At 53.4% G+C, this 70220-nt stretch overlaps 4 long non-coding RNA genes across 18 annotated transcripts; 2 read left to right on the forward strand and 2 right to left on the reverse strand.

Annotated features, from left to right (window-relative positions):
• Positions 1-17564: 17564 nt before the first annotated feature.
• On the reverse strand, positions 17565-26384 carry Gm32287. 11 transcript variants are annotated; one of them, XR_003954117.1, is made up of 7 exons: positions 26123-26384; positions 23888-23955; positions 22897-22962; positions 22155-22516; positions 21876-22060; positions 20590-20767; positions 17565-20285 (listed from the first exon to the last, which is right to left on the reverse strand). It is a non-coding gene; the product is annotated as a predicted gene, 32287 (long non-coding RNA). The 11 variants fall into 11 exon arrangements; XR_003954115.1 differs by having other exon boundaries at positions 21876-22516; positions 26123-26169; XR_001783581.2 differs by having other exon boundaries at positions 21876-22516; positions 22897-23955; positions 26123-26169.
• On the forward strand, positions 25948-31956 carry Gm14321 (predicted gene 14321). The gene is made up of 2 exons (NR_166468.1): positions 25948-26123; positions 30949-31956. It is a non-coding gene; the product is annotated as a predicted gene 14321 (long non-coding RNA).
• Positions 31957-37824: 5868 nt separating this feature from the next.
• Gm32513 lies at positions 37825-44743 on the forward strand. The gene is made up of 3 exons (XR_375282.1): positions 37825-37839; positions 44328-44403; positions 44508-44743. It is a non-coding gene; the product is annotated as a predicted gene, 32513 (long non-coding RNA).
• A 19119-nt stretch (positions 44744-63862) lies between these two features.
• On the reverse strand, positions 63863-69044 carry Gm32600. Of its 5 annotated transcripts, XR_375283.2 has the most exons (5): positions 68756-69044; positions 68460-68666; positions 68172-68310; positions 65363-65541; positions 63863-64251 (listed from the first exon to the last, which is right to left on the reverse strand). It is a non-coding gene; the product is annotated as a predicted gene, 32600 (long non-coding RNA). The 5 variants fall into 5 exon arrangements; XR_001783584.2 differs by having other exon boundaries at positions 65363-65538; positions 68227-68310; positions 68460-69044; XR_001783585.2 differs by having other exon boundaries at positions 68227-68310; positions 68460-69044.
• Positions 69045-70220: the final 1176 nt, after the last annotated feature.

The following is a 70220-nucleotide window of genomic DNA, read 5'->3' on the forward strand; positions in this document are numbered from 1 at the left end:
TGAGGAAGGAGCTGAGCTGAGAACAGGAAGATCAACAGGCAGACTGGAAAGATGGAACAGGGGTCCTCAGCATGACCAAGGTCCTGTGGTGGAGACAGGAAGAACAGCTGGATGGTCATGTGACTGTAGCCTCCTGAGACCTCTGCCTTTCACCCCAGGTACCCCAGCCTCCTCCCTGGGGTGCAGGACACGAGGACAGGCAGCTTTTGCTTCCCTTTTGGGACAGTCCCAGGGCTGTGGTTAAACGGAAGCAGGGCCTCTATCCATCTCCACCCTGCTCCTTCCCAGCCCAGACTCTTCCCAGCTGACCACTGCCTCCTTCCTCTTTTCTCTGGGTGGGAGGAAATGGGTGGTGCCCTGGGAAGACCCCAGACTCAGTTTCTCCATCTGGTAAAGTTGGTGCAGCCAACATGTATGTATGTATGTATGTATGTATGTATGTATGTATGTATGTATGTATATGTACAATTGTGCCTGGCTCTGGTCAAATCTGAATTGGTCTGACACAATTCTCTCTGGATCTGACACCTTGTGAGATTCTGTCTCAAAATAAAATAAATAAAACAAAATAAATTGTGCCTGACCAGTATAGTGGCACAGGCCTATCTGTACAACACTGGAAAGGCTGAGGCAGGAGGATCATGAGTTTGAGGCCAGCCCAAGCTGAGAGCTACAGTAAATATGAAACCAAAGTTCTGCAAGAAGGCTCAGTGGATGAAAGATGCCTGCTGCCAATTCTCAGGACCTGAGCTCGATCCCTGGGACCCACATGGTGGAGGGAGAGAACCAATTCTTGCAAGCTGTCCTCCGGGCTCATACCTTAGCATGAACAAGGCCTCTGACAAATAAGTAAAAATGTAATTAAAAAAGATGAAACCAAAACAAACAAAAAGCTTTGTGTCCTGTCTATATCAACTTTCCCGGATTCTTCCTTCCTCCCCTGGAGGGCACCTGGCACCAGCACTGAGTTGGAGCAGCCCAAGGCTTGGGAGACAGAGTCACAATTCTAAGTACTGTTGGTCCACATGACAACCCGAACACCGAGTTATCTGCTCTCTGCAGTGGGCTCACAACACACAATGTTAATTTCAGACACGGATCCATCCAGACATGGGACCAGTGACCTACTGGCGGGTAGTAGAACAGGCAAAAATGAAGGAAATAGCATGTTACATGGAGAGAGACCAGTGGAGAGAGCTGGTGGACGTGTAAGGGACCCTCAGGAGACTTGGGGAGAGTCGGGGGAGGCAGTTATAGGAAGCTGTACCCATGTCCTCTTGGTAGACTGTAGGGGACAGAGAAAGCAGAGAGACAGACTAAGATGATCACGGTGTCCAGCTGGGCGATGATGGTGGCTCAAACTCAGGAGAAAGCCAGGAGGAGCACAGGGCACGTGGCCAGGCTGGCAAGAGCCCAGGCTCCGTCTTCCTTTCACACAACCAGTCACAGGCTGTGGGTCATTGGACTTTCCCTGGCTAAGAAGCCAGCAAGTTCTCCCCAGTCAGCCCTGGACCCCCTCCCTGGAGCAGGCCAAGAGCTGTCTCCCTACCTCAGTCCTACTGTGGTCTGTACCCGACTCCATAGCCTGTACCCCTGCCTGCCTGCCTTCCTCTGGGCTGCTTCCAAGTATCCTGGTCACAGGTAGACGTGATGGCAGGAAGGACCTCAGCCAACCTCTCACCGTCCAGTGTCTCCTCCATCCTTTTTGTCAGCATCTGAGCAAGCAGATGTGCAGTTACAGACATGCTGTGCTCTTCCTGTTGGTAGCGGTTGGAGGGTGGCTCTCAGCAAGTCTCTGAGGCTGCCTTGCAGCTCCTGGGAAAGCGAATCCTTATCGATTAGTCATGCCTGGCGTGGGTTTGGGAGTGAGGAGGGAATCTCAGCTGTCCCCCTTTCGTGTTGATTTATCTAGTAGGGCCTCTGTCTACCCTCTCCTGAGATACCTTAATATCTTCAAGCTTCACAGGCAACAATTATCTGGGACTTTGAAATGACAACTGTGGCCACAATGTCCCAGAAAAGAGAAGCTTGGGGCAGGTTGCATCTCCTCACAGCCACTGAACGTGTGTGTGTGTGTGTGTGTGTGTGTGTGTGTGTGTGTGTGTGTGCTAAGCTGCAGGATTCAGAATCACGCAGCTGGTAAGTGGCAGAGCTAAGGTTTTGTTTTTTGTTTTTTGTTTTTTGTTTTTTGTTTTTTTTCGAGACAGGGTTTCTCTGTGTAGCCCTGGCTGTCCTGGAAACTCACTTTGTAGACCAGGCTGGCCTCGAACTCAGAAATCCGCCTGCCTCTGCCTCCGGAGTGCTGGGATTAAAGGTGTGCGCCACCATGCCCGGCCAGAGCTAAGATTTGAACCTAAGACCCTGGAGTCAGAACAAGCTGGTGGCACAGTCGGCCAGGGAGGGGAAGGTGCTGCCAGAATCGCCCTGTGACTTCATGCTTTACTTCTGCTTTCTGTCCAGTGTGCTCAGTACACAGGAAGCCTGGCGGGGGGCCTCCCTTGACTGTCCTGTCTGCAGCCGGGTGGACATGGGGTCCAGGCCCGCTTCCTGTGTTGTGCAAGATGTGGCATTCCCTTCGTGGAAGAGGCAGTGGCCCCAGGGGATGGGTGCAGTCAATGCCCGGAGTTACCAGTCACAGGCCTGGCCTTGGCCCCCGCCCCTTCCTTTTACTCCTCTGTCAGCCTTGAGCAAGAGACTAGGGTCTTTCCTGTCACAGTCTATCACCGATGAAACAGGCTAAGGCTTGGTGGCCATAAGTGAGCCTTAACCACACAGCAGCTTTAGCAAACCTCACCACAAACCCTACTTTGCGAGGCATCATTCGACACAACCCCCTCTTCTCAGATGGGGAAACTGAGGTTCCAGGCATGGAGCAATCTGCCTAAGCTTATGGCTGTGCTGTGTGCCCTGACGACTACCGTGCCCCTTGGTGAACACTGTCTTAGGCATCAGGAATGGCAGAGGGAAGACTTGATGCTCTCTGGGGACATCCTGGGGGCACTCTTTCTCTTAGCCTCAGTTTCCCTATCTGTTCCATTTCTAGCTGTTTCTGTCAGTATGGAGGAGAGGGACAGAGGCCACTCCTAGAAGCCAAGGAGTCAGGGACGGAGGGGTGTCCACACTTTGGGGACAGCAGGGTGTCCAGTGGGCAGTGTTGGACACTTCGGCCTCATGGCTTGGGCTGTGAATAAGGGACCCCAATGACAGAAGTGGGTGAAGACCCTAGTTCCTCATCTTAGACCTTCTCAGAGGTGCCTGGGGACAGGGTGACAGAGGGGCCTCCTCTGTGTCACCACCTTACTGCTGACACTGTCATCGGCCCAGCTGGGGTCAGCTGAAGCCAGAGGGGAGAGGCTTCCCCACTTCAATGTCAACTGACCGAGTCGGGAGCCTGTGCGGCCACCGACCTTGCTCGTGACCCTCAGAGTTAACAGGTGACCCGAGAGGGAGGGGACATAGATAGTGTTGGCCTGCAGAGGGTGAAGAACAGTCAAGGCTTCTGGGGTGGGGTGGGGTGAGAAGCAGACAGAGCCGGGTGACAGGTGGCAGGGCAGGAGACAACATGGCAGAGGTCAAGAGGAGCTGATGTGAGGACACGGCACCGTGCCCATCCCCTCCTGGCCCTGGGAGCCATGAGACCGTGGACGAAGTACTGGTTGGTTTCAGAGCAGGACGGGGCAGTCAGAGGGACAGTGTGCAACTCACTTCACACCTTGTCCCACTTGTCACCGCAGCCAGGCCACCTGCCCGGGATCTTTATTGACTTGTTTGACTTGTGCTTGTGGCAAGGCAGTGGAGACCTCGAGACTCCCTTTCCCCAGGGAGGCCTCATGCCCCGAGAGAGTTCTCTGTGTGTCCCACACCGAGGGACTTCCCCCGCCTTGCAGAGCCAGTGCTGGCGCCACCTGGGACCTCACACCTGAGGTTGCTTTCCTTTACCCCACAGGTCTCACGGCCCGGCCCACGCTGGCTCGGCACCACAGCCTGCGGCAGGTCCTCCTGCCTCTCCTCTTGCTCTTCTAGGACACAGGGTTTCCACAGAGCCCTCCGGGGCTTCGACTCTCTGAGCAGACTACAAGAGGCTGCAAGGCTCTGTGCCCGAGCTCTGCCCTCAGGCTCTTGACCTCACCCTCTCCTCACAACCACACTCACCTCACCCTTGACCCACCATGCTGCCCCAGGACCTTTGCACATGCTGGTCCCCCAGCTCTATCCAGGTCGCAGTTCACAGTGGCTCTCCTTTGACCAGCTAGCCCTTCTTGCCTCCTACCTAGAACCTTCTAGAAACTATCCTCTTGTTTATCCAGTGTCTCCTCCATCTCCCCATCTGGAATGTTACTGTGGCACAGGTCGGGGAGCTGGCTGTTTTGCTCACGGTTGCATACCCACCTCCCAGCACAGCCCCTGCTACCCTGTAAACACATGGGAATCAGGGACTGTATGCTTCTCCCTGAGCCAGTTCTGCATGTTGTCTGCCCACACCTCTACTGCTCACTCAGGCAAATTTTCCCCTCCCTTGCTTGGTGTGTATGTGCTATGGGACAAGTCGGTCTCCTCTTGTGCAATGTGTGTGCAGGGTCTCTGTGGTACCTGCCACCCTGGGAGTGGTGCTGGCCAATCACACAGAGTAACTGCTTTGTAAGGAGAGTGTGGATGGGGGTTGGAGCACAGGAGGTCTGTGTGTCGGCCCCCACCCTGGCCTGCCCACCTCCAACTCCAGGGTGGCAAACACCATCTACCCTGGTCAATGGGCAGTGGTCTGGTGCCTGCTGCCCTGAGTTGCACAGGGTGCTGTCCACCCAGGCCTGGAGGCTTTCATTCCTTGTATTTTCCTGACACCCGTAGCAACTTTGCCAGCTCAGCTATTGTGGCTGGGGTGGGCGATCATAGATTTCAGGCTGGACTGATAACCAGGCTCCAGGAAGCTGAGGGTGGGAGGGGTCTCTGCCCCCCCCCCCCCAGGTACTGTGCCTCGCCATGATCCTGACTGTAGATCAGTGGTTCTCAGCCTTCCTAACGCTGTGATCCTTTAACACATGTTGTGATCCTCATGTTGTGGTGACCTCCAGCCATGAAATTATTTCCATTGCTACTCCGTAACTGTAATTTTGCTACTGTAATGAATTATAATGTCAATATCTGATATGCAGGAGATCTGATATGTGATCCCTCTGAAAAGGTCAGACTTGATTCCCAGAGGGGTCAAGACCCACAGGTTGAGAGCCACTGCTCTAGGCTCTTCTGTCTTCTTCCGCCATCCCTGCCCATCGCCCTCCACTCTCCATGTGGGCGTCCTTCAAAACTATAGGCTGCTGCCCGTACACTGTTACAAAATACATCAAGTGTCCCCACGGCTCCCATGCCTCACCCACAGCTCGGCTCTGTCTAACTCCTACACACACACACACACACACACACACATCTTCTGGACATACAAACCCTGTCGTGAAACTGTTCAAGCTCACGCTGCCCAGGGCCTTTGCTCTGGCTGCTGCAGCCGCCCAGAACGCGCTTCTCTCAGATGCATTCTACCTTCTTTGGTCTCTGCGAGTGAAACTTTCCCTGAACCCCTTTGTATTTGTCTCCTGCCTCGGCACTCTGTGTTCTGTTCCCTGGTAGGTCCACCCACCCCAGGTGCTCGGTACCCCTGGGTACCCTCCCGATAGGTTTGGCGTCTCTGCCAGAGGTTAGGGTCTGCTTTGTTTGCTAATGAGTCCTGGCTCACACACAGTAAGCACTGGGCAAAGCTTTGTTAAGTGATCGGGTGACAGACTGGATGTATCGATGGCAGATGATGACTCTGGACTCTCACAGAGGTTGGACATGAGGCCACACAGCTGTCTGAGGAGGAGGAGGAGCCAGTTTCATCAGGACTGGCACTGACATCTTGGGAACGACTTCAGGACAAAGGCACGGAGGAGAGCCAGATCTGACTCTGAGTCCCAGGGTCCCCCAGAACCCCCAACCACAGCCCCAGGCTGGCAGGGCTTGGCTTGGCCCTCCCCCGAGCCCAGGCACCCCCCAGGGTTGGTGCGTTCTATTTTGAGCCTCTGGTCTGAGTACTTTGTGTTCCATCAGGCGGCGTGGCCAGTGCTGAGCCTGGGTGTGGCTGTCACCCTATCTGGGGCCCAAGGGCCAGAACCTATGGCTGCTGAGTCTTTGGTCTCAGCTGGCTCACGACCCAGCTCTCTGTCCAGCTGACCCCATCCAAGCCCTGGCTGGTGCCTTCCAGGAGTGGTGTCAGGTCACCTACCTGGTGACCATTATTCCTCTTCCCCCACTTGATTCCTGACTGTGTGACCGTTGGCTGCCCACCTCACCTCTCTGAGTTGCTCTGTCTTTGTTTGGGGACAGTAGGAGCCCCATCTCCTGAGATTGTGCAGACAGTGTGATAAGTTTGAGCAGCCCCGGACCCAGTGACAAGTTCAGGAGAAACCTGGTAAAGAGAATACCCCAGACGCAGCAGGCTGAGGTTTATGCATTATCATGGCTTCCAAGGATGATGGTGTAAAGGATTTTCTATACCTCATGTCTCTTCTGCCACCCGTCCTGTCTGTGCCAGTGGCTGATGGCCACGCCTCCTGCTCCTTTGTGTCTCCCCTGCTTGTTGGCTGCCTGGTCTTTCATTGCCTCTGCTTCCAAGCGATGTCCTCTGAGCTTACTACAGTGCCTGGCACACAGTAGGCTCAAAAAGAATAAATGAATGGCTCCTAGGGGAAATGAGCCTTGTGACAGCCCAGGAGAGGGTGGCTCAGGTGCGCTTTTAGTTGGTGTCAAGCTTCTCGCAGCTACACAGGTTAACATCCCTGTTATATCCAGAAAGGGATATCACCTTTCTAATGTCACACAGCATCAGAGCAGGTCCAGCTAGCCAGGGATGTGGATGAGAGCAGAAGAGACACACTATGTTCATTTACAGAGAGGGGGGCTTAGTGGTAACTGTGGTCTGCTAGGGGCTGGGGGCTACGCTATCCAGTTCTTCCAGAAGAGTGGGGCTGGAGGACAGAGTTAGGCTCTGATCCCTCTGGGGCCCCTTGGTCTCCAGCTTGGTCCCCAGCACAGTCTCCGTTTCCCTTCCTGAGTGATTGTTCTGAGGCACAGGGACTAGGTACAGACCTGGGTGGGGGCTGAGGGTGGGCTTGTGGGGTCCCCCTTTGGGGTTTGACAAAGAATCTGATAGACCATGAAGCCCACGACCCTGCCTCAGCCTCCACGTCCCAGGAACAGCCTGAGCCCAGCACAGCTTAGTGATTAAGACCCAATTTCAAGACCTAGGTTTAAATTGTAGGTTTGCTACATTCCCACCCTCGGGACCGTGGGTATTTGACCTCTGAGTGAAGGAGTGGCTTCGGGAGTGTGTGTGTGTGTGCACGTTCACGCGTGTGTGCACGCACGTATGCAATTGAGCCAAAGAGAACCTCCCTAGCCTCCTCCTCACCCCCCCCCCCCCGCCTGGGGCCTCTGATTGGCTGTTGGCCTTTCCCAGTGGCTCCAGGACCCATCAGTGCTGCTGTCTTGGAAACAGCAGCTTTGACCCCAGAGGCCCTGTGCTGCTGTTCAAGACCCCTGAGCCTTCTCAATGTCTTCTGCTGCTGGGTGGCCCCTGGGATGGGGTGTGGCTACCCCCAGGCTCTGCAGAAGAGGGCTGCTGTGCTGTTTGCTTTACAGATGCCCAGTTCTTGCCTCCGCCAGGGTGGTCGGCAGGAGCTATGAGCTTAGGCTGATCTCTCAACCGCCATGTCTCCCTCTACGTCAATGGCCCCCATTCTCACTTGTCTCAGATCTGATGGCTTGTCAGTCTGGACCTTTCAGATTCTTCCACAATTTGTCTGTGTCCTTCCCCCGACTCCCAAGTTTCATCTGGTCTGGCTTGGCCTTCACTAACCCTGCTCCTTGGTGGTCACCAGTCACCACCAACCCTTCAGTGGTCTCCTTGCTGCTCTGCATGAACCTCAGGGCCTTTGCACCGTCTGTCCTTGCTAGAGGCCCACGTCCTCAGTGTGTTCACAGGGTGCTTCCCTCTTTCTAGGGTCTCAGTCAATGCCACTTCTTAACCCTTTCTATCCGGTGTTCCCTGCTACCGACTCTCACCGTCACGCCAAGTTTTCCTCTGAGGGTGCGGGAGTCCCAGAGGAACTGCAAAAAGTATGCAAAAGTCTGAAGTGTCACAGGAACAACATGTGGATGCAGTGGGCTGGGGAGAGCGGGCTTGGGGCTTCTGGGAGTGACCTCAGGAAGCTGTGTCTCTCTTGACCCAGGAATCTACAACAGCTGTAGGAGGCTGCCTAAGTGGACCCAAAGACTGAGAAGTCACTTCTATGCCAGGAACAAGGAGAAGTGTGTGTGTGTGTGTGTGTGTGTGTGTGTGTGTGTGTGTGTGTGTGTGTGTGTGTTCTAGCAGTCACTCACACTTCAGTTTGAATGAACTTTCCAGATTTTTGGTCACCTGGTGACTTGGTGACTTCTAGATCTTGTAGGTCCTGGGAGACAGAGAGAAGGCAGGGCAGAGCTTAGGGTGGGGCCAGGCTCTTTTAGCCCAGCCTTTGCCCTGGCCTGGTTTCCTACAGGGCTCAGGATTGCACAATCATGCCACCCACGGCTGTGACCCAGGCGGGTGACACACTCTCAGGGAGCCACCCCTAGACCATGCATCCTGGTTCTATGTGCAGGGCCCCAGTCAGCATGAACACACCCCTGTGTAGCCTGACATTTCCTGGCTGTGTGACTCTGGGCAAGTCACTTCCCCTCTCTGAGCCTGGAGTTCCTCTTCTGGTACTGAAGATAGTCTCCCTGCTGGATGTGGGAGATGTCTTTTCTTCTGCCACTTAGGCAGTATGGCCGTTCTTCAACAATGCGGACACACTCCACCTCAGGACCTTTGCACGAACTCTTTTGTCTGCCTGGAAGCCCTTTCCCCAAAGGATTAGCCCCTGCACCCTGGCCTGCACTCCTTTCTTGTTCTGTGTATCTCCATAGCGCTAACCTCTGCTGCAGGCTCCGTGGCTTTGCTTACATGCCCATGTCCCCAGGACCAGCTCCATTTTGGTTCCTCTTGCTCACTGTTGAGTCCCCTGCCCTCTTGAAAGACTCAGCACAAGAAAGTCACCAATAAGAGCTGGAGACTGAATGAGGGATGAATGGAAGGCACTTGGCTCCGCACTGGCCCAGGGAAGCTCTCATCCCAGTGCTGTGTGGTGGGGGAGCTTTCCACGGCCCCCTCCCAGCATCCCCTGAGTCCAGCCTCTTCCAAGCTAACCCTCCCCGGCCGCTGCCTCTCCCAGCTCCTGCTGCCCCCACAGTGTGGTCCTGGGTCAGGACGACCTCTGGGGCATCCAGGCTGAGGGCAGCTCTCAGCTCCAGGACCAAGGCTAAGGCTTCTGGGAACAGGGAGCCAAGCTTCAGGGCTGCCTGCCCAGGGCTACCAGTTCCTGGTGCTTTCTAACACATAATAGGAGCGGCCCCATTACTGCCAGATGGGGACAGCAGATCTTCACTGGGCAGCCGGGCCTTGTCTCAGGCCTGGCCTCTGGGGCTCCTTTGCTGTTTATGACACTGTCCTGCTCTTGATGCTGGCTTTCTGGAGCCTGTGCAGGCTTCGGTGACAGGTGCCATCGTGGCTGTCTGATGACTTGAGCTCATCACCCCACACTCCTTGTCTCAATTTTCTTTCTTGGAAGGACAAGGCCAGTCCTGCAGGTTTTGAGGTCCCCAGCCCGCTCTGGGCCTGGTTCCCTCACTGTGGTGGCTGGGTCCTCAGCTCCCCATGGCTCTCAGAGCCCCTCAGTGGTAGCTGCCCTGTAGCCCTCCCTCCGGGTCTCCTCCGCCTGCTGGCCTCACTCACTTCTCGAGAACCAGCTTGTTTTTTTGTTTTCTGTTTTTACTGCTTCATAAGTGAGTCACAGGCCTGATTTGATTTAATTTCGTCGTAATTGTTATCTTTTCGACCTTGTTTTTTTCCACTCGGTTACTCACGAGACCACAAAAACCTAAACAGGACGGGGCCTTCCCTGACCCGAGGCCCAGGCTCAGGGTCAGCAGCTCCTGGGGACAGGGTGGGCTTCTGGGGGGCGGCTCTGGCTGTTGCCTCGCTCTTGGGGAAGCTATCTGGATCTCCAGGCTGCTGCCAGCGTCCTCCTCAGTGAGGTTTACCAGGAGAGCCAACTGGAAAACACCTCAGGCCCAAGAGACGAGGTGACACCACGGTTGAGGCGGGGAGCTGGGGACAGACGCCTCTGGGGGCGGCACCCTGAGCCGGCATGCCGCCCAGATTTTTCCATGTATTAAGAGGAACCAGAAGTCTGAGGTCATGTGTGAAAACTCCTGATTTTTCAATGCTGGCCAGCAAATCAAATTAAAAACAAACAAACACAACTCCAGTGTGTGCCTCTATGTGGCCTCCTTGGCCATTTCTGGCTTAGAAGTTTCTAGAAGAGTTAGCCTTGTCACTCTCTTGCCCTCTCAGTCACCACTCCAGAGCATCAGGGTGTCTCCTGAACCCACAGCCACCCATGTGCCTGGTCACCAGGGTGAGGGGTTGCCTCCCGCAGCCTCTGACCTCTGGGGTGATACCAGCCTTGACCAATGCCCCTAGCACCAGGCCAGTTATGGCTCCTCCTGTTCTCTCTTTCTTTGTGTGTGTGTTCTGACTGAGAGAATTTTCCATGAGATAATGTAGATTCTTTGTTATCTAAAAGCCAGGGTATTTTGACTCTGTGTGTACGTCTGTGTTTGTGTGTGTGTCTGACTCTCCCCTCTTTCTCTCTCTCTCTCTGCATGTGTGTGTTTGTGTGTCTGCTGTGTTCTCTCTCTCCGTGTGTGTGTGTGTGTGTGTGTGTGTGTGTGTGTGTGTGTATGAGATGTCTCAAAAATGGGGCAGGAAATCCTTCAGTCATAAACTGAAGATTCAAGGCTAGCCCTGCTGGGGTGGGGGCAGAGTGAAGGAATCCCATGAACTGCAAAAGAAGAGATTTTCAGGGGTGAAGGGAGCCCAAGGGCCACTTCTGGGGGCCTGGTGCAGCCCCCTTGTCTCCATTTCAGTATCTCTGCAGCAGGGTTATGACGTGGACACCCAGGCCTCACATCCTGCCCTAGGCCTCCTGCTCTCTGCTGCTCAGTGGGTCCTGGGGACTGCAGATGGCTCCCTGTGGGTGGAGGGAACCATAGGCTCCTAGTGCACAGAACCTGGCCTGGATTCCAGATGTTCAGGAAGCCCAGGAGGTCGTCACATCTCACATTCCTCTATCCTTCTCCCTATCTCCAGGATCTCATGTAGCCCAGGCTAGCCTCAAACTTATTGGGTAGCTGAGGATGACCTTGAACTCCTGACCCTCCTGCCTCTGTATCTCAGTTGTTGGGGTGATAGGTATGTGCCGTCACAACGGGTTCTGCGGTTCTGGGGTCAAACCCAGGGCCTTGTGAACACTCTACCGGCTGAGCTACAACCCACCCTCAAACCTGTGGCTTCGTTTTCATTTGAAAAGTCTAGTGCTGTGTGAGTGTGTGTGCGTGTGTGCACGCACACACACCATAGCACATGTGTGGAGGTCAAAGAACAGTTTGTGGGACTCAATTATTTCCTGCCACCATGTGATGTTCAGGGATTCAATTCAGATTGTCAGACTCAGCGACAAGCACACTTACCCACTGCGCCATTTTGCCAGCCTCAGACAGATTCTTATGTCCCGAGTAAGTAGCTCTGGCTTGAAGACTGAGAGTCTGAGACCCTTCTCTGGCCGCTCACTCCTCTCCTGAGAAGGCCTTTTGCAGAGGGTGGGAAGCCTGGGCTCCAGTCTGGGTTGGGGTCAAGCGTGTGGTGGGAGTGGGGTTTGAACTCAGCTGAGAGCCGTTAGAGTCTTCTAGGGGCTTGGGGAGCAGGGTGGGCACGGCCTAGCCTGGTGTCCAGGTGGGTGTTGAGGGGGAGGCAGGGAAAGGGCAGTGGGGCTAATGGACAAGCAGAAAAAGGCCAGGCTAGACCCAGAGCAAAGCCGGGAGCACATCTCCACAGCCCTGCACTGTTAGTGGACCTGCTTCCCAAATGCCTGGCTGCCATTGCTGGCGTGTTTACCACAGACTCGGGGTCTTGTCTGTCTGGCAGCAAATGTTCTCGAAGGCAGATTGCCCACAGACGACACAAACATTTTCACAAATCCCGGGTGGGACATCGTGTGTCAAACTGTGAAGGTTGAGTGGATTAAATAGCAATTTAGCGATTTCAACTTTTTAGGCTTCATTAAGGATTTTAGAGGTAGTAATTGTTCCTTCACCTTAAAACTCACAGAGCCGTCTCCTCCACAGCTACGGAAACTCAAGGTGACATGTGAAATAGCTGTGTGTAATGGCAGTGACAGAAAGAGGGAGAGTTCTGCCTGGCGGTGGCTGGGGCACTTGCTTTCTGTGGGAGCATCTGGGTGGGCTTCCTGGAGGAGGAAGCTCGGGATGTGTGGAATACAGACCAGTCAGAGGTGCTGGTTCCAGGCTGAGCTGTTGCACATGGCAGGCAATGTCGGCTCCTGAGGCTGAAGACAAGGCCCACATGGGCCTGGCCAGGCTGTGGAGCAGGGTGCATGGATGGCAGATGGTGACCAGACATGTTTAAGCAGAGAAGGGGACATGGTGTCCACCATGCATTGAGGGGACTTGGTTGGGAGGAGGATGCCACAGCCGTGGCTGCTGCTGGTTGCACACCGGAGCCTGCAGGAGCAGGCATGGCTGACCACGCTTCTTATTGCGGTCCATTGTGGGCTCTTTGACCCCATCCAGCAGGTCCATCTTAGGTCAAATATGAGTGCAGGGCCTTCAGAAGACCTGGTCCCACAGGGAAGGCTCAGGGAGGGGGCCAGCTCACTCCCTCTTCTTGTCTGTTGCACAATAGGATACAGAGAATAGAGACATCAAGCCACCATATCCAGGATTACACAGCCAGGAACTGCACACATCAGGATTTGAACTCTGACCCCACCTAGGCTGGGTCTCCATGATGTGAACGCTATACCCATTCCATTTATTGGGTGGTAAACTGAGGCTGTGGAAAGCGGAGACACTGGTGTGGGGGTCACAGAGCAGGCACAGGGAAGCAAAGCTTTGACTGTCCAAACCCGTTAGCTCTGGAGCCTGCTCTGTCCCCAAATAGAGCAACGGTTTCTCTTTCTCAGATTGTCACCTGAGAATGGGGTCAAAAATGGTGCCTATCTGGTGTCACTGACCTCTACTGGGGCTTTTAAGCACAGTGCCCGGCACTTAGTAGGTATCTTAAACAGATGGAGGCCATGAAGGTGGCTGCACATTGAAGCCACACGTTCACAGAGGCCGTAGACAGTAGGTGCCGAGCTACTGTTACTGTGGAAGGACACCCCTGGACCCAATCCTGTTTCCTTCACAAATTGCCTTCCCCCCAGTTTCCCCAACTCCAACAAACTGCCCTGAGAAGGTTGGTTAGGAATGGGGGTGAGGCTGGGGGAGGGCAGTGTGGGGCCTGAACTCAGCATGGTGAGACCAGAATTCCAGGTCTGAGCCCTGGCCCCGCTGTGCGACCTCTGGCTAGGGCCTTGCCTTCTCCGATCAGGCCTTGCTTTCCCTTCTCATCTGTCGTGCCTGGACCAGGCTGGCCTGGGAGGTGCCAGCTTCAAGCAGGGCCAGGGGCTGCTGCTCTGTCCCCTTGGCCGCCAGCCCCCGCCTCCAGCCTCCAGAGCTCCAGGCTGTACAGAGGAGGCAGCCAATCTGTTTACTGAACCGGCTGACCCCTTCCGGGAACACGGCCCAAGCTTCCCAGAACTCGGGTATTAATGACCCGGAGCCACATGACGGAGCATGACACAGCATTTTTGGGTGCAAGGCAGAGCCCAGAGGGGCGCGTGGGGGCTGTGGCCCAGCCTCGAGCCTGGCCAGAGGGTGAGTCACCCTGGCCTGCTGCAGCTCCCTCCCTGGCCACTTGTGCCCTCCCCCAGACCGCACGTCCCACCTTGGCCAGGGCCACCCAGGACCCCTCAGCCTTTGCCTTACTGAGAGAGCCGAGGCTGTGGGTGCCCGGAGCTGCCCTCTTGGGACCTCAGAAGGGGCTGCACACGAGGCCCTGGCCTCCCTCCAGAGAAGCTGGCTTAGCCTTTCAGAAAAGGGACAGATGTATTCCTGTTTGACAGATGACAAAACTGAGGCTCGTGGAGAAGGCACAAGTCCTGAATGTGGGCCAGGACTGGATTCACGTCAGAAAAGATCCTTTCACAGTGGGGACGGAGAGGATTGAGGCATGAGCCCGAACCCAGAAAGCCCCCAGCTCAGGCCTGCTTTCTGTAGGCTGCACAGCTGGGCACGTAGACACATGCACTGTGCCTCAGTTTCCCCTGTGGAGGCGCTTGGCTTCCTGATCTCAGGAATACCTGAGGACAGGTGACAATCTAGCCGAAAGCATCCCACCCAAACAATTACCAGTGTCTTGAGGCCCAGGTCTTGGAAGCCAGGCTGGGGTCAGCATAGGCCTCACCCCCTGGGCATCCTGGGTCACCCTGGGGCAAGGTGGAGGCGGTGGTTTTTATAAGGCTGGGAACCAGACAGGTGTGGGGTGCAGAGGGGTGCCTGCTGGCAGGAGGGGGCCAGGCCGGGGTACACGGGACTGGAGGTGTTCTTTGATTCTCTTCACTTTATTAGCAGCCATTGCTTGAGCACCTTCTGTATACAGGTCTCTCTGTTGTTGGGTGGGTTGGATGGCTACAGTGGGGGAGGGGAACACATGGATGGCAGAATATTTTGGCTCTGGGCTAGGACCATGGTAGACACGGCAGAGGATGACAAGCTGTGGGGGAGGTCTCCTGAAGTGACTTCCATGGACAGTGAGTGGGGCGGCTTCCCAGCAGGAGCCTGTGTGCATAGCCAGTGTGAAGGCTCTGGGAGAGGCAGGGGACTGGAGTAATTGGGAAAGACAAGGGAGGATGCTGGTGGCTAGAGGGAGGGATGGTGACAGTGTCCAGGGCCCAGCGCACAGTGAGTGGCCACCACACAAGCTCCTGCGTACTCGGAAGACAGCAGGACTCATCTTCTCTGTCTCCCAGGGCCAGGACATGCCACCCTCAAGGCCAGAGACAGGTAGGGAAGAGAGACCCAGCAGGGATACTCGTTCAGGAGTCCACCGAGAATTAGAAGGTCAGAGGTGGCCAGGGCGATGGCCCAGCATGGTGGACAGGCCTTCTGTAGCCAGAAGCTGTGGCTGTGGACAGCACGGACAGTTGTCACCAAGGACCCCTGCTGTGAGACAGCAAGCCTGGAGGTGTCCCCGGAAGAGGAGAGGCAGATACAGAGGCCCTAAAGGGGACAGGCAAGAGTTCTCCACTGCTCCAGAGCTGGAAGAACACAGAGGGGCCGGGCAGGGTCTCAGTTCCCAGGCTGGAGTCTGGGGCAGACCTACACCTCAGGCCCAGGTTAGAGATCAGGTTCCCTACATGTATAAAGGTGTCATCTGGTACAGGCACCTGTCCACCCTTGTTGGGCATAGCTGGAGTCACAGCACATTTGGAGATGGGCAGGAGGGTGGAGGGGCAGGAGCTGTCACATGGGTGCATCTTGGTTCTGTGACAGCAGCGGTGCTGTGTGTCTCCTGTAAGTCACCTCACCTCTCTGAGCCTTAGATCTTCATTAGTGAGTGTACTCGATTCATTGTTTCGTTCATTCACCCTTCCCTCGGTATTTAAATTTTTATATGTATTTATGTGTGTGCACGCGCAGGCGCCTTTGTATCCCACAGTACGTGTGTGGGGGAGGTCAGAGGGCAACTTGCAGGGGTTGAGTCATTCACCTTCTAGGTCCCAGGAATTGAACTCAGGTTGTCAGGGTTGGGGGCAGATGACAACTTTATACACCAAGCCATCTCGTCAGCCCTCACTCAGTTGTTTTTTTTTTTTTTTTTTTTAGCACTTATTATATGCCAGGCATTGGGCTGGGATGGGGCATGCAGCGAGGACACACTCCCTGCCTGTGTGAGCTGACTCGGGGCATGGTGTGCAGTGGTTAGGGCTGTGGACTCTGGGGCCAGAGAACCTGGACCTGTTCCTGCTTCAGCAGTTATCAGCTGTGTGACGTCTGACCAGTTGCTTCACCTTCCTGAGTTTTCTCTGTAACGCGAGTTAATTACGTTATTCACTTTGTAGGGCTACAAATGAGTTTACGTAAGAAGCATGAGCCTGACACACAGTAGGTACTCATCTGTGTCCAAATGGAGAGAGAGGGAAGATAAACAGAACACAGGTGAGCGAGCGTCCCACAGTGGGAGGGGACAGGAGCCAGCTTGGAAGACCAAGTGGGCACACAGTAAGTCCTCAATAAATGGCTGTCTTTCTTGGCCTGCCTTTTATCCAACTTGGAAGGTGAGGCCTGAGATTTGGGATCTGCAGAAGATAGGAAGTCAGGCCTGGCTTATCCAGAAACGTAGGGCAGAACCCTGGGGCCACCCCCCTCACACACACACTGCACCCGCAACACTCCCTGAACCCCAACTGCATCACCTTCACAGCCTGGGTGGCTAGGGCGAGCCGGGGCCTGCCTGGCAGGTCCCCATAATGGCACTCATTACACAGGTGTCTGGCAGTGCAGTGAGGAGACTTGGGCCCCAGGGTCCGCGTTCTCATGGCACCTGGCCAGCCACCGCGGGCCCTTCCTCATCCTTCATGGGCCTGTGTCCAGGAAGGGCAGCAGGCGGGGGAACGGGGCTGGCGGGGGGCCAGCTGGCAGTCCACAGAAGGAGGGAAAATTGAGAAGCTTGGGTGCCAAAGGCTGGCGAGGGGAGGTGGGAGGGGGTGCAGGTGCGCAGGGATGGTGATCCAGGCAGGCGGAGGTGAGAGGTCACCACGCTGCTGCCGCCGCCGCCGCTGCCACCACCACTCTGAGTCCAGCATAGTCCAGTTAGCCCACTTATGGGGTGCCCACCGGTGGCTCTGGTGGCTCTACTGTTCTGGCTGAGTCTGAAGCCCTGGTTTCTGCAGTTAACCAGTGGTGACAGCCGGTTACTGACCCTGCATCAAAGCACCACACGGGCGCCAGGCGGTGGTGGCACATGCCTTTAATCCCAGCACTCGGGAGGCAGAGGCAGGCGGATTTCTGAGTTCGAGGCCAGCCTGGTCTACAGAGTAAGTTCCAGGACAACCAGGGCTACACAGAGAAACCCTGTCTCAGAAAAATAAAACAAAACAAAAAACAAACAACAAAACAAAACAAAAAAGCATCACACGGTATTTTATAAATATGCACATGTTCAGTGTAAACTAAAAAATATATATTTAAGAGGCTGGAGAGATGTCTCTGTGGTTAAGAGCACTGGCTGCCCTTTTGGAGGATTTGGGTTCAATTCCCAGCACCCACATGATAACTCCAGTCCTAGGGCACCTGACACCCTCTTCTGGCCTCCTTGGGTACCAGGTACCAGGGTGTACAGGCACACAGGCAGGCAAAACACCGACACACATTAAATAAAAATAAATAAATCTCAAAAAATTGAAATACATGTATTTAAAAAGATCTCCAGAGTCATGTGATGTTGACGCATGCCTTTAAGTCGGCACTCAGGAGGCAGAGGCAGGAGAATCTCTGAGTTGGAGGCCAGCCTGAGGCAAGCGGCTCTTTATTGGTTTGAGATCTCCTTGGTCTACAGAGTGAGTTCCAGAACAGCTAGAGCTACACAGAGAAACCCTGACTCAAAAAACAAAACCTACCCAGATGTAGACCCCAACAGGACCGTGACAGGGATGGAGAAATGAAGCAGGGTTGTAGGCGCTACAGGGTGGGGCCAAGGGTCTCACCGAGGAGCAGCTGTGGCCAGAACAGGTGAACAGAGCTCCGGGCAGGAGGCACAGTCAGTGCAAAGGCCCTGGGGCAGGCCACAGCCTGGCTGATGGAGGAGTGCCGAGGCAGAGGAGCAAGAGGAGAGATTGAGGCACACAGGACCAGGGCAGGACGGGGAGGTTGTTCCCAGTACCGTAGGGGGGGTCTGCATGCTGGGCACACAGAGGGGGCTCCAGCGGTGAGGCGGGTGGGAGAGGCCAGAGAGGAGCACTAGTGTGGGAAGAGCTGGCTGTCAGAGGCGCTGATGGAACCGTGGGCTGTTCAATTTGTGTTTGAGCCTATTAGCCTGAGTTCAAACCCCTGGATCCCAGAGCCTGTTATTAAGCTGGCTGCACCCTGGGGCGCCTGCCTTTATCCCCAGACAGGGCCCAGCCCGCCTGCCCCCAGGTCGACCTTGGCCCCCCAGATGGGAATTGATGGGCGGGACAGGGCACCCCGGGCCTGCCGCAGCTCTGCCAAGCACCTCGCAGGGCTGAGAGAGTCGGGGAGGGCTGGGAACAGCCTGTCTTCAAGAGTGGGGAGACACAGCCTGGAGAAGGGCTGGCAACCCCACGGCCCAGAGGCTGGGAGGCCCAGAGGCGGGGAGGCCCAGTCGGAACTTCTGGTTTCCGTGTTGTCCAGTTGGTGAGGTTCCTGTTCGGGCCCACGGACCGCCCAACAAAGAGGTTGATGAATTTCTCCCACATTAGGGGCGTGAGAGAAGGCTCAGCTCAGGGCCCTTGGTTAGTCCACAGGAGTGAATGCAGAAACTCGGGGGTGGGGGTGGGGCGGGGACCGTTCTCTCCTGGTTCCACGATTCCACAGGGTTTGGGTCCAATCCTTCTCTTTCAAGTCTCAGTTTCTCCAGTCATAACCAGTTAAAGCTGGGGTGGAACGATGAGAGTGGCCAGTTCAAGGGACGGCTTAGGAGGTTGAAACCCTGGTTTTGCATCTGCCCTTGGTCTCGAGCACTCTGGAGCTCAGTCCTCAGGCCCACAAACCTCAACCCTGACCCCTTAGGACTCCAGGGCACCAACACTGGCTGGTTCTCTGCTGGGACCATGGCCTCTCTCTGTGCTGTCCTCCTGCCTCAGGGTCTTTGTGGACAGTGTGACTGCTGTATGCCAGGCCACCAACCTCCTGCAGCTTAAATGGCCCTATGAGCACATGCTCCGGCGAGATCTGTGTCACAGAGGAGCCTTTCTCCCAAAGCCACACTGTGACTCAGAGTTGTGAGGATTTGAACTTAGGCCACGGGAACCAGAGCAGGTTCTTTTCTTCTTTCTTTGAGTCACTCATTTTCAACTTAACAGCTGCCTCCTCCGGGAAGGCCTCCCTGACTACCTACCCCAGGGTCTCACCCTGAGTCACAGTTTACCCCCCTTTCTCTTTAGCAACCTTATGGACGTTTAGCAGACACAGTTCCAGAACATAATCCAGGGTGCACCATGGTGAGTCGCACCCTTTATGAGCACTCCTGAGCGCACCAGTTCCATCGGGCTTCAGGTATATATATCCTCTACCCCAAAGTCGGGCTGTATCCTTCCGTTCCACTTTCCCAATATTGCCATGGAGGGGGTTTATTTCTCTGGAACTTTCTATAGGTGGAGCCTCGGTGTCGTTCTTGTTGGCATGGCGATGCTAACTCATCTGCATGCTACGACCTTAGTCTTTTACACAACACTTCTCCTCCCACCAGGCTGTAAGCTGGGCCCAGAGCTTGCTCCTGTGTTTCTGTGTCCTCACACCTGGTACAGGGCTGGGCACACAGGAAGTGCCTAATAAATACTGAGCAGAGAAAGAAGGGTTGTGCCCCTGGGAGGTTCAGCCACAGTCACAGGGCAGAAGAGATCCAGGCTATGTGAGGACCACTGTCCTCAAGCCTTGGAGGGCAGGTGGCATGGCTGAGGGCATCCCGAGGCGTCCCTGTCGTGTCCTGGGTCCACGTGTCTCAGGTGTGGGCTGAGGAGTCTGGTTGCCCTGTCTTCGCCTGTGGGCAACTAGCCAGAGGTCCTAGAAGTGACACCCGTGCCGCTGAGGAAGCTTCAGGTGGGTGGGAGGCGGCAGCTCAGTCTCCCAAGGCCTCCCAAACCAGTCGGACTCCTCGAGACTCCCTGGGGCGCTGGGAGCCGAGTAAAGAGCCAGGAGTGGGGGGGGGGGCGGGCGGTAGCATCAGTTAATTAGTGCGAATTATCGGGAAATTCCAGTTCATGCTGCATCAAGCTGGGCAGGAATGGGAGGGAGGCATTAATCGGGCTTCCAGGTCCCCAGCAACTGATGGAGGCTCTGTGCCCCAGGGCCTCTGCTTCCCTTCAGCCAGGGGTCAGCCACAGCTTCTACGTGTGGCCAGAGCGTCCCTTATGCGTCTCCACACTCTCCTTGTAGGTCTGCATCATGGGATCCCAAGGCCCACTTCTCAGAGGCAAAAGCAGGGGCTGGGACTTGGGGAGTTGGCTGAGGTCACATTGGAACCCCCGGAAGCAGAACTGAAAGGGCAGGGTGATTAGAGGGCATGACATTTTCAGGGAGAGCCACATTCATTGACACTCATTAATTGAGCACCTACTGCATGCTATGCATGGCTCGGCTCTGCAGACAAGGGCTGGCCTGGACAGTTTGTTTTGTTTGGAGAACTGGGGCAGCTGGGAAAGGGTTCCACAGCCCACTGGGTTTGGAGACTGCACAGTCCCAGGGTGCAGAACTCATTCCTCAAAGTTACTCCATGGAGGGACCCCAAGGGATCACCCTCACCACATTCCAGCACCAAACTGTGATGTCCTTTGTCCTCACCTTGGTGTGAACTCCTTGTTCTGGTCCCAACACTGGCACTTTGCAAGGGCGGGGTGCAGTGACTCATCTCTTGGTTCAGGTACAGGGAGGACTCAGATGAGGAAGGAGGAAAGATGATAGACAGACACAAGGTCCTATGGGTGATTATGGAGGGTCCTCAGGTGGATGGGTGGTGCAGCTATTTATGGATGGATAAAGCAAGAGATGAACTGAGGGAACAAGTAGGGGAGAGGATATCAGAGGAACATTGAATGGATGGATAGACAGATGGACGGACAGACAGACAGACAGACAACCAGGTGGATCGATTAATGGGAGGATGGTGGATGGATGGAGGATGGATGGAAGCTGGACAGACAAACAGATGAATGGATGGACAAACGTGGATGGATGGGTGGGTGGGTGGACAGACAGACGGATGGATGGATGAATGGATGGGTAGATGGGTGGATGGATGAGTGGATGATGGGTGGATAGGTAGATGGACAGATGGGTGGATGGATGGATGGGTGGATGGGTAGGTAGATGGGTGGATAGATGGACAGACAGATGGATGAACAGATGGGTGGATGGGTGGGTAAAAGGGTGGATGGCTGGGTGAATAATGGGTGGCCAGTGCATGGGATGGTGAGGAGGTTTGAGACCTGTGGATCAATAGATGGACAGATGAGTGTGCAGTTGGGAAAACTGGTGAATAACCTGGCAAAGGAGCAAAAGACATGAAGGGATGAGTGAGCATGCAAGCAAGTGCTGGGTGGCTGGGTGGGTGAAGGATGAATGGATGGGTGGGTGGGTGAACGGCAGATAGATGAATTCATGGGAGATGGCTGGCTCCACGGTTAAGAGAACAGAGAGATGGGTGGGCCAGAACATGAGCAGATGCATGCAGCACAGAGGGTTATGCTGAGGTCAGTGTGACAAGAAGGGCTCTGAGTTCCTCTTTGACACAGCAGTATGTTGACATTTGGTGTTTTGAAGTTAGGAAAAGTTGAGTTGTCACTCTAGAAAATTGCGTGTATGTGCACAGATGCGTGAGCGCACACACAGACACAGACACACACACACCAGACTCATGGGGTGGAGATCATAAGACCTGGAGCAGCTGGGAAGTGGTGGCACACGCCTTTAATCCCAGCACTTGGGAGGCAGAAGCAGGAGGATTTCTGAGTTCAAGGCCAGCCTGGTCTACAGCGTGAGTTCCAGGACAGCCAGGGCTACACAGAGAACCCTGTCTCGAAAAATCAAAAACAAACAAACAAAAAACCAACCAAACAAAACAAACAAACCTGGAGCCCTGCAGGGGTTTGAGTGACTTCTTTTAGCTCCTTGAGCCTCTTTCAGGGGTCACAGGCTTGGGACTACAGGAGGCTAAGTGGGCTGATCTCCCGAGGGTCCACAGCTTCTCTGTTCTTTGCTTAGTCTTTTTGTCCCTTGCTTGCAGGCCTGGGAGACCCTGTACAGGTCTGTATAGCTGGGAGTAGACAGACTTTGTTAGTCCCGTTTGTAGCCATTGCTGCTGGGAGCGGCTGAGGGCCAGGGTGGGTGTGGGGGTCCCCAGAGCAAACCTAGGCTTATGGAGATCACGGGACTTCTCACGAAGGTTGGAGCTCCGGCTTAGGCTCCCTACACACAAACCTCGTTCCAGGGTTTGGGTCTAGGAGAGTGTTCAGCTCCCAGGGAAGCCAAAGGAAAGTTCAGCTTGTGACCCTGCCGTCCAGACTGCTGTGCAAAGTTGGATCTGAGGACAGGGTTCTGAGGCAGGGGAACCAACAAACGGCAACACAGATCTCTTTAGGAGGGCTGGTGAGAGCGGACACTAGGCTCTGAGAGGCAGATGGAGTCCAGGGACACGGAGAACAAGGGACCCACGTGGATTAGAGGTGTGGAGGTTGGGACAGGAAGAGACAAGGTCAGGCAGGCTTGTGACCTAGAGTGAGGTCTGGTATAAGGTTGACTCCAACAGCCCTGAAGGTCCCTAGGTCCTTAATATCCCTAAAATACAGTGTTCTCTTCTGAAACATGATCACACGGTAGGGCAGATTCAATGTGGCACCAGGAAAGCCAGGGACAGGGACACTTGGGCCGGTGGGAGTCACCTTACTCCTGTACTGCAGAGACACAGGGGCCTGTCCACTCACTCACACACATCTGTATCCCATGTGGGGAAGAATAACTCAGTCCCTGCCCAAGGCCCTTCCAACCCACCCAGCTGGAGTCTTCCCCAGGGAGGGGCCCTGTGGTCTGTAGAGGGGACCAGGTACAGCATCCATCTAGTATCTCTCAAACCTGCAGGCCCTGGGCTCTGACCTTGGGCCTGGCTGAGGCACAGAGTCTGCCTTGGGTGGGCTTGCCACATCCGCTCCTGCAGAAAGCCTTTCAGGAATAGAGTTAGCATTCAGAAACCTGCAGATGTTTTGGAAACTGGAAGCTCCCCTTGGAAGGTTAGAACAGCCAGTTCTGGGCCTTGTTCCCAGGGGGCCATCCTTGGTTGTAGCTAAGTGTACTTAAGACAGGGTCTGGGCCCCACTCTCCACCCATCCCTCTCATCTCCCCAATGCAGATGTCAAGGAGGGATGACTGGACCTCTTGAACCCTGGCCTGGTCTTGGCTGGGGCTTTGGATCCCTGAGCCTGTCTCTTGTCCCTCTGTCACCTACAGGACCTGAATGTGCTTCTGTGCCCAGACTTTATCGTAGCTCTGCCCCACAGGGCCTGGGGCTGAGCCTGGGGTGGTGGGGATGGTGGTGGGCTGAGATTTAGCCAGAGCCTTGGGGCCCAGTGGGAGGCAGATCCACATCTGCTAGCAAGACGTGTCAGCCAGGCCTGTCACACTGTGGAGGCTCATCCCTGAGGTATGTGGGAGCTGGGAGGTGCCGCGGGGTGGGCGGGTGATGCTGTGGGGCGGAGCCAGCTGAGCTGCTGGGCGGCAAGGCTGCGTGCAGGTCCCAGGGACCCCAGCAATGATCCCTAACCTGCGAGTGGACCAAAGGGGTGGGGCTGGGGGAGGCAGAGGGCGGCAGGGTCTGCTCAGAGAGGCCTCAAACTCACACCTTAAGAGGGTGTATCATTTCAAGCAGTGTCATAAGGGAAGGCCTGGGCATGCACAGCTCCTGGATGCCTCCCTTAGTCACATGGTGCCTAGATCCCAGAGGCACCACCTGTCCCCGATGTGGATGTGCTGGGTCACTCTGGGCATGTGGCTGCTCTGTCAGAGACCGGAAGGATGGCCATTGACGACTGGCCAAGTCCTGGCCACCGCTACTCTGAGGGGAAAAGTCCACGCATGAGGAAACACTTACTGATCACTTCCTGCACGTCAGGAGGCAGACACGGCTCTGGGGACCCTGTGTCCACAGCGCTTGCGCTTCTGAGGAGGAGGCAGGAGAACAGGAAGTACCTCAAGCACACCACATGCCACATTCTACTTCTGTGAGTGTGCATGAGTGCGCGCGCACGCGCGCACACACACACACACACACAAACACACACACACACACACACACTCATGCATGTTTCCTCAGGCACGACCAACTTTCTGGGTTTGAGACACTTTCAAGACACTTTCTCACCAAGTTGGCCAGCAATACCCAGAGATCTTCCTCAGCACGGGGGTTATGTAATCGCACAGCCACACGCACTGCCACAAGTACTGTTGTGCTCCACTCTTTACATGGGTTCTGAGTACCAAACTCAGGTCCTCTTGCTTGTGTGGCAAGCACCATCTACACACACACACACACACACACACACACACACACACACACACACTGCATGAACGCACAGGCGGGTAAAATATCCATAAACAAAAAATAAAAATAAATCTGGAAAAAAACATTTTAAAGGACTAAAGGGAAAATATTAAAAGAAAAAATTCTGAAGGGAAACGGAGGGTCTCGTCAGGAAAATGGAGAGTCTCCTCAGCCCTCAGCAGGAACAGTGTGGGGAGGGGGGATTTGGCTCTCTACAATTTTCATGGTTCCCAGCACCTTGTGACTGTGTCCAAACTCAGGTTCCTGTTCCGTTCCCAGCTTCTCTCACCTCAACCCAGCTAAATGATATTCTTCTCCCATGATTCCCTTTGCTGCCCGGCCCCGCTGCCCACCCGTCCCCACTGCCAGGAGCATCCTTCTATGCCCTCACCCACCCCCCCACCCCCCAGCCCTTTCTGTTCTTGCTCAATTCAGCTGTGCTTGAACTAGGCCTTAGAGAAGTAAGTGGACCCGGGGAGGGCCCAGCTCAGCTCTCTCCTCTTGGCCCCTGGCCTCTGCAGCCAGGGGAAGGGCTGAGGTGGAGGCCAGAGGCCGCTCACGTGGGCTGTGTGACTTCAGGCATCACCTGAGCCTTTTCTGGTCCCTGGCTTCTCTGTTCTTTTGCTTCTGTTGGTCTGGCGACAATGTCTCGGGAGAGATGTGTCCGTGGCTCTTCACCCAGTTGTGCCAGGCCAGCTCGAGGCGGCTTTGAGCGGACGCCAGTGAACGCCAGCCTGGGTCTTGAAGCCGTCCTTCCCAAGCTGACTTTTCAGCTCTGAGCTCTCTTGTCCGCGCGCAATCAAGGCAACTTACTCAACCACTCTGGGCGAGTTTCCTCCCATGTGAAAGTGCCTACCCCTTGGGGCACTGTGTAAACCACACTTGGTGTGCCCAGCAAGTGGGCAGAACAGCACCTGCTGTTAGAAACAGTGTGGCCGACCTGCTGTGTGGCGGACTGTCCTGGGTTGGCCTGAACCTCTGTGAGGTCTGGTCGTGGCAATGGGTTGAAAGTATGAAGTTGTTGAAAACTAACCACTGGCCTGGAGCAGGGCCCACAGGTGGGATTTTTGTTCTCCTTAAGCTTTTAAATACAGAATTTACTTAAGTCAAAGTCACTGAGCCAAGTCGGATCCACCCGCAGCGACGGGGATCCTGCCCCATCCTCTCCGCAGACAAATACCACTGGTTTTAATCCTATTTAACAAACTAATGAGATGTGAAAGAAAGTTGTGGGCTTGGGGACATGGACATCAACCCAAGGGCAGTGGAGACTTACATCCTAATCAGATGCTATGGAAGATAGGGATTGTAGGCAAGCCTTGCTCCAGGACCCTCAGCCTCTTCTAAAGTGAATGGGCTAGCTCTTATCTGTCTGTGCAACTCTAGTGTTAACTTTGGATAGAACCCATCCCTGCTGTTATTTATTAAGTGCCTCCTGTATGCAAACTCATGCTCATCTGCCCCCACCCCCTTCCTCCATCCTCTCCTCCCTCCATCCCAGCAGGGACTCACCACACTTCCCAAGGGAGGACAGTACTGGGGCTTTGCCCACAGAGGAGGAAGTGGGGGTTGGGTCGGCTGCTGACGCAGCTGTGACGTCAGAGCCGGCCACAGGCGGCGGCCAGCCCGCGCTGCTGGTACCCCGTGTGCCTGCTGGCCGTGGGCCCCCCGGCTCCCACCCCTTAACCCCTTCCCGGCTTCCCTTTCCCAGACGGCCATCCCCCAGCTGGCCTGGCCCACAAGATTCCCAGATTTCACAACCCGGGCTGGCGCTGACTCACGTACAGTAAGTTCGGGGAGAGAAACTCCCGGCTGCCTGGCGTCCCGTCCTGGGACAAGCCGGCCGCCAAGCCTGCTCTCCTCACAGACACTGCGTGGCTGGGATCTTCCCGCAGGGCTACTGCCCCACAGGGGAGCATGAACTGTGCCAGAATTCAAGGGGCCATCCATGAGATCCTGGTGGCCACGTGCTCAGCCGTGGCCTGCGGCCAGATTGCTGGTGGCCTGGAGTCATCCCCAACTCTAAGGCTAAGCTGTGGTGTCCTTACTGGGAAAGGGGGTTGGTTGGTCACAAGACCAGCATCCTGGGTCGTGGCAGGGACTGGGCGTGATGATTGCGAGCGAAGCAGAGCACAGGAAGTGGGGGTAAATATTATTGTTGTGACGTCACCTAATGACTCCAGAGCCCTGGAGAGGCCGTCCCACCTGGGGTACCATCTTCCAGGACAACAGGCCTCAGGAAGTGAGCCACTTTAACTTAGTTCGCCCTGTCTCCATTTAATCCGTGCGCACTAATTGAACATCACGGTGTTCCACAAGCACACGACTGGGTTCCAGAGACAGCAGTGCGTGAAGAAGGAAGCGTTACAGTTGATTATGGAGAAAGTGTGGGGGGGGCAGGCTCACTCCGTAGCCTAGGTTTGCCTCCCACTCAGGACCCTTAGCCTCCGTCTCTCCAGGGCAGGGACTCCAGGTGTGCACCCCCATACCTGGGCAGCAGAAGCAGGAAGCTTGAGAGCATATTTGTGATTGGCTGGCTCTGTTTGGCTGGCAGACAACACAGGTGGATGATGGGAGCTGAGGGTCCTGGGAGATCTAGATTGAGAGAGGAAGCCAGCGTATGCCTGAGGACAGGACCCAGGCAGTGAGACCCTGGCCTGCTGGAGGCACCTCTGAGACATCTAGCAGGGACGAGGGTGGCAGGCACCCAAGCCTCAGCCTGCCTTGCTGGGAGTGGATGACACCTGACCAGGGAGGGCCCTGCTTTTTCCCACTGACCTGGTGCCCACAGAGACAGTGGCGCTCGCTCCGTTCCATCTCCAAAGCCAGGGTGCTCAAGGACTTTGGGTCAAGGAGTGTAGGGGATCCTGGGGTTCATGACAGCTTTCCCAGCCTTCTGGGAGTCAGAGCATTTAGAGTTTGATTTATCACTGAGTTTAAGGGTGCCCTACTGCGGGATGGGCACAGCGCAGCTTTCTGGAGGAACAGGAGAGGCAGGGCCTCTGGCTTTGCTGTCTGTCTCCAACCCAGGGAGAGATGAAACACTGGAGCAAAGGGGACCGGGTGTGCTGCCCACGAGCATGAGCGCCGTGAGGAGGCCCGTGAGTAGGGACGTGCGGAGCCACAGGGGAGGGTATGCTCAGCCTGGCTGAGGCCTCACAAGGGGACAGCACAAGGCTTAATCAGCGTCCCTGAAAATGTTTTGTGTGTTTGTTTTTTTATATCAAGGTATATGTATTTGTGTAATTAGGATATGTGAATTGTGTGGGAGTGTGTGCCTGCCGTGGAACATGTGTGAAGGTTAAAGGTCAACTTATTCAGGCTGTTTCTTTCTTGCCACGTGGGTTTCAGGGATGAAATTGGGGTTAGTTGTCCTTGGTGGCAGGATACTTTACCCATTGCACCTTCTTACTGTGTGTGTGTGCATGTTGGTGTATAAGAGTGTGTGTCTGTGTCTATGTGTATGTATGTCTGTGTGTCTGTGAACATGTGTGTTTGTGTCTGTGTCTCTCTGAATATGTTTGTGTATCTATGTCTCTGTGTATGTGTGTGTGAGTGTGAGTGTGTATGTTTGTGTATCTGTGTGTGTGTGTCTGTGTCTCTCTGTGTATGTTTGTGTATCTGTGTCTCTGTGTATGTGTCTGTGTTTGTCTGTGTATGTTTGTGTGTCTGTGTGTGAGTGAGTGTGTGTCTGTGTCTCTGCATATGTTTGCTTGTCTGTGTGAGTGTGTCTCTGTGTATGTGTCTGTGAGTGTGGGTTTGTGTCTCTGTGTGTGTGTTTGTGAGTGTGTGTCTGTGAGTGTGTGTGTCTGTGTGTCTATGTAGGGGGTATGTAATGCTCACGAGTGTGCTATGCAGTTTTGCGTGGGTACATAAACATATGAGTATTCCTGTGGAGGTCACAGGTCACCCTCTGGTGTCTTCCTAGATCCCCCTTCACCTCTTTTTTTGGGGTACCTTTGGGATGCTGTCTCTTACTGGCCTGGAGCTCACCAACTAGGCAAGGCTGCCTGGTGGGCTAGCCTCATGCATTCACTGCTTGCACTTCTCTAACACTGGAGTTAGACCATCATGCCTGGATTTAATGTGTGTGCTGGGGACTCAACTCGGGTCCTCGGGTGCATGGGAAGCACTTTGCTGATGGAGCCATCACCTCAAGCCTCCTGAGAACACTTGAAAAACATTTATTTATTCCCACAAGAAGCCATTGGTGCCCCCTTTAGCCATGATTTCAAGGTACCCATGAGGTGGCTATGGACTTGCGTCTCACTACAGCTTAATGCAGCAGAAGCCTGGAGAAGCAGTGGGGTCACATGGTGTCTACCGATACAAGTGGGACGGCTGGCAATGGGAGGTGTAGAGGCCCCAGCTGAGGAAGAACACACCTTGGGTATCTTGGCTGAACACAGAGCTAGAACTCAAACCTTGTTTTGTTCTGGGGTCTCGGGGCTGCTGGGAGGCCCAAGCTGGAAGGCTCTCTAGGAGAGAGCTGGCCTGGGGTTGAACCAGACCCTGACACCCCCTCCAGCCTGGGTAATTATCTGAAGTGTGGGCAGCTCCCACTTCCTGCCCCTTTCATCCCAGCTCCGGGGCTGCAGGCAGCAATTAACCTCCCCAGCGCCCCTCTGAAGTAGGTTCTGGAGGCAGACATGTTATTAAACCCATTTTTACAGCTAGGTAAACTGAGGCAAAGACCACTGCAGCTGGAGCCTGCGGTTCCCCGTGACTCAGCAGCTGTATTTGCTCCTGCTTTTCTGTCTCTCGCTCTCGGGGCTGTAGCCAGGTGCACCCCATCCCAGGCCAGGCCTGAAACAGGAGTCCTGACCTCCTGCTCTCACACAGATGGGGCTCCCAGTTGTTGAACGTCACCGGAATTTGACTCTGCTGTGTAACCCTAGACAAGTCCATTCTCCAGGTAACAGGAAAATGTCTGCTGTTTACTTTGTAGCTTTATCCTGGGCACGAAGCACACTTCTCTGTGTGATAGAAGCACACATCTATCTATCTTTGCACTGGCAAAACACCATCCTCAGAGTTCAACCAACATCGGAGCTTCCTAACCTCAGGGCCTTTGCACATGCAGAGCGACCTGCTGGGACGTCCCCCTGGTAGTGGCTCATCATTCTTGACCCCAGAGCCGCCTCACCTCAGTTTAGAGAGAGCCTTGACCACACCCCTCACACACTTTAGGTGTCTCACCGCTTAATTTCCTTGTGCTCTTTTCTGATCACACATCTGTTTGATCCACAGTGAGTCCCTGAGCTCGGCTAGCACACAGTAGGAGCTCAGGAAATTGTGGTTTTCTTCTTTCTTTGCTGACTCTGAGGTCAGCTGGGAGCCATTTTGAATGTCTCTGGTCCCCTGCTCCCTCTTGGGAATGAAGCATGGACTGGGGCCCGTGAGTTTCAGTCAGCTGCTCTGAGGTCCCAGTCCAGGTTCTGAATGTCCCCAGACTGGAGGTGGACAGTGGTAGTGAGAGGCCACCGGCCACCCTGGGTGCAGGGCTCTGTGCCTTACAGCTCACCTGTGGGCAGAGCCTTACCACCAGCCACTGGCTCCCTTGATATGTCTGTCAGCACCCTTGGGGGAAAGAATTTGGAGAGGGGAGAAAGAAGGAGAAAAGCAAGCAGGGTGTGAGGGGACTCGTCCCACACCTGTGTAAACAATGTCACCTTACACCCCGTCAAGCACCCTCGCCTTCCGTGCCCGGTCCTGGGCTTGTTTTCCTTGGCACAGGTACCCACAGAGTGGAATTCGGCCGAAGGGACCCAATTGTCATCTTCTAAGCGTGTTCCCAGGCCAGGGACCGCCAGGGCTCTGACTGACACCCTACTCCTGCCCTCAGAAGTTCCAGAACGTTCCTGGGACTTGGGAGCCTCCAGCTCTGGCAGCTGTCCCGGAACACTGGAATGTTGGGACTCAAAGCTCCTTCCTGCCCGCCTTCCGGGAGGCACTTGAGGTTGGGACAGGGAAGTGAGGCCTGAGGTCAGAGGGTATGGTAGCCAGAGCAAGGGTCCCCAACAGTGCCATTCATCCCTTTCTTCCCCGGGGACCTCCTGTGCCCATTCCAGCTCTGAGGTACCAGGGCCCGCTGCAGCTCTTGGTTCAAGGATGATGGAGTGACAAAGTCTGTCCGGGTCTCTCATGCTGGCAGTCTTTGGAGGATATGCAGTTTCTCCTTGAGCTCCAGAGTGACCATACACAAGGCCAACACAAAGACAAAGCCCCACCCCCGCCCTAGAAATGAACCACGATTGACTGGCGTCTAAACTGCTGGATGCAGCCCCACCTGAAGTCTTGCCCTGGGATGCTCCATCTCCACGGGCAACCGGCTTGCCTCTTGGGGTCTGGTTTTGTATCATTTGCACACAGAAAGCTCTGACTGACTGGGAGGAGGGAAGGGAAGAGATCCCGGATAGAGAGAGCTGTAGGCGCAGAGACGGGAAGGGATTCATAGCACAAGGCTCCCGGGGAAGGGTATGCGCATTTGCCACAGGTTTGTGGTGGGAGGAATGTATTCTGAGGAGAGGACAACCCACCAGACAGCTTGGAGTGGTGAGAAGCAGACTGAACACCAGATTGAGCCCCACCAACACTATCTCGTGTGCCAGGCTGCTGGTGTGTTCCTGGAGGCCCACACAGAACGAATTCTATGGTGCGCAGCGAGAGTACGAGCCAGTGGAGTGGCCCAGCTGCTCTGCTTCCTTGGTCCTGGAGAAGCTTGATCCAGTGCCTCAAATCATCACCTTGCAGGCCCCTCCGTGACCAAGAGGGAATCGGCCAGCTCCAGCTGGTGGTGCGTACCCCATACAGTGCGGTCTCTGGCCTGCAGCACTCACAGAAGACATTTCTGCACTTAGATGTTCACAGTCTCGGAACAGAAGATGCCCCGCCCCCGCCCCGCCCCGCCCCGCCCCCGCCCGTGCCAGTGCTGGAGTATCTGGGCCTCTTCACAGATGTCAGAGCCTGTGTTCCCCCGACCCCCAGCTGTTTCTTTGCTAGTAGGACGCTTCTGAGATGCCCACAGAATCCGGTGTATCAGTATAATATTCTTTTTTATTGCTTCATAGCATCCCACGAAAGGGAGGGACGGAGGCTTAGGGAATACTCAGACCATTTCCAGTTTTTAGCAGTTAGGAAACACGGGAAACCCATGCGGATGAGGGTCTGCGTGAACAGTTTTCTTTGTCTTGTGTCAGTGACCAGTTTTTCATAGTAATTTGCACTGTGAATCCATACCATCGCCAGGGGCCCAGTGTCTGTCGCTTTGCATCTTTATCAAGACTATAGCGCCAGGGTTTTGCTGCTGCTAATTTTAATTTTAGCCATCGGAATTGTATATAATGTGTGTAATGAGACATCACTACAATGTTAATTGAGTTGACTGATGAATATCTTTCAACACATTAACGTTTCTAGCTACAAGAATTATTGGGCTAGTGAGATGACTCAGCAGGTAAAGAGATTGCTGCCAAGCCTGGCGACTTGAGTTCGAGCCCCTGGACCCATGTGGTGGAAAGTCTAACCCACTTCACAAAGTTATTCTCTGACCTCCAGACTCCAGGGCCCATGGTACACACGCCCCTCCACCCATAATAAAATGTCCAATGAGAAGAAAATGACTGTCTTTTATCTATTACCGAGTCAATATTTACTGTCTCCTCTGGCTATGATGGTGGGGGGTGGGGAGTCGGCTCAGCTGTTAAGAGCACTAGCTGCTCTTGCAGAGGACCTAGGTTCACTCCCCAACATCACATGGTGGCTCACAACCATCTGAACTCCAGGGCATCTGACATCCTCTTTTGGCCTCTGCAAGCACCAGGCACTTATGTGGTGCACAGACATACATTAAGGCAAAAACAGTCAAACATGCAAAATTTAAAAAAAAAAACAACCCAAACTTTTAAAATATGATTGCCAAGATTCCCAGCCCTCGGCTCCCTGTTTCTCTCTCGACAGCAGCTTTGAAAATTCTCTTGTTTTCGTTCACCTCATAAGCTTTGATGGGTGGCACAAACTTTTGTTTTGTGTTGTGTTCAATTCTTGTGGCGATGCCAAACGTTTCCTTTGAAAATGAATATATTTGAGAAAGAATATGACACCATGAAAAAACCATTAAGTGGTAAATAGTTGGGGAAGGAACCGGAGCAGAAGTCACTGTGGCCACCCGGAGGTGCTCTGTTAGGAGAGAGACACCCAGGATGATCCTCGGACCAGGCTGGGTGATGGCTGGGCCCTGGGACAAACACAACACACAAGATACCTTCTGCCACTTTTTTTTTTTTTTGAGACAGGGTTTCTCTGTATAGCCCTGGCTGTCCTGGAACTCACTTTGTAGTCCAGGCTGGCCTCGAACTCAGAAATCCGCCTGCCTCTGCCTCCCAAGTGCTGAGATTAAAGGCATGTGCCACCACTGCCCGGCCCTTCTGCCACTTCTGCGTATCTTTTTCTGCAGTGAGCTCCTCTTCATCCCTCAGAACCCAGTCCTCGTTACCCTTCCTCTGCCCAGACCTTTCCTGGAACACTTGTCACGCCCCGTTGTCACTTTCTAGCTCCCTCAGCGTTCGTTGTTCTGGCTGGACACGTGTGGATCCAGCTGCAGAGAGCCTGTCACACAGGTGCCAAAGAAAGCCTTTCACAAGGCAGATGATACAGGATGGCGGAGACCGGTGGGTTGCTTTGATTGGCAGCACAATCTGGGTCACAGCCAGGGCGGGCTTGCCAGGCCAGGGTTTCTTCCTGGCTTCTGGCCTCAGCGTGAAAGACCTCCGAGCCCCGTGTTCTGTCTTCTTATTTTCCCTAACCCAGCGTCTAACATTCCTCTGAATTATATTCTGCTGGAATTATAATTGTGAGCCTGACTTCATTATCTATTTACCTATATATATTTAAAGGCAGGGTCTCACATCACCCAGACTGGAGGCTGGTCTTGAACTCAATAGACAAGGATGACCCTGAACATCTGATCCTTCTGCCTCAGTCTCCTGACTCCTTAGTGTGTAGGTATGTGCTCCGATGCCCAGGTTCTTGGGCACTGGGGATGTTGGCCAGGGCTTTGTGCATGTAAAGCAAAATCTCCAACCAGCCTTGTTTGTTTTAAAATAATTCTTGTTTTTGTTCTTTGAGACAGGGTCCGAACTCTGTAGCCCGGGCTGACGGGGAACTCAACCTTCCTGATTCAGCTCCTACTCTGCAGCAGTGCAGTGATCTCTGCAGCACGGAACACGCTCATTTTGGACTTTACTTGTGGGATCAACTGTTCTTTGCTGTGCCGTCAGCTCACCGTGCCTTTGGTCTCCCTCTCTCGGCTCCCCAGGGACCATACCCAGGAGCTAGCGGTAGAAGACACTTAGAAAACAGTTGAGTCACAGTGAATGAGTGAATGGCTAAGCAAGACGTGAGCTGTCCCTTCTCATCTGAACTCATGGCGAGTCCTACACCCATGTGTTGGAGGATTGCATGGAGACACTCCAGCCTAGGGCCGTGTGTCCACCACCCTGGCTTCTCACTGGCTCTGTGCTGCAGGCTGGTCACAGCTCTAGCTGCCAGCCAAGGGACTTCCTGTGGGCTAGAACGAAAGCTACTGATGCTGGCATCAAAGGTTCAGAAATATCAAGGGACAGAGGGAGCCTAGAAATTAGACAAGAGCAGGGCATAAGGACACTTTCCTGACTGTCCTCATGTCATGCCCACCCTAATGTCCCTTCTGTCTGTCCACCTCGCCCCAAGGGGGAGCCTCACAAGGATCTGCGGTTCTGCCCACTCCCCTGCCTCCTCTCTGAGGCCCCAGGCTCACAGCCCTCCACAGCTGCCCAAGGCCAGCTTGAACACAGCCACACTCCTGCTGAACCACACTCCTTCCCATTTACTCTGCTCTTCACTGCGGTTTTCTAGGTCTAAATTCATTTTTGTGTTTATTGTTTTTATGTCCCTTGAGTTTATAGAAAGTAGCATCCGAGATATTTGAGGGGAAACAAAATTAGCTTCTAATTAGCCTGGCGGTGGTGGCGCACGCCTTTATTCCCAGCACTCGGGAGGCAGAGGCAGGTGGATTTCTGAGTTCGAGGCCAGCCTGGTCTACAGGGTGAGTTCCAGGACAGCCAGGGCTACACAGAGAACCCCTGCCTTAGACATGCACACGCACACACGCACGAGAAAGTATGCATCACTAAGAACAGAGAATTGCAGAAGTGGGGCCATGTGTGCAAACCCAGGAAGGGACAAGACAAGCTGACCTCCGAGCCACCGACCCACCTTTCCGTTTTTCATAGTTGAGCATCAGCAGAACCATGCTCCTGTCTGTCACTTTAAAAATGTAAACGATCATAAAGCCATGAGGAATGCTTGCCTTGCACTTTGGAGAACTCTCAACATCCACACCCAGCCATGACTACAGTATAGATCTTCCGTGGAGAATATACTGTAGTTAAAATGCTACCCCATGCTTTCTTTAAATGGTTCCACACACTTCATTTCTCGATTCCAGGGAAGTCACTCTAGTGAGTCACATCTGGATATTTATTCCCCACCTCTAAATAACATGTGTCTGGTTTTGTTTGCTTCTTTTGAGACAGGGTTTCTCTGTGTAGCCCTGGCTGTCCTGGAACTCACTTTGTAGACCAGGCTGGCCTTGAACTCAGAAATCTGCCTGCTTCTGCCTCCCAAGTGCTGGGATTAAAGATGTGCGCCACCAGGCTCACCTGGGCTGATAATTTCTAACTATCCTTTGTGCAGAAATGGAACTCGGGTTCCATTTCTTTTCACTACCTTCTCTGTCTGCTTAGAAGACTCCAGCAGGATTTTCCTTTCTTATTCCAGGAAGATCACTTAAGAACCAATGTCTGAAGTTTCTAAAACATTGCATAGCAAAGATGTCCTTGTCTGCGACATTACCAAGGGTAATTGCATCTCTTTCTAATTGGCTTTTGTTTTTTTGTTTGTTGTTTGTTTTCATTTTGTTGTAATTTTTTCCAATTGACTGCGCCTCTGCAAACAGCAAGGTTTGCTTTCTCTCCGATGCTCTGGGCCTGCCACACGACCCGAGCCAACACCCCTATCACAGTTCTTCAGCCACTTCTCCTGGCCTTGCGGGGTGACATGTGGCCCTACAGTGCAGCAGCCTTTCAGAGGCTGCCCCATGGGGGCCAATATTCCAAGTACACCCAGAAGCCGCTTTATTGAATACTGTATCCAACCATTCCCCAAGTATCTGGAGTCACATGACCACCGGAGGTTCTTGAAGACACACCCCTGCCAAACACAGTCATTTGATGGCATTCAAGTGTCCCTGGGTCCTCAGCACCCTGGCTGGCCCTGCCCTCTGCTGCTCAGCTTTCATGGTTGTTTTTGGTGGCCCTTTCTCTCTCCCCACCTCTCTTTCTTTTTTAATTGTGCGCGTGTGTGTGTGTGTGTGTGTGTGTGTGTGTGTGTGTGTGTGTGTGTGTGTTTGTGTGAGACAGAGAGAGAGAGAGAGAGAGAGCAAGCACAGGAATATGGGTACCATGGTGTGTGTGGAAGTCAGAAGATAACTTTGGGGGTCTGTCTTCATCTTCCATCTTGCTTGAGCAAGATGGGGGTCTGTTAGTGTCCACCACTGTGTACCCCAGGCTAGCCTCTGGGCTTTCTCCTAACAACCTCCCATTTTACATACATGAGCTTCTTTCTATATGGGTGCTGGGGGATTCAAACTCAAGTCCTCCTACTTGCACAGTAAGCACTTATTCTATCTGCCTCTTTAGGCCCCCCTTCTCAACCATGGCTTCATACTTTTGTGTCTCCCCCTGACTCTACCCCACGAGTGACTACAGCTGTGCATGCTACGCCTAGCTTCATGTGCCTTGGGGTTTGTTGTTGTTTTACTAATGTTTTCTTTGTTGTTGTTTGTTTATTTTCAATACAGTTTCTCTGTGTAGCTGTCCTGGAACCCTCTCTGTAGACCAGGCTAGCCTCCTTAAACTCACAGATCCACCTGCCTCTTCTTCTGGAGCGCTGGGACTATAGGCTTATGCCACCACTGCTTAGCTTAAAGGATATTTTCTAAATATAGAGAGAAATGAGTTTCCTTTTTCTAGGAATAATACCATACTTCCCTTTAAGACTGTTTGTTGATAAATATTACCAAAGGATGCAGCCAGCAGACTAAAGCAAAATAGAAGCCAGACACAGAGACCTTTCACATTCTCTCTCCGCCCTTCTGCCCTCTCTCCCTCCCTCCCTTTCTCCCTTTTCTTCCTTCCTTCCTTCCCTAGGTTTCCTGAATCCCCAGCATGTCTCTGAAGCTGGCCTGGAACTCCCATCCCTCTGCCTCTCCTCCCAGGCACTGGCATGGTGGGCATAGTCCACACGAGCTTTAGTGACTCTGGTCCCCTGAGGATTCCATCCACAGAGAGACCGGACACGGCTGGTGGCCTAAGGCTGAGGGGTGGGGACTGCTGCTTAGTGGGAGTCTTTTTGGGGTAGTCGTCCTTTGTGGGGGTGGGTGGGGTGGATAAAAATGTTTTGTCACTAGTTGAACATGGTGTTTCCACAAAGACGCCGCTACCCGCTTCCAGCCCCTGGCTCATGGAAGCGTGAGTGCTATGTGAGGCTCACCTCAGTAAACTATACCTTAAAAACAACCAAACCAAACAATTTCTTTTAAGGAGAAAAAAAAAAGTGTGATTGGCTTTCAAGGCGACTTTGAAGTGAGCTCTGAGAAATGCTGGTGGCTAGGGCGCTCTGTGATTGACAGCGTCCCATCCTGGGGCGCCCTCCCTCCTGACCTGGCGTGAATCGAGCCTCAGTGAGGGCCAGAGGAGAGAACCGGCTTCCCTGAAATGTAACCTCCCCAAGTGAGCCTCACTTTTTTCACTTGGAAAATGTGGGCTGTACCCCCCAAACAACCTGACTGCTTTTATTTTGGTTTTGGTTTCAAAACAGAGTGTCTCCATGTAGGTCAGACTGGCCTTGGCCTCCAGAGGTACTGGGATTCCAGACATGCAGCCCCACACCTGTCCCTCCTGAGGCTCCTGTCTCACAGGTTGAACCCTCACACAGGGAGCAACCATAGGGCCTGGTAGGACCACAGGTGATGGCTTGGCTGGGGCTCTGCACTGTGTTCCAGGGATCATGCACAAAGGCCTGGGAAGGGCACAGTGACTGACTTTCAGAGTGACTCCCAGAATCCACCTCTTCTATCTACCCTTGGCTCCACCCTGCCTGGCTTACCTGACTTCAGCCCGACTCCCGTGTCCACAACTAAGCCCCTGAGAGCTGGAATAAGAGATTTTACACAATTTCAGTTAATCCGACCTCTCTTCTGCCCAGAACCTTCAAAGCTCCCATCTCGAGATTTCTTCCACAGTGAAAGCTAAAGTTCCCCCCTCCCTGGTGGAAGGCATAAATGCTCCCACCCCATCTCATGTCTTCTCTCTCTTCCTCTCTCCCCAGGACTGTGTCTTGCTGTGGCCCCCACATATCAGGCTTCTACCCCAGGGCCCTTGCACCCGCTGTTCTTGTGCCCAGTAGGTACCACCCTCTGTCACCTCCGCTTCCCAGGCCTCTGTTCAAATGTGGTTTGCTCCAGGAACCTTTCCTGGTCTCCCAAAGGCTGCCAGCCTCCGGAAGTCTCTTCTTCCTTAGCAAAACATCTTGGCTGGGGTCCTGGGCCCAGCCCCGTGACTCAGAATCTAGACATGCTTCCAGGCCTTTGCTGGATTTGGGCCGTCAGCCGTGGGGGTAGGTGGTGCCTGGCAGTGCCTGGCACAGAGGCCTCAGCCTGAGCCCTGCTGTGGGAGGCAACCCTGTCTGCTCGTTTGCCCAGGCTTCCGGGGTACAGGTGGGAAGGCACGGCGTCCCCCCACCCAGGTTCACTTGACTTCACTCACTCAGTCTCTCACCCCTGGCTGCCCTGCCCTGAATGTGAAGCGGAGGCTCATCTGGGCCACAGGTTGACTCATATCACCGGCCCATCCTCTGCCGCTGGCCAACCAGCCTCCCCCAACCTGAGAAGCCCAGCCCTCTTCTCCTAGGAAGCTTCACCCAAGAGGTGCTTTCCCTAGTGTCCAGAGGCCTCTCTGTTCCTGTCAGGCCCAGCTGAGAGCCATCTCCTGCCAGAAGGGGACGAGGGAACCAAGGGGCGAAAGAACACACCAGGCCATGGCAGGCCCTGGGCTGGGCTAATACCTGCCATGCGGCCAGCAGGAGGGTCTGAATACAGAGGAACACTGTGGAGCCTCCAAGGCTGAAAAAGGAGGAGCCAGCTGAGCTGTGAGCAGGTCACTTGCTCTGTCCCAGCCTGTCCCACACCTCTGTGGGATCTTAGCTTCCTGGCCCTCACTACCCCAGCCTCTAGGAAAAGCCTCCACAAGGGAGGCCCTGCCAAGTGGAGGATCTACTGTGGAGCAGGTGCCTCGGGTGGAGCCTTAACCAGAGGGTCCCCAGCTCCTAGCTCAGGGGGAGAGTGGCTGGCATATTCTGTACCACGGAGATGAAGGCTTCGAGTGCCCCAGGCCTGGTTCCAGGCCATACACTAAAGTCACATGCTACACTGTTCCGGTCGTGTGGACCAGAAGCCTCCCTGCTGTGTGGCCAGCCAGCACCACAGGGAAAGAAACTGACACCAGAGCTGACACAGTGGACTCTGGGGCCCTGCTCCTGTCCCCTCTCCAGCCCCGGCCATGCACTAACCACTACCCATCCCTACTTCCATTGTCTCCTCTCCTCTCCTCTCCTCTCCTCTCCTCTCCTCTCCTCTCCTCTCCTCTCCTCTCCTCTCCTCTCCTCTGCCACTCCCTGTCTATCTGTCTTTACCCTTTACCCACTCACAACTCAGACCTCACAGTCACTGTCCTTCTGTATGTCCACTCACTGAACCTTTCTTCTACAGCTTCTACCTGCCACCCTAGTTAGCTCTAACTGCAGATTTAACACAAGCTAGAGTCTTAGGGAAGGAAGCTTCACTTGAGGGATTGCCCAGGTCAGAGAGGTCTGTGGGCGTGTCTGTGAGGGCTTGTCCTGATCATTAATCAATACAGGAGGGGCCAGCCCACTGCAGGCTGCACCATTGCTAGGCAGGTGTGTCTTTATAGAAGAGAACCAGCTGAGCGTGACTCTCTGAGCGAGCGAGCCAGCAAACAGCACTCCTCTGTGGCTTCTGCTTCAGGTTCCTGCCCCGACTTCCCTCAGTGATGAACCGTGATCTGGAAGTGTAAGCTGTATAAGTTGCCCCTGTAAGTTGCTTTTGGCTATGTGATTTATCACAGCGATAAACATAGAACACATGCCATCCCGGCCACCCTTCCTGCCAGAAATCCATCTGCCTCAATTCAAATGCCATAGTTCTGCCCACCTCCCATGCTTTCCTCTCAACCTCCTCCCACCCATCTGCCATCCATCCATCCACCCACCCACCCACCCTCTACTCCTTTATCTGACCACCATGCACTTGTCTCTCTAGCCATCATCCTTCTATCATCCATCCATCCATCCATCCATCCATCCATCATCCATCCATCCATCTGTCTGTCCATCTGTCCGTCCATCCATCCATCCGTCTGTCTGTCTGTCTGTCCATCCATCTGTCAGTCCATCCATCCATCCATCCATCCATCCATCCATCCATCTGTCTGTCCATCTGTCCGTCCATCTATCCATCTGTCTGTCCATCCATCCATCCATCCATCCATCCATCCATCCATCCATCCGTCCATCCACCTACTCACCCACGCATCCATCCACCCATCCACTCATCCATCCATCTATCCATCCACCCACACACACATCCATCCATCTACCCACACACACACACACACACACATCCACCTATCCACATCCCCATCCTTCTACACATGTACTCACTCGCTGATCCACACATCCACCCAACCACTGCCCCTTCCTTCTTTCAACCTTTCATCCATCCATATCTCCTTCCCTCATCAGCAGCACATCCCCACCTGCACTCACCCTCCCACCCACAGCCTCTGTAAGCTGCTGGGGAACTTTCCCTGGGATTGCTGTGGTCGGAGCCAGGAATAGTGCATCTAATTAGGCTTCTATTTATTTGTTGTTCCAAGAAGGCTAATTGTGAGGTTTGTAAACAGCCTTTTGATGGCAGGGAACTACTTAAGAGGACAGTTAAATAAACCTCCCCAGTGCACAGTCTGGCTACTCAGTTGGGAGAGCGGACTTGAGGTGGGCAGCAGGACATAGTGAAAAGGGAAGTTAGCATAAAGGATGGTCACCATAACCACTCAGACACACAGACAGACAGACAGACAGACACACAGACAGACACACAGACACAGACACACAGACACAGACACACAGACACACAGACACATACACACACAGACACAGACACACACACACACACACACACAGACACACACAGACACATACACACAGACACACAGACACACAGACACACACACACACACACACACACACACACACACGTGCAGGCACACGCAGCATGGTGCCTGTACCTGAGCACCTCAGGGCTTGGAAACTTCACCCTCTGTGTGCACTGTTCATGGAAGCAAGACTCCAAAAGAAGCAACAGGGACTCAGGCACCACAATGAACTAACCCTGTCTGTGCAAGAGTAGCCATGACAGAAATAACCACACGTGCTCACAGTGTGCCAGCTGCTGCTCCCAGCACCTCTGTCTATAGTCGGGTTGGCCCAGCCACTGTCCCTACTCCAGAAGGAAATTAAGAAGCCTAGAACCTAACAGCCACCTGCCAAGACTCCTGTGAGGGAGAGTGGATTGTTACAAAGTTAAATGTTTAGACACAAAGTCTTGTTCTCAACACGTCCCTCAGGTTCTGTGAGTTTAGTCTACAAAGGCTCACTCATATGGTTGGCCAAGCATTTGGAAAAAAAAATCCTGGCCATTGAATATTTAAAAGACCTTTATAATTCTAAGCTGACTGTTAGGATTTTTTCTGACTTGCCCAGACATCACAAAGCTTTCTCCCTGCGGAAGGGACTCTACAGTGGCTTGGAGAACACCAACTGTCCCCAGATAGTTGTGCTGTGCCAATAAAACTTTATTTATGATAGGTGGCAGCTGCTGGGGCTCAGGGTTGGAGTCTGCTGATTGCTGACGTGTGCAGCACACACCAAATGTGACAGAAGAACAGAGACTGGCTGGAGAGAGCATCATGATTAATGGCAAGTTCAGTGGGATCCTGGGACTTGGACCTGTATCTCTAACACTGCCTACTGAGCCATGTTTCCTGCCCCTCGGGAAGATCACACAAACTTTTTTCTTTTTTCTTCTCTCTCTCTCTCTCTCTCTCTCTCTCTCTCTCTCTCTCTCTCTCCCTCCCCCTCTTTTTTCTTTTCTTTTCTTTCTCTTTCTCTTTCTCTCTTCTCCTCTCTTCTCCTCTCTTCTCCTCTCTTCTCCTCTCCTCTCCTCTCCTCTCCTCTCCTCTCCTCTCCTCTCCTCTCCTCTCCTCTTTTCTTTTCTTTTCTTTTCTTTTCTTTTCTTTTCTTTTCTTTTCTTTTCTTTTCTTTTCTTTTCTTTTCTTTTCAGATAGAGTTTGAAATAGCCCTGGATTTCCTGGAACTTGTTCTGTAGACCACGCTGTCCTTGAATTTACAGAGATCTACCCTCCGCTGCCTCTCCAGTGCTGGGATTAAGGGCATGCGCTACCACTACTGGGCAATATTTTCTTTTATAATGAAAAGTTATATTTGATTATTTATGTGTGTGTGCACGGGTGTGTGCATGTGCATCTTCTCAGAGCACAACTTTCGGGAGTTGTTTTTCTCTTTCCAGTGGACGCTGGGGCTTGAACTTGGGTCTTCAGATTTGGCAGGAAGTCCTTTACCTGCTAAACCCAGACGCTGGCCCGCATGAAGCATTTTCAAAGGAGGTTTCACTTGGGCCATTTGTTTTGCGAGCTCTCCAGACACCACGTGCCACCTCCCCAAGCAGGTTCTGAAGGCATTTGCAAGTTCCTTAAATTAATGTTATGGTAACTCTTGATTGTCATCTTGACTGAATTAAGAAACGTCTAGGGCGTTAGTGAGAGTGCGCCTCTTGGGACGTCTGAGGATGTTTCCAAGAAGGTAGCTGAGGGGAAGTCCCTTCCTGAGTGTGGGTAGCATCTTCCATCCCAAGGGACATGTGCTGAGTAGAAAGGGGGAGAGGATGTCCTGATCTGAGCATGGGATCCCCACCCCCTGCCCCCGACTCCTGCTCCACTCAGATGGGAGCAAGCAGCTGGGCCTGTCCCCAGCCCCAGCACAGCTGTTCACCACACTTCTCTGACATCATGGACAGCGTCCCTGAAAACTGTGAGCCAGAGTAAACCCTTCCTCCATGAAGCTGTCATAGTGTGTGTGTGGGGGGGTGTAGTGTGTGTGTGTGTGTGTGTGTGTGTGTGTGTGTCCTCAGCTTGGTTGGCCCCTAACAGTGACACCAAGTGTGCTAAGGGCCTTCAATTCTTTTTAACACCAAAATCTGTAAACTTTGGACTTAAAAAAAAAAAAAAAAAAGACTGCAGCCAGGCAGTGGTGGAGCATGCCTTTAATCCCAGTACTCGGAGGCAGAGTCAAGCAGATTTCTGTGAGTTTGAGGCCAGCCTGGTCTACGGAGTAAGTTCCAGGACAGGTAGGGCAACCAACAACAACAACAACAACAACAACATCAACAGACTGTCAACCGATAAACTGGGCATGGTGGTAAATACATTTATGCCAGCACTCAGGAGGCAGAGACAGGGAGATCTCTGTGAGTTCAAAGGTCAGCCTGGTCTACATAGAGAGCTCCAGCGTCACATGGTGCAATTCTTGCCCACCCCCAGCGGCTGTTGAGTGACTTTGAGATGGCTTGTGGCTTGGGCTGCTCTGGAGCCAAGAACAGGGAAAGGAGAGACAGGGCAAGACAGGGTGTGACAGAATGTTCTTGGGGCTGGTGGGAAAAAAGCTGGGTAAGGTCAGACAGATCACCTTTCTGCCTTCCTCTTCTTGACTTCACTTCCCACCCTAGAAAAGCCGTGGGCCCAGTGGGGCACCAGGCGTCTGAAGTTAAAAGACAAGTGAGAGGCTAGTACTTGCTTACTTGAAAATCAAACTCAGTTCCTGGGACCCACACGGTGGAAGGAGCAAACCAGCTCCTGCAAGCTGTCCTCTGGCTTTCATATGTGCTGTGGCGTGTATACACAGCCCACATTAAATAAATCCACAAATAAAAGTAATTTGAAAAGAGCAAGTGAGATTCTGAAAGGAAATATTTAAAATATAGACAGATGACTTGTTTCTATAATATGTAAAGAGTATTTGCAGAACAATGGGAACCAAAAGCAAATCCTCTATAGAATAATGGATAGTGTTCTATCAGTTACAGAGAGATAAAGAATCGTCATACAAGATGTTTGTTCTTGTGGATCAGGAGAACACAAATGCAGATAGCAATGAGCAAATATTCCTCACTCCTTAGGTCCACTTAAATAAAAGACAGATAATGCAAAGTGTACTTTCTGGAAGATAGCTTTACAGGAAAACCAAAATGTATGTTTCCCACAGCTTGGCGCTCTCTTCTGTTTTCTCCCTTAGAGAGACATCCACACATAGGCACGGGCAATGCAGCCCAGGTGGTGCTCTGGGCTCCCTATCTTTTTTAAGCCTGCTCACCTTCGTCGCTGACAAGCCTGCTGGAGTCCCATGCTTGCAAGCATCCTTTGCAGCTAGGTCTCTAGGAGCAGATGTGCCCACCCAGTCTCAGAAGCAGGGAAGGAGCCAAGCAGGTTCACTAATCCAGCAGTAGGGAGAGACTTCGAATGCTAACCCGACTGGCCTTGAGCCTGACCTTCTGGCACTCTCTTCTCAAAAATGCCTTGTTTTATCTGAGATTTGTCATTGAATGTTAGCACGTGTTCCGACATGCCCAGGTCAAATGAAGTAACTTGAGGAATCCTTACAAGCATTCATTCCTATGTGACCAGCACAATGTCAAGGGATACATTCCAGGTTCCCAGAGTCCCCCTGGTGTCTCTTCTAGTGATGGCAAGCCAGTCTCCGTGGGAAGCCATGCCTGTCTCCAATACCACCATGGTATAGCGAGATGGCAGGTACAGGTAGGTCTGTGTCCCCATCTGTGTCTGTAGTCATTAGTGTGTGTGCATGCGTGCATGGTCAGTTCTCCTCATCACTGACCTCAATCCATTCCTTCATCCTACAGGTGCACCTGGTATGTTCTTGTCAGGAGCTGGCTCCAAATAAGGCTGCTGTGAGCATCTGTACAGCGTCTTCCATGGCCATCTATCTGATCACTTTGCTGTCCTTGCAGGTGTCAAGAGGGCCTCTAAACATGTCCTAATGTGTGCTACCCTGTGATCAAGGGTGTGAAGCACTTTGCACAGTGGCTGGTCCTTTGCATGGCCCCTGTTATAAAGCACCACCCTGTTACAGTGCTCTCTGCCTTTTGTGATAATTGAATTTCCTATCTGCCATCCTCTTCCTTCCCCATGTTTGCAATGATACATCTTCTGTTCGGTTACCCCACATGCCAGGGCTGTCCCAAGAAACAAAACCAACAGGAGGTACTAGGACAGGGGCTCTCTTCATGGTCTGCCTGTAGCTTTCCAGATTGGTGTCTGTGCTCTGACATGGAAATGTCTGATGATGTTGATGTGGGAGCATATGTGCATGTGTGTGTGAATACTGGTCGAAGCTAGTTACAAGTGGCATAAATAACTCAGGGCGTGGTGCCGGCCACTTTCATGTATCATCTTGGCTGGACAGTGATGGCCACTTTCTGCTTGTGAAAGATGGCAGTGGTTGTGGTCAAAGTCTACAAAAATTACCAGCCGAGTGCCATGGCATGTATCTGGGAGGCTGAGGCAGGAGGTTTGCAGTTTTTGCTTTGGGGCATGTAGAGAGACCCTGTCCCCGAAAACAAGAAGGAAAGAAAGGTTAATAGGGCAGGTGGGCCTTGTCTGATCAGATGGGGGGGGGGAAGCACGAAGCTTTAGCGTCCTATGAAGAGTCAGCCTTGAGGTGCTAATGTAGAGAGCTCCCAGAGTCTCCAACCAACTGGCTCATCCCACATGCTATGGAACTTGCCAAGTTCAAGCTGTCAAAAGATGAAATGGAAATGGACACAGGGCCCCAGGAGACAGCTCAGCTGGTAAAGATGCTTCCCGGACAAGCGAGGTAACTGGTTTCCACCTCAGGGCCCACATAAAGGTGGACACAGAGAATGGATTCCTAAAAGCTGCTCAGGTTTAACTTATCTCGAGTAACAAGAGAGAGTCTCGCCCTACTGGCTGAGGATCTTCAGAGTGAAATTAAGAGTTTCTGTGGAAGAACATCTTCTATTTGTGTAGAAACTGTCCAAAGAAGAAAGGGAATTTAACATTAAAAGTGATTTAAAAAATACTTACTTTAGGCACTATCCTTTAATCTCAGCGTCAGAGAGGTTCAGGCAAGCTATCACTAAGAGTTTAAAGCCAGTCTGGTGTTCATAGTGAGTTCTAGGCTACCCAGGGCTACACAGCAAAGCCCTTCTCAAACCACCTCCCCCTGCCCCCACCCAAAGATTTATTTTATCATTAAGTGTGTGTGTTTGTGAACTTGTGCACATGAGTGCAGGTTTACTCAGAGCCCAGAAGAGACCCCTGGCACCCCTGGAGCTGGAGTTACAGTCAGTCCTGGGAACTGAACTCAAGTCCTTTAAAAAGGTGATGATATGCTGTTCTCTTAACTGCTGAGCCATGCCTCTAGTCTCAGAAAAAAAAAAAAAGAGATTTTTAAAAAAATATGAAAATGTACAGTATAAGTGAGTTTTGGGTGGAGAAATGTTTCAGAGAAAAGTAGAGGAGTCCTGAGGTCTCCGTCATTTACCTACTGAAAATCCGCTGAGCATCTGTGGTGCCCACATGGGATTAGGGGCGGGAGCGAGGAGGCAGGCTCCGGCCTCCTGGGACTGAGATCCTGGTGCAGACAGGCAGACAGACAGACTGACCTTCCTAGGAGACCCAGAGGAATGTGAAGACTCAGGGATGAACTGGGACTTAGGTGCTGCTTCACTAGGTGGCCAGAGAAAGCTCTCTAAGGTGACGTTTGAGCTGAGGCCCAAAGGAGAGGAGCTCTCCCAAAAGAGCCCCCCAGGCACCAGCTCAGCTAGTGCAGAGGCCCCAAAGCCCTCATACCGCGTACTGGCAGCTCCATAGAGAACCCCGGGCTGCTCTGAGTTCTCCGGGAATTCAGGTGACCCTGGAAGGCCCCCAGAACAGGGTGGGACCAACTTCAGAAGGGAAGCAAACTGAAAATGTTCCCATTTGGGGAACTCGGGATAGGTCAGCATTGAAGGGCTGTTCTAACCTTCTGGAAATCAGGGGAAGTCAGTGGCTCCAGCTGGCTATGTGTTTGGACACAGATGTTCCCCATCTGTAAGGAGCAGGAGCAGAGAACAGGGGAACTGGGTGGGGTGTCTGGCAGCAGCCACTACATGCCTGCAAACTCCTACTCAGCCTTCAGAACCCGGCATGCATTCCCCCTCCCAGGAAAGCCTTCCAGACAGTTCTGAGCTAGCCAGTCAGCTCCTACCACCTGCGACTCACAGGAACTTGGAATGTTTGCCTCCGTCTCCACGGACAGCAAGGCTGTTTATGCCCCCGGAGTGGACACGTAAGCAAGTACAGGAGTGACATCTCAGGTCAGGAACAGAAGACGTGAGAGTCAGTGCTGGCTCTGAACTAATGCTTATGGATTCTGTGTCTCCAAGGCCTGGCCTCCAGGACATGTCCAGGCAAAGGGACCAAGTGACATTTCTGCCCACTACTATCACCCCTTTCTGCTGAGTTTCCCCGAGGGACACTTGGGTCCAGCTTGTCCTTAGGAGGACTGGATGGTGATTAGAAGGTTCTGAGGCCGTGAAGTCCTGGCTAAGCGTTCCTGATATTAGGAAGTTATTGAAAGTCGGGCCAGCCACAATGCATACTGGGAAGACTTGGTCACTATGTCCACCAAGGAGGAGGGACGGGAGCCCTGTCGCCTGCAGGGGGAGGGGCAGGCAAGAGACATGGCAATGCATAGGTTAGAATGACAGAAAGGGACACGCAGGCCCGAGGGAGAGAGAGACAGGGGAAACGGAGGGGTGTCAAGGTGCGGCTTAAGGGCCTAACATCCTTGTGGTGCCTTATACTCACTCACTGCCTGCTGTAGGCACTGGGAACCTATGAGAAGCCAAGGCCCAGCCGCCGCCCCATGGCCACCTCAGTGCTTATCTGGGGCCCAGGCTGGGTACCTTGGTCTCCATAGCTCCTCTACCCTGAAACCGTGCTCTCAGATTAAACAGGAGGACCCGGGAACCTGAGGCACTGTTGGTGAAGCCCATGCATGGGACTTCCCAACACTATAGGGGTAGAGTAGGCTTGTGTCTGGGTGAACATGCCTGGCCCAGAACCCTTGGCTGCCTTCCCTCCTCCTCCTCCCCAGTGCTGCCCGCCTCTGCCGCCCTTTGACCCATTCAGTCTGTCACCCTGCCATGTTGTTTCCTATAAATCCCTCCTGGTCTTTTTTTTTTTTTTTTTTTGAAACCTCAATTCACAAATAGATTCCACATCATAAGACAGAGTGGCTTTTGGAGGCGAAGGAGCACTTTGTAGCAAAGGTCACGGCTGTCTCAGGTGTGTTTATTGGCGCTTAGTTTAAATTGCCCCTCACGTCCCAGGAAGGTGGAAGTCTTAAAATTACTTCTCCCTCCATCTGGCGCCGCCCAGGCCCGGAAGCTCTGAGTCGCCTCACACTGAATTATTAATTATGATTTTCTTCTGTAATTGTCTACCCTGGAGTATGGACCAGCAGGCTCTGACTTGCCTGACCTTAAAGACAAGAACTCAAAGGCTCTTGGAGATCAGTTGCCTCAGTCAGTGGAACTGCTGTGCGACCCTGGGCAAACACATTTCCTCTCTGGGCTGTTCCATATGTGTGGTGCGGAAGTGAAAGCTTTTGAGTCTGCTAGCAGGGATATTTTTCTCTTGTTCGGTTGGAGACAGTGTCTCAGCATGTAGCTTTGACTATCCTGGAACTATGTAAACTAGGCTGGCCTAGAACTCACAGAGATCCGCCTGCCTCTGCCTCCTGAATGCTGGGATTAGAGGCACGGACCCCCACTGCCCAGCTAGGAGGGACATTCTCTTAATTTCAAACTTGAAAGTGGGTCTCTGGTGCATTGTAATTTTAGATTTGGATGGTCCTAGGGAGGAAGAGAAATGGACACTCAGCCATCTTCCACAGGTCATCCCAAGGTCACCTGGGATCAACATCCATTTATTAGCAGACAGGGAAAAATTAAGGGGTGGAGCACCAAGGAAGGCCTGGTAGAGAGCCAAGAAAGTCACTTCCCTTAGAGACCATAGGCCAGAGATGATCACATGGTTCTAGGTGCAAAGCAAGTTGGGAAATGTAGTCCCTGACTAGACAGTTACTAACCTATAGCAACCTCTGTCCTCTGGTATTCTCTCTCTCTCTCTCTCTCTCTCTCTCTCTCTCTCCCTCTCTCTCTCTCTCTCCCTCTCTCCCTCCCTCCCTCCCTCCCTCCCTCCCTCCCCCCTCCCCCCTCCCCTCTCTCCCCTCCCTCTCCTTTCTTCTCTCTCTGTTTCTGTCTCTCTCTGAAATGTGACTTGCCTGGAACTCACAGAGATGTGACACTCTTTTTCTTTAGTTGCATTTTTATGTATTTGTGTGTTTTGGGGGGGGGGGGGTGGCGGAGGAGGGATAGGGAGGGGGAGGAAGATGGAGGAAGGGGGAGAGGGGGAGGGGGAAAGGGAGAGGGGGGAGGCTTTGCTTGCAGCAGTTCATGTGTGGGAGTCAGAGGACAGTTTCAGGAGTCAGTTGTCCCCTCACACCCAGTAGGCTGTCAGGCTGAATGGCAGGCATCTTTCCCTGCTAGGCCTCAGTGTTCTCAGTGTTCTCTTTTCAAAGGAATTACACAGAGGAAAGGAATTTCATCCCTTGTTTATCAGTGAACTAAAACATGTGAACTAAAGCATGTGACTTCCTTCCACGGAGAAAGCTCCTGTAAGGTCTGCCCTGTACCTGTGAGGGGGTCTAGTGTGGGCAGAGGATGGACAGACAGATACAAGGACAGACAGACGTTCAGATGAGCAGAGCACAGAGAGCTTGGAGCAGACTGTGGATGAGTCCCCATGACTAAGCCGAGAAGGCCTGTCAGTAGAAGAAGGGGGGCGGGGGGAGGCGGAGACCTTCTGAACACAGTGTGCGGCCATCAAGCATGCCCCTGCAGAAACAGTGTGCGGACCCAAACCTCACTCCACACGAAGCACTGAGGGGTAGGCGAGATGGCTCAGTGGGTAGTGTTCACTGTGTTAGTGCGAGCACCCAAACTCAGATCCACAGTACCCGTACAACTAGCCTGGTGTGATGGGGAATAACCAGGAGCCCAGTGCCTGGGGGTAGGGGTGGAGATGGGAGAATCCCTAGGACTCCCAGACCAGACACTCTAACTGAATCAGATCACTTCAGGCCATAGAAACCCTGCCCCCAAAAGATAAGGTGTCGAGAGCCAGAGGAGGACTGGCCAGTTGGGCCTCTCAAACACACACGGTCGAAAGAACCATTGACTCGAAAAAGCATAGTAAGAAGATAAGGAGTGGCCCAGCCTCAAGAAGGCTGAGCGAGAAGCTGCATGATGTGAGAACAAGGGAATTAGGGGAAGACCTGAGCTCGGATCCCTAGCACCCAGATAAGAGCTGACCATGTCTGAGCATGCTCGAAGCCACTGCACTGTGGGTGGGAGATAAGCAGATCCCTAGAGCTGCTGGTCAGCTGGCCTGGCTGAAACTACTTCTGTGCAGTGAGAGACCCTGCCTCAAAACACAGATAATGGAGACAGATAAATGACATCGTCCGCTGTGTCTGCGTGTGTATATGTAACACAACACACAGTATACACACATACACACCACACACATACCGTCACACATGCACTCTCAGTGCATGTGCAACACAACACAGTGTACACACATACATACACACCACACACATACACATACCACCACACACGCGCACACACACACATACTACATACCTATGCACACACACACATTCACACACATCCACCATCACACACACACACACACACACACACACACACACACATACACACACAAACACACAGGCAAATTTATCAGTGGCCTCATGGAGAGTCAACGATTATGTTCTTTAACGGCCCCATTACAAAGATGACACAGCAGAGCCTAGGCTATGAGGCTCCACAGTACGGTGCTAGCCTTACACACAAACTCATCAGTTAAAAAGGTAAAGCCAGCTGGGCGTGGCGCTGCATGTCTGTAATCCCAACACTCTGAAGTACCTGCTGAAGGAAGAGTCCAGTGAGTTTGAGGCCAGCCTGGTCTACATGGGACCAAAGAAACAGAATGCTGACAATGTGGCATGGGCCTGTCATCTTAGCTCTCTGCAGATTGAGGCAGGAAGATCGTGAGTTCTAGGCCATCGTGGGTATCCAGTGAGACCCTGTTGCAAACAACCATCCAAACAGGAAGTGAACTGAGCACAAGGGAGAGAGTAGGGGGGAAGGGATCACCATCCTTCATGCCAGAGATTCTGTGATGTTAGTCAGATATCATGGGCCGCATATTCTACTAAGTGCTTACAAAAGACGAGGACCCCAAACTCAGGGAAGGACTAGAGACTCGAGGTCCTGGAGTGGCAGTTAGTGTGGTGTTCAAAATGATGGTTAAAAAGTAGCCTAGGGGCGTGGCACAGGCACTCTGGACACAGTTGGAATCCCTGCCTTGAGATCAGCAAAGGCAGCTCCTTGTCCTGTGGCCGCGGGTGACATGACCGTGAGCCCGCTGACAGAGCACCACTTGGTGTGTGAGGAAAGCGCCCTCGAGGCTCACAGCAAACACCAGCCCTCAGAATTATGCTGAGCCAAACAATCCCAAACCAGAGGTTATACACTGTGTGATGCCATTTATAGAACATTCTAGAAACCACACAATTATAGAAATGGAGAACAGATTAGTGGTTGCCAGGGTCAGGGTCAGGGTTGGGGTGGGAAGTGGGTTTGGTTAGGGAAGAGCAGGGGGGCACTCTGTGGAACTGAATGTTTTGGGTCTCCATGATGTTACTGTAGGGGTCCTGGTGGGGTGATGTACTGTGGGTTTGTCCAATGTCATGGTCAGGCCAGGGGAAGGGCACTTAAGTCTGTGATAATCCTGGAAGTGGGTGTATTTCATAAGGACACTGTGAGACCCTCTCTGCCTAGGACCTGTTGAGAATCGCTGTGCCCTTGGGACACAGAGGCTTCTCAGAAACCTCAGGGGTGCTGAGGGGGGTGTGTGATGGGGTCACATTGTATCCTGCCTGTCTTCTCCTCAGGCCTCAGTTTCCCCATTTGTGGTGGGGTTGCAACTGAAACATGCACAGTAAGCACTCACTTCCAGAAACTCTTCAGGGAATGGGTCTGTAGTTCAGCCAGTGACTATGGAGGCCTGGCCTCAGGATGCCCTTGAAGAGTCTCCAATGAATCAAGCTCTGGGGGCTCCCTGAGATCTTCTTCCAGGGCCAGGCTACTGAGTGGGTCCACTTCCCAGCCTTTGCCGCCACTCTGGGCTCTGGTGTGCGTCCTGCAGGAGACTCCTCGGGGGCTTCTGCTCTCAGGAAGTCTCACCCATGGCCTGTCCTCTCTGGGGCCATGGAGACAAAGAAGAGGATGAACCCTTGCAGTTCTTATTCTCACGACCGCCATGAACAATGAGTCCACTGTCCCTGCTTGACCAAGGCTTTGACTTGGTGATATTTGGCCTTGTCTTAGTGATATGCTCAGTCAGTCTCTGCTTGGGGCCATGCCTGGGTCCTCTGGTTAAAGCTAGCCTCGATGGGTGTGGTGGCAAACGCCTTTAATCCCAGCACTTGGGAGTCAGGGATAGGTGAGTCTCTGTGAGTTCAAGGCCAGTCTGGTCAACAAAGCAAGTTTAGGACAGCCAGGGCTACATAGAGAAACTCTGTCTCAGGAAAAATCAAAGCTGGCCTTGAGGGGTTGAGGAGACAGTTCAGTGGACTGGAGTTCAGGTACCCAGAACTCACACTCAGCAAGAATGCTGGCTGCCTTTAATCTGAGCACTTGGGAGGTAGAGACTGAAACAGGGCCACTATCCCTTCCCATCCCTCCCCTCAGATAGGCTGGCTGACTAGACTAGCGGAGTCTGTGAGCTCTGGTTCAGTGAGAACCTCCACATGCACACACATGCACACACATGCACACACGTACACACATACTCCCTCTAGCACACACATGCACACATACACACATACTCCCTCCAGCACAGACATGCACACACATGCACACACATACTCCCTCCAGCACCCACATGCACACAAATATACACACACACACTCCCGTCCATCACATGACATGCACCTTACCAACTTGCAATCACACACACTAAAAGACATGTATATGACACATGCATGTAGAAATACAAAGAAAGAAATAAACTTGCCGGGGTATCGGGGGTGGGGTGGGGGAGGCATGCCTTTGGTCCCAGCACTTGGGAGGCAGAAGCAGATGTACCTCTGTGAGTTCTAGAACAACCTAGTCTATAGAGCAAGTTCCAGGACAGCCAGGGTTACACAGAGTAACTCTGTCCTGAAAAACAAACAAACAAACAAAACAAACCCAGCTTCCCCTTGCTGTGAATGACAGCCATGGCACACATCTCTCCTCTGTCCTCCTAGCTTCACCTGGAGCTGTCTCCTCTCTAGCTGTAGTTCCACCAACTAAGACCCCAATATGTCAGGGCTTAGATGACGAAGAAACTTTTGAATGCTGAGTCAGCAACCAAGCTCATGGTCCAGGTGCCTCAGGTTGCTCTGGGCTTCAGTGTCCCATGTCTGGATCCACTAGCCAGCCAGAGCCACCACAGATGGCCAAGGAAGTGGGGCATCATTGGGAGAGATGGGGCTGGGGTCCTTCCCCTTCCCTGGCCCGGGAGGCTGGAGAAGGTGTGGTAACAGTGGCAGAGGCTTCCTTTTCCGGTGATGGTATTTACTGAAAAGCAGCTCTGCTTTTAGTGGCAGAAGTTCACGGCCCCGGCCAGGCGCCTAAGCCAGCTTCTTCCCCAACCGCAGCAAGGAGAGCCTCACGGCCGGTTTCTATTTGGTGTTGAAGGAAAACCAAATACCACAGGCCCTGCCGAGGACAGGGGAAGAAGCGGAGTCCCAGGTGTCACCGACCACAGTCCCAGTGCGGTGGAGGAGGGGTCCTCGCTTTCAGTTACTGGAAAGACAGCTGGTGGCTCAGAGCGAAACCTTCCGAAGATTCCTCTTTCTTTTACAAGAAATAGAAAGCGACAACTTCGACAGCTTTGCGAGCTAGGGAGCTGGAGCCACGGCTCAGGGCTCCTTGTCCCTGCCTGCTTCCCCTCTATCAGCCCCAGGGACCCCCTAAGCGGCTGCTTCTACTCCACTGTTGAAAATCCACACTGCACAGGAGAGAGGGTGCTCGCCCACTCAGGGGAGGGTCTGGTGAGAGGGGTCTCCACTCTCCATGTGACGTGGTGCAGATGGTATAGGGTGAGGAGTAGGTGGCCTGCAGAGGAGACTCCAGAGAACCGACTCCAAAGCTCCAACTGCCCAGCCTGACTTCCTGACCTATGCATATTCCATAGGCATATGTTGCATTTGGCTATGGGGAGTCTCAGAGTTCAGCCATGCTGTCTGTGTGAGTGGCTCCACCTCCCTAAGTCTCTCAGTTCTAGAGGCAATAATGGGAGAAGCCAGTTGAAGATACCTCCATAGCTCCCACCTTCTCGCCAGCCTAGCGCTCCCTAGGCTGCCCTGGGTTCCCTTTCTCGTTTTTCAGTTCCAACTCTGCTATTGGGTCTTAGTTCCTCTCCTCAAACCCACACCAGCTTAACTCTGTCCCACCCGTGGCACCCCTGCCTCGGGGCCTTTTTATTGGCTGTCCTTCCCGGACATAGCCACTGGGCTTCCTCTGGAACTGAGCAGGCCTCTGCCACCCTGCTCTAACATGCTCCCTGAAGCCTTGCCGTCTCTGTTGAGCCTGTGTTTGCCACGGCTACTGCCCCTGTTTGACGCTACAGTTTGAAGGAGACTATCTCACACCATCCACTGTGGGTTCGGAAGGGCAGAGTCCAGAGTTCAAGGCGGGCTTGCCAGGTTTGCTGCATGAATAGATGTGGAGTCCACGATAAGGAAGGAGAGACATGGGTGTCACTCAGCACAGGCAGGAAGCGCCTGGGCATTCCCCTGCCTCCTCGTCTTGCCTAAGATGGTGCATGGTATGTTAAGTCACTTTGATAGGTGAAGCAGGCAAGGTGCCAAGGCTGCCAGCTCATGGTGGCTGAGTTTCTAGTGTGCACCTATTGGAGTCCTGGCCTCCAACATCAAGGTGATGACATGCAGGGAGCCGGGACAGACTGTTTTGGGATCTGGTTGAGAGACACGGCTAAGGGACCTTCAGGCCCTTGAGGGTCCCAGGTTCCTGCCCTGCACCCCTGCACCCCTGCTCCACTTCCCACAGCCCTGCTTGCCACTGTCCTACAGAAAGGGAGGACATTCTAAAGAGACACGTGTCCTCAAACCATCAGACCATGGCACAATAAGCCCCAAGAAACTAGAATCCCTCCCCCCTGCCCGCCCCCCCAGAATCTTCTGCTGAGAGAGGGGCAAGACTTGTCTCCCAGGAAGAGGTTTCCTGTCAGATCAGCTTGTGGGAGAGGCTGGGTCAGGGAGGGACAAGACCACGCCATGACCAGGACAGCGTAGCCGTGCAGGCTTCTTGTCCTTCTCTGCTTAAACCTAATGGATGACAGAACCCTAAAAACAGACTTGGGGCTGAGAGACCTCTGCATCTCCTCATTTATTCCCTTCTTCATGTGGCCACAACACACAAGTCTCCCTCTACTATGGCCCGTACAACTGTGTCTTTAATTGGCATACAGACACAGGCAGCTGAGCAGGGCCCAGGCTCTGACCCTAGCACCTTCACAACAACAAGGCCAAGCCACAGCCCCCAGCACAGAGGCCCTAGCTCTCGGAGAAGGGCCTTCTCTGTGTTGCCTCTGGAAAGTTCTCTCGGGAAGTGTGGGAGCTGGTGGAGTCGCAGAGACCAGGGTCCCTGATGGCCTTGCATCACAGCACTCAGCCAGGTCCTAGAGAACAGGGACTTTCCAGCACGGGCCTCTCAGCCCCAGCAGACCTGGCTTTGCCTCAGTTTTCCTGTGTGTTCCTCTTAGACAGGTGAAGACCTCGGGCTACCCAGCCCCATGGTGAGCCCTGGCTTCTCCCTGGGGCCTCCCAGGGCCCTGACTGAGGCTCAGGCTCTGAGCAGAGCTGTCTGGGGTGGGCTGGCAGGCTAGGGCAGCACCTCTGACTGTTGTCCCCTGGCAGAGCTACCAGTGGGCTGCTCCCAAGGCGGCAGCTGTGTGCAACAAGATGGATGCCAGGGGGATGGCAGGAGAAACTGCTTCTCAATGTTCTCTCACGCCATCTTGATAACAAGGCCTCTGAGGCCTGACTCACTGAGTAGATGGTTCAGTTTGGCCCCTGACACAACCTTAAAAAGTGTGAGCGAGGCTGGACATGATGCCTTTAACTCCAGCATTCAAGAGGCAGAGGCAGGAGGATCTCTGTGAGTTCCAGGAGACCATGGACTACATTGTGAGACCCAGTCTCAAAAAAGCAAAGGGGTAGGGGGGCCAGGGGCCTGCAGTATTTGAAATACCAGGTAACAAGGCCTCAGAAGGGTCACAATAGGGACAACAGGGTCATGGATGTCACAGTGCCTTTGCAGAACAACACCAAGGGCCACTCTACTGGCTACTCGGTTCTGCCCCGCCCACTTTCCTCACTTAAACACCCTGACAGGGTCTTAAAGTTTGGGTAGGAGTTCAGTAGACAAAGATTAAAAGGGATTCCAGAAAAGGGGGACAGGACTCATTGGTGAGACTGGTCTGCTTAAAGGGTGACAAGCTATGCTTTGATGCTTACTGTATGCACTGGAGAATCTGAAGGCCATTGTTCCAGCCAGAGGTTACAGGAGGGCACACAGGACACATGGCTGTGTGTGGATGTGAGCCCAAGGGAAGGGTGTTACTGGTGTCTGTCAGGGCACTGGGTGGCCACTCCTGGGGTAGGTAGAGGAACTGTGCCCACGTAGGTACCATCAGGACCGGCTGAGGAGAGAGCCAGGTCTCTAAGAGTCTGACTGAAGGAGTTCACGTGAGGACTCCAGCCTCGGGGAGGAGCTCTCTGAGCCCCTTGAGGGGTGCTCCTGCAAAGGACCCCTTTGTCTGCTCTGTCCTTGTTTACACTCCACAGTCCTGGCAGGATGTCACAGTCCCCAACAGGCTAATCCTATCTGCTTGCTACTTTTACCCAGTATCCCTGGGTTGTAGAGATGGTCTCTGAATCTCCGTCTGCCATTCAATCAACAAACATCTTACCAGCATGCCACTGTGGCCTGGCTGGATAGAGCAGCCTAGGGTGTGCCGTTGGCACCTGCTGCATCACATACGGTAGGCCTTCAGCCTAGAACAGTCAAAGGGACCGAAAGAACCGAGGAAGCCCCTGTCCTTCAAAATCACAACCATGGTCAGTACAGATTGAGTGCCTGTTGTCTGCTAGCCCTTGAGCAAGTGACCATCTCTGGGAAGAAAATGGCTACTACTCTCAACTCCTGCTACTTTTTGCGCTCTGACTGTCCTGTGAGCTAGTGGCCAGATCAGAGTGGGGAAGCAACTAGCCGATTCACACAGCCCAAAGCCTTGTCATCAGCCACACAGACCCTTGAGGAGGGTCAGTCAGTGACAAGGACAGTGACAAGGAGTGGGGAGGGGGTGGCCGGAGATACAGGATGAGTGAGACAGGGTGCTCTGAAAGAGGGGAGCCCTGGGCAGGCAAGAGGTGCCGCCAACTTCCACCCCCGCTGGGGGCCAACCTGCCGGGAGCCTGTGAGGAGGTGCCTTCCCGCCCTCACCAGGCGGACAATGGCTCCTGTGTGTACCTTGGTGAGAGAGAGGCGTTGTCCTCTGAGAGGGCTGGCTGTGGTGGCCCATGTCCCGAGTCACTTGGCAAGGAGGGGTTCCGGTGCCTGAGGGTGATGTGTGTGGGTCTGGCCTTGTGGCTCCTGTGTGTCTGTCTCAGTGTGCCCACGCAGGTCTCGCACACCTGTGGAAGGTGTGTCTGAGCAGGCCTGTGGCCCGGGCCTCTTTTGTGTCTGGGGCTGGCATGTGTGTTTGGCTGGCTACACGTAGGACTCAGTGCTTTGGTTGTGTGCGGTCTATCATGTGCTCACCTGTCTGTGTCTGTCTGTGGAGCACCTCAGAGACCAAGCGCTGTGTGGAGAGAAGACATGGGGCCTCCCCACCAGCCACAGTCCTAAGTGAGATGCAGCCACAGGAGGCTGGCTCAGCGACATCTGACAGTGTCTGATGGCATCTGGCTGTGGATCTGTGAGAGGAGCCAAGCTCACAGCCAAGCTGCCCACAGCTTGCCAGGGTACCTGCTGTCACGTGACATATATCACATCATCTACCCCTCCCCCACCCACCCCAGGGAATCCAAGGTAGACCAAAGTACAGACCACCAAAGTCCAACTTGGTGCCAGCATGGGTGACAGCTCACAAAGCTGTTGACCTGGAGCCGACTGCACAGCCTGCAGGCAGCTCAACAGTTTCGAGAGTGGCCTCTCCAAGTGTCTCAGCTGATCTCTTCCGGGCAGCTGGGCTGGTTTCTGCTTCTTCCAGGCAGTTGGTCTGGTCTTAGTCTTCTTTGCAGCTCAGTTACTCTGGCAGGGTGGGGCCTGGTGGATCTGCTCAGTTTCAGGGACTTCCTGAAGCTATCTTGAGTTATTTACCTTCTTGCTTAAGGAGCTTCCTGTGGATGGAATGTTTCAACCTCAGAGGAAACTGTTACACATTCCCTGTGCCCAGGACAGGAGTGACAGCTGCCCATTCTGTAGAGACTGCAACTGAGGCCAGGGAGGGGTCATACTTTCTGAAGCTGGAGGAGGAGCTGACCTAACATTTCCAACTCAGCTGCTTGTCCCTTCCCAGGTCCCAAAGTCTTGGTGAGGCCTGCACTTAAGACAGGACTGAGCACTTTGGAGTCACAGAGCCTGGATCAACTTATGTCTCTGCTACTGAATGGCTGTGTGACCCAAGACAAGCCATTTGGCCTCTCTGTGCTGTTTCTTCATCTGCCAAATGGGAGAGAGGGTTTCAATCTCTCCAAAGTGCCTGGTCACCGCCGACCTGACAGTGCCCATTAGCTCTGGCATTCTCCAAACTGTCCTGGCTTTTGGCTCCCATTCCTCACTGTGACCATGAGGCTAGTTGAGAGACGATTGACTGTGAGCTGGGTCCATGACAGACATGGCTCTTGCCTGCCTGGGGTATGCAAGGCTGGGGCTGCTGCAGGTGAGTGTCTGACAGGCAATGCAGTGGGCGGGGCCTGGAGTGTGGCCTGCTATGTGGTTGTGGAAGCTGTATATCTGATGGCCAAGTTTTGCCTCACCTCCTCTCTCCTGGATCTGTTTGGGCTTCCTGGGCCAAGAGTTTGACTCAAGTAGATGATCTGTGATGGCCCTCTGTCCCTATGAGGGATCCACGACTCAGTTTACCCATCTATCCATGCTGACCAGAGGCTTCCATCGTTTCTGCTTTAATGATATCCTGAGTCACTGGGACCTTGGTCCAACCGCCTGCTACAGCAGACAGAGACATGTCCCCTCAGAAGCCCTAACTAAAGATCCCTTGGTGGCCCCCCAGGGGGCCCCTGCCTTCTGGTCCCTGTTTTGAGGTTTCCTCCTCACTTGGTACTCCTGTTCCCAAGAGCATTCAAGTGGCCAAGCCCACTGTCCTCTTGCCTCTTTTCTTCTGGCTTGTCACTCTTCTGGACTGCCACAAGCCTGGGTGTCATGAGTGGCTCAGGAAAGGTGACAGGGGCTGGTGAGGTGTCTTTTTTTTTTTTTTTTATAGATCAGGCTGGCCTCGAACTCAGAAATCTGCTTGCCTCTGCCTCCCGAGTGCTGGGATTAAAGACGTGTGCCACCACGCCTGACTCAGAGTCTTAATGACTGCCAAGGCACTGGGCTAGCTCAGCACACCTGACCTGTAGATGGTGTGGAGCTTGTGAAGAGGAGAGAACAGTCAAGCCCGAATGGAGGTCAGGATCATGGGCTCCAGGGTGAAGGACCCAGATCATTCTAGGCGTGCTTGAACAGGCCAAAGGGCAGAAGTACCACACAAGGGACAAGCCTTTCAGTTTTAGGTACAAGGGGTGGGCACTACTTGTGCAAAGAACCTGGGATTTCCTGAGAGGGTGGAGCAGTGGAAACTGAGGTGGGGTGGGGGCAGAAGGGTGGAAAGTGGGAGGTTCAGGTGTGTTTGACAGTCCAGGCAACAAGCTTCCCTGATGGGGCTGGGTTGGGGAATGTGAGGAGACCGGCTCAGGGCAGGTAGGCAGACTTTAGGATGAAGGGACCCAGCAGACATCAGGGTATTTGTTATCTTTAGTTCTGATGCTGGGCGGAGATACTGGAGGCAAGAAAATGAGAGCTGTCACCTGCTACCTGCCATGGCCACTGCTCTAGTTCTCACAGCCAACCTTTGCTCCAGGACATCCCACTGCCATCAGTGTCTCCTGATTCCACCTAGTGTCCTCTAAGTCCTCCCCGCTGTCCTCCTAGTCCTCCCCAATGTCCTCCCAGTCTACCCAGTGTCTTCCTAGTCCTCTCCAGTGTCTCCCAGCCCACCCCTGTCCCGCTCTCCTCAGTGAGCTCCATTCTAGCCCCACCTCCGCTGTGTATAAAGCGCTGGTGTCTCCCTGCTTCCACCTGACTAGGGGTGCTGGGCCAGGTTCCATCTCACCTGTCCTCTGTGACCTCAGCCCCAGGCGGTCAGCCAAGGGGATGTTCCTTATTTCCAGAAACACATCGACCCCTCTCCCCTTCAGCCAGCAGGGACGTTGAGACCCCACCCCTCTATCTCTGCTTCTGCCTGATTGTCCTCTCAGACACTCTGAGCCCCTCCCCTCCCCAGAAGTCATGCTGGGCCCAGATCGGTCTTTGTGGGAGAAGGCACTGACTTGTTTCCCTGAGATGCCACCTCCCCCTCAGCACATTTTTGAACCATGTAAGGAGACTCAAAACAGACCTGGCATTTGAGAGTGCCCCAGGCCACAGTCTGAAATGGCTGGTATAGAGCTGAGCACAGGGTTCGTTTCTGAGCCTCTGGAAAGAGGACAAGGCTGCCTCGAGACGGTGACTGTGCCAATGTCAGGGTAGCCACTGTACCACTGACGGTAGACAGATGTCCGAGATCACCACCCATGCAGAAAAGCCAAACCAGCCCCAAAATGCAATCCTGGATCCAGCTGTACCTGAAGCTGCCTGTTCTGAACACCTCAGAAATAAACCAGTACGTTTTCTTTCTCACACTCTTTTCTTTTTATTTTCTTTGTTTGTGTAAAGACCCGGGTGTGTTTATGTGTGCGGACACATATGTGCAGTTAAACATGCATGCATGTTCGTGGTCAATGTCAGGTGTCTTCCTCAAGTTCCTTCCACCTTAGTTTTGGAGACAGGAGCTCTCCAATTTGACTAGCCTTGGTTGGCCTGCGAGATCCTGGGGCCCCTCTATTTCTAGCTCCCAAATGCTGGGATTGTTACCATGTGTCACCGCGATGCTTCGTTTTTCTTGTGTGTCTTCTGGGAACTTGAACTCAGGTCAAGTTAGACTTATGCTCCAAGACTTCCACCTATGGAGCTGTCTTCCAGCCCCTCAATATTTGGTATTTAAAACTCACCCTGGGTTGGGTTTCTGGTGTGTGTAGTTCCCAGAATTCTGACAGGCACAGGATTGACGCATCGTTTACTACCGCCCTGCCCACCCTGCCTCAGCATCTTCAGGCGGTCTCCTATGGGGATACACTGAGAGCCTGGTGCTGGGGAGCCCTGTCTCCCAGTGTTGGCACTCGCCATGGACAGTAAGAATTGTCCCCTCCTTCAGGAACAAGACAGAGAGGCGGCAGGGGAGGGGGATGGTGGGGGGGGGGCAGTTCTTTACATCTTTGGCCGGATCCTGCTGCTCCCAGCAGACTGCTCTGCCAGGCTCTACAGGATCGTGTATAGCAAGCTTTGCATGCTGGGAACAGCAGGGCAGGAGGCTGCTTACCACAATGCACCTGGAGATTCTCGGCCTCTGCATCTGCGTATCTGGAGCTGACATCCCTGGCCTTCTCCCTGGATGGATTCTTTAGCATCTACCAGCCAGATGTGATGGCACCCCTTGTCCTGCACCATGATAGCCTTGGATGTCTCCGTATGTCCCAAGACAGAGGCAGCCCTGCTTGTGAACCCTGGCAGAGACCTCTCCTGTGCTCAGTAGATACACACAGTGATCAGTTTGAGATGGCACTGAGGGACATTCAGGAACTTGGTGTCTCTAGGAGAGCTGGCTCACTTGTGTAGGGAGGAAGGGAACCTCTGTAGGAACACAGGGTAGGATCAGGAGGGGAGATCTTCAGAGAGGGAAGAGGGAGAAGCAGAGGGGAGAGTCTGGATGAGGCTTTACTGTGAAGCTCGAAGCATCCGCAGCCGTTTTGAGTCAGTGAGCAGAGCTAGTTCAAGGACAGAGCCCAAGTTCTGGCGTCTATGACCTTTCTGATCACCTAAGCTTACGACTTCGGCAGTCCTTAATTCCCTGTAACAATCTAAATACTTTGTCTATGAGATGGGGTGTTTCCTAACTTCCGAACCCTGTTGGGTGGAGCGTCTATCCTGTAGTTAAGAGCCCCAAAGCCCTGTGGATAATAGACTGCTTCCAAATCACCCTTGACTGCACATCTGACTTCCCATCTAGGCAAAGGGAGGATGCACTCTCCCTACAAGGCTGGGGTACCCGGGCTTTCACATGGCCTCAGACACATCTTGAGGCTGGGAATGTGCTGAGAGGTTCAAGTCTCCCCGGCAGTCCACATGCCAGCTCCTTAGAGTTCAGACTGCTGCTCTGGGCCTCAGTTTCCCTGTCTGTTCAAGTCCTGAGCTGGCCGTCTCCCAGGTGGCCCCCAGGGAGCTTGCTGGGGAGGGCGGGAGCCATGTCAATCCAGATATGTCCAATCTGAGCCTTCAGAGGAAAAGGCTAAAGAAGATAAACCAGAAATTCATTTTGTAAGCCAGGATTTCTCAAAATAACTGAGGCTGGCCTTGAACTCCCAGTCCTTCCTCGGCCTCCTGAGGGCTGGGATTACTGGCATGCACCACTGTGCCTGTTTGTGATGCTAGGGTTGGAATCCCGGACCTCATGCATGCTAGGTTAGTGTATACTGACAGAGCCACATCCATGGCCCAGAATTCTGGTCTTGTCTTTGCTTTGTCTTATATTCATCTGTTTTTCTTTATTTTGAGACAGGATCTCAGTGTGTAGGCCTGGCTGGCCTGGAGCTGGATTTGTAGACCAGGCTATCTAGATTTGCCTATCTCCTGAGTTCTGGGATTTAAAGGCATATGCCATTAAGTCTGGCTCAGAATCTGTTTTGTTTTTGTTTTTTTAGATTTTATTCATTTTTATTTCATATGTATGGATGATTTGTCTGCAAGTCTGTCTGTGCACAGTTTGCATGCCTGGTGCCTGCAGAGGTCAAAAGAGGGTGGGCATCAGATCCCCTTGGGACAATAGGGACCTGACAGTTGTGACCTACCGTGTTAATTCTGGAAACCAAACCTGGGTCCTCTACAAGGGCAGCAAATAGCTTAAACATGGAACCATCTCTACAGCACCCACAGGATACTGATTTGTTTTTAAGCTTATGAGCCTATTCATTAAATACGTCTGTACTGGACGTTTTATGTCCAAGCCAGAAGGTCCTGCTCTTCTGGAGTTCACCAGTTAGTGATCAATAACCAGTCTGCCAATCAGTGGTGATCAGGTTCTGATTGAGGTGGACAAGCTGCAACCCTATGGTCTTTTGGGATCAAATACAATGCATTTAAGAAAAAGACTACCTGCTGGGCATGGTGGCATTTCAGGGCTGAGGCAGGAGGATGGTGAGTTCCTGGGCAGCCTCGACTATAGAGTGAATCCTTGTTTCAGATAAACAAAGCAAGGAAAGAAAGACCGCTCACTGGGGACCTGCCTCCGACTGGGACATGACAGAGAGCTGAAGGAACCTCAGTGGGCCCTGTGGCTCCCTACACAGGGATGTGGGTCATTACTGGCCTTGAATCTGAACCAGCCCTTGGCATCGTGTAACCAATGGGGGCCACAGCTTCTCTTTGGCAGGCCCCACCCCAGGCCTGGTATGAGCGTGGGGGTGATAATGCTCAGATGTTAGCTTTGGCCATGATTGTACCGCTGCGTGTCCAGAGCAATGCTGGGTTTCTGCTGACCATGGGGACTGTCCCGGAAGGATCCACTCCTCCGTCACCCAGCAGTGTCCGGGAACTTCTGCGATGGCAGGAGGGCGGGGCATCACCCCACACTTCCCACTTTGCTGCTTTTAAAAATAAATAACAAGCTACAAGTTGGAAGGGCTCAGTTAGTAATTTCCAGCCCGAAGAACAGGAAGGAAACAGAGCAGGGGCTCACAGTCCAGCTTCACACCATGCCCATCTAAGAAAGTTCTGGAATCCTGTGTACCTGGCGGCAGGAGGTCTCCTTCCTGCTCCCACCTCACCATGGGATCAAGGGGAGGAAGAGAAGACATGTGACCAAGGCAGGCAGTAGGTGGCAGGTCTTGGGGAACAGAGCTGCAAACCCTGCCCACCCACCACTCCTTGCTCCTGAATCTGAAGGAAAAAGAGAACCAGGGAAGATAGTGATGAAGGGACCAGATCCTTCTCTAGGGTCCAGGCAGGCACTGTGCGGGGCCAGTGTCCAAGGAGCAGGCAAGGCCAGGGGCGTCTAGGGCTGTGGGAGAGACAGAGAGTATGAGCTGGTGTCATGAAGGAGAATCCAAACACCCCCCCCCCTCGCGCCAAGTGATGGTGTGGACAGGGTAGGAAGGGCGTACTGGGGAAGGGACCTTCAGTGGAAAGCCCATGGAGTAGTATGGGGTCTGAGATGGGAGGCTGAAGGTAATCTAACAGCAGGAGCGAAGGCTCTAGGTAGCCGTGAACCTGTCCTGAGCCACTAGGCCAGCTTGGCAGAAGCCGGGGAAGGAGGAGAGTATTATGGGGTAGAAGGCACAAAGAATGGCCAGGTCGGGCATGGCCTCAAGAGACAGTCCAAGGACCTCGGTTTTATGTGAGTGAGGTGAGAGCCATCCCCCACCACCCTGTCTCCAGCCACGTTCTAGAAGAGGGGACTGTGCTGCTGGAGGTCAAAGCAGAGAAATCAATGCAGGGACAGAGACTGTAGTCACTGCACATCAACTGTCATGCCCAGCAGGGGACTCAAGGAGATGCACCTGCATCAGAAGCCCACACCCATGAGCTGTAGCCATTCAGCCCTGCCCACACGCGCCCTCACACGCCCACACATGCCCTCACACGCCCACACACGCCCACATACAGCCATGCAGAAGACACACACTTTTCATCCCTGTTGATCCCATGTGTGTATTCTAGATGCATGTTCCTCACTTGGACTCTACACATGTGGGTGATGCAATGCAGTGTACAACCCACACACACCCACATGGATGTATTCTGTGAATGTATGTAGAGACATGACCCATGCAGCAACCTTCCACATACACCACACATGACACATACTGCACACACACACACACACACACACTCATTCACACCCTCTGACACCTACCACCTACTATGCCACAATATACCACACATCATACACACACAGACACACACACACACAAACATACACACGCACCCCTCACTCACACCCCCTGACACCTACAACACAATACACCACCTCTCTCTCTCTCTCTCTCTCTCTCACACACACACACACACATACACACCCTCACTCACACCCCCTGACACCTACTATGACACAATACATCACACACACACACACACACACACACACACACACACACACACACACCATGTACCTAGTGATCTATCGTCTCCATCAGAAACCACGTCGATATGCTCCTGACTTTTGAGTGGAGATCCAGCCACTGGATTTGCGATGCAGTTTCTGCTTCTCGCTGCTCGGCTTGGTTGGCCTCCCAGGACTCGGGGACCACAAACCTGCCTGGCAGGGCTGCTCAGGCAGCGTGGCCACCTGCTTTGGGGGCAGACACAGTCTATGGTAGCTGTCATCACTTTAATAACGAGGTCTGATCTGGGGCCAAGCAAAGCCCACGGGCACCTTCCCGGAACAAGGGCGTGCTCACACACTGGCACGCACACCCACACGCCCTCTGTCCTGAGCAGGGTGTGTGGGAAAGGGGCAGACTCATGTGGGAAGGAAGGACTGAAACTCTAGGGGACCCATGAGTCAGCACAGGGATGGGACAGTTAGTGGGTGTGTCTCTAGACTCTGAAGGATGAGGAGATAGAAGCCCAGATAAAGTCCACGAGGTAGGTGGGTTAGTCAGGGCTCCCTGATTCAACTTGAGAGGGACCAAACCCCAACTCAGATCAATTCAAGCTACGAGGAATCCAGTGAGTCACGTTAAAGACATTCTAGAGACGGTTTGCTTTAGGCACAGCTGGATCCAGGTGTTTGGATGATTTGTGCTTCCCACACCTCTGGAAGATGTGAGGCAGGGAAGGCTCGGTGGATGTTAGCTGTTAACTTCTGATGACAGCAGCTGCCAGTGCCCCTTTGACCAGGACAATCCTCCCAGCCCAGGAGCCACAGGGAAGCCACACTCTTCTCTGCTATGCAGGCTTCCACTGCTGTTGGGGTCGCAGGCTGCAAGCAGGCTGATGTCACCCACAGAGACCCTATGCCTGCAAATTCCCCAGCAGAAGGAAGGCCTCTGAGGCTGGGCAGACCTGGGATTCAGGTTCAGTTCTGGTAGCAACAGCTTCCCATGCCTCAGTTTTCCCCTTATAAGAAAAGGACAAAGATGCTCACTTCTTTTGTTGTGGTGGTGGTGGTTGTGGTTGCCTTTGTGTGTGCCTGTGCATGTGAGCATGTTCATATGTATGTGCTCATGTGTGTAGAGGTTGATGTCAGTGTCTTCATGCTGGGTCTCTTTCTTTCTTTCTTTCTTTATTTATTTATGTTGGTGGGATGGGTACATAAGCGTGTGTGTGTGTGTGTGTGTGTGTGTGTGTGTGTGTGTGTACATAAGTGTGTGTGCATGTGTGCGTGCATGCATGTGCGTGTGTGTGTAGGGATGTGAAGGCTACTGGTTGATGTTGAATGTCTTTATTGCTCCAGACTGTAGTTTTTGAGTCAGGGTCTCTCACCGAACCCAGAGCTGGAGGATCTGATGAGTGGCTGGCCGGTGTGCCTCGGCCGCACTGGAATTATGTCATGGTACCTGGTCAGTTGTAGAGATTGTACTCACATCCTCAGGCCTGTGTGGTGAGCGCTTTACCCACTAGGTCATCTCCCCAGACTCCAACTGATTGTTTCTGAGATAGGGCCTTACTCTGTAGACCAGGTTAGCCTCACATTGGCCATCCTTCTGCCTTGGCCTCTTGTTTGTTGGAGGGTCTCCTGCCAGGGAGAGCCTGGATTTGTGTCTGGGCATCTGGCCACGCAGCTGGACTCGGTGAGCATGAGGAAAGGTTAAGCTGCCCACACGGAAGTACCTTGTGAAGTGACTCACAGCTATGGAACAAGGAGAGACATCACACAAGTGTGGTGAGAGCCTACTATGTGCTTAGGATGTTAGGATAGGGGGGAACCGACATTGCATCTCCTAGAGATCTCTTTCCGGTGTCTAGTCCAGCATTTGTAGACAATGGTGTCTACTGTGGAGAGTCTGGAATGGTGACAGAGTACTGAAGAGGGCAGGCGACATCTGGACCAGGGCTGCCCAAGGTGAGGCGCAGGGAGACCCAAGTGTGGGAAGTGCAGTCCAGGCTGGAAGAACCATCAATGCAAAGTCCTGAGGTTGGAGCCAGCGAGGCTAGCTGGTGCTTGCAACCAAGGCCAGGCCCAGCTCCACCACAGGCTCCCAGAGTGCAGCCTGTCCTCCTCGGACTCCTGCCTCTCTTCTTGCAGATCCATCCCCAGGCCAGCATCGCCTTCCTGAGCCATCCCAGCTGTTGCGGAGGCGCTGCTGTCCCGATCCGCTTGTTTAATGACAAACAGCTCTTTTTGGCCTCACTTAAATATGCAACAGAGGCTGCTAGGTTCCATGCCCTGGTGCACGCCTGAGTATTGCCAGCCTTTGCTGTGCCCTCGGATCTGTGTCCTATCCTGGCCTCACCTGTAGAGCTGGGGCACTCTGTGGAGGATCTGTAGGTGATCTTGACTCTCCCCTATCTGGAGTTTGCCAGGGGTGTTCGGGGCCTTGGGACAGGATGCTGCCCCAGCACGGAGAAGAGTGAGCCAGCTAACCTCTCAGAGACTGTGGGAGGGTAGAAGGCAGGCATTCCTGGAACCGGAAGACTAGGCTCTGAGTGACCCGCTAATGGGATGGGTCCATTGCTTCCTTTAGCCAGAATCTCCTTCCACAGCAAAGACAGAGACAGTGATGTCTCTCAGGCATCAGATCATTGTATGGGTCCTGCACACAGCCACCCTCTGGTAGCTGTCTGTGTGGGTGGCGGTATTCTGAGAAGGCAATAGAGGCTCCCACTGAGAGCTCTGACTCCCCTGGGTCCTTCCTACAGCCCTCTTTCTGAGTCCCAGCCTCCCAAGGGAGGTGTGGCTATCTCTGCTGCCTGCCTGCACAGGGCACTGACTGAACAGTAGCTGGAACTGAACCCAGGCCTGCTGGGAAGGACTACCTGTACTGCAGGAATGGACTGGGGTCTCAGAGCGTTGGTTGCTCTGTGTTCTGACCTCTGGGTATCCTGGGATGTCAATGCAAGATGGCTATCATTCCGTCCTGGGAGAAGACGGCGTCAGAGATGTTTGCTGAAGGATCTGGGAACAGCAATGAAGAGGAAAGGACTTGGGGACCAAGGACCTGGGAGATGTTCCCCAGAGCCCTGTCTCCCCCACCGAGCCAGGTCACCCCCATCCTTTAGTCCCCACTTCCCTCTGCACCCCACAGTAACATCTCATCTCCTTACCCTTATCCTTCTTGGACCCAAGCTTCAAGTGGTAAGGGAGGCCACTTAGAGCCAAAGCAGTAATGTCCTGCCCTTGGTGAAATTCCCGAGGATGTCTCAGCCCTCAGACGACAGATCTACCTCAATCTTGGTTCAACAATCGCCCGCCGTGGTGGCCGTTCCTGCCTCTCCATTCTGACTCCCACAAGAGCTGCTGTTCTCACACACCTGCCGACACCCCCGGAATCCAGTTCACACTGTGGCCAGGGGTTTCTTCCTGCACCCTGAATTCTCACTGGTTCTCTGTCTTGTCCTACCTCTGGGCTCAAACTCCAGATAAGATCTTGGTGGGCCAAGCCTGTCCCAGCCTCCCTGTCCCCTGTTGGTGGCCATGCCTGTGCCAGCCTCTTGTCCCCAGAGGCTTGTCTCCCCTGCACCAGCCTGTGCAGTTCTGGCTGCCTGGACCTCAGCTTCACCCTCTCTCTCTCCAGGCAGCCCTGGTAGAAGCCACAGTGTTCTCCACACACACTGCTCTGTTGGTCCCCACACTCTGTTGTCACCATGGATGGCTGATGGCTCTCTCAGGATTTCCTCCCCCTGTCCCAGCCGGGGCCACACCTGTCTGTGTTCCTGTCATAACAGAACCCTTCCTTTAGCCTGCCTTGGGTGTCACAATCCCATGACTCCTTGCCCAGCAGTGGGGTCTTTGTGTCCAGGTTGTACCTCTATCTTCTTGGCTGTACATACTGCTCAGGTGACCAAGGAAAAAGAAGTGGACCGGCCGACTCAGCTTGCAGCTGCATAGAATCCACTCAGGGCTGAGATCGGCTTATACCAGAGTACTTGCCTCGTGTGCTTGGGCCCAGGTCCCAACTCCAGAGTGGGAAAGCAATTCAGTCCGGACTAACTTCTAATACAGAGGGGACTTGCTAAGTCACACACAGAGACCTAGCCTCAGGCCAAGCTCCTGGCCTCTCTCCCGCTCTTCTCGGGTCTTCGTGTTGGTGTTTTTCTCAGTTGGCTTCCACTGCCTTCCACTGAGCACAGCAAAGGCCTGAGGAAACCCGTGGATGGCCGGCACTATGCAAATAAACTTTCTAAACTCCAAAACACTGAGTGGTCCGAAGTCCAGAGACAGAACGGGTTTCCTGTAGCTGGAGGGGATCTTTAGAAGATCTGCTTAGCTGTGGGGGGAACTACAGGGTCTTTCCAAAAAGAGAGCTGTGTGGCTCACTCTGAAATCCAAGTAGTCACCAAGGAGGAGAAGGTGGTGAGAGAATCAACACTACCACTCCCAGCCTCTGCCTCAGAGTCTCGAGGGGAGAAGCTCGCTGATGTGAGGCAAAGCCAGAATGGAGCGCTGAAGGCTGGATGTGCAGGGCGGGCTCCACCGGGGTAGAGTTGCCCAGCCACAGGGGATGCTGCCAACAGTCCCTTTAAAGTGTTTGTTTTTCTGATTGTGGTGACAATGGTATGCTTATTGTTAAACCACCTCCAATATCTCAGAGAAGCATTTAAACAGTGGCTCCAACCCAGAGTGGTTTGGTCCCTGGAGGAGCAGTGTCTGGGGACATTTGGGGTTATGTTGGGGACAGGGTGCCGCTGGCATCTAGTGGGTAGAGACTCAGACCCCACAACATTCTCTGAGGTTTAAAGAGACCCCACCTACCTCAGTGGTGTCCAACTGTATGCAAAGGGATTTAAAGATGGAAAACATTTAGTATAGTATTCCTTTGGGGTCAGCACTTGGGAGGCTGAAGCAGGAGGATTGTCGTGAGTTCC

The sequence above is a fragment of the Mus musculus genome, chromosome 2, assembly GCF_000001635.26.
Source record: "Mus musculus strain C57BL/6J chromosome 2, GRCm38.p6 C57BL/6J".
Taxonomy (NCBI): domain Eukaryota; kingdom Metazoa; phylum Chordata; class Mammalia; order Rodentia; family Muridae; genus Mus; species Mus musculus.